At 45.9% G+C, this 70,179-nt stretch overlaps 2 protein-coding genes and 1 long non-coding RNA gene across 3 annotated transcripts; 1 reads left to right on the forward strand and 2 right to left on the reverse strand.

The window, feature by feature from the left end:
* Nucleotides 1-269: 269 nt before the first annotated feature.
* LOC135811490 (uncharacterized) lies at nt 270-5,586 on the reverse strand. The gene is made up of 2 exons (XR_010552608.1): nt 2,059-5,586; nt 270-1,062 (listed from the first exon to the last, which is right to left on the reverse strand). It is a non-coding gene; the product is annotated as an uncharacterized LOC135811490 (long non-coding RNA).
* Nucleotides 5,587-38,820: 33,234 nt separating this feature from the next.
* LOC135812875 (uncharacterized) lies at nt 38,821-39,975 on the forward strand. Its single transcript, XM_065326093.1, has one exon. The coding sequence runs from the start codon at nt 38,821-38,823 to the stop codon at nt 39,973-39,975; it is 1,155 nt and encodes a 384-aa protein (XP_065182165.1).
* A 21,991-nt stretch (nt 39,976-61,966) lies between these two features.
* On the reverse strand, nt 61,967-64,373 carry LOC135812493 (endonuclease V-like). The gene is made up of 2 exons (XM_065325840.1): nt 63,660-64,373; nt 61,967-63,390 (listed from the first exon to the last, which is right to left on the reverse strand). Exons 1-2 carry the CDS (start codon nt 64,134-64,136, stop codon nt 62,857-62,859), a joined length of 1,011 nt encoding a protein of 336 aa, XP_065181912.1. The 5' UTR covers nt 64,137-64,373; the 3' UTR covers nt 61,967-62,856.
* Between the last annotated feature and the right edge of the window lie 5,806 nt (nt 64,374-70,179).

Genomic DNA, 70,179 nt, shown 5'->3' on the forward strand with positions numbered 1-70,179 from the left:
TCACGGATCTGGAACCTGATTTGAACTTCATATTTTCTATTCATTTTCTATGTTACAACCTTTGAGGAGTTAATAACTTTAATAGAGCTGTAAATATAATGAAGGCTGCATATATCACGCAACTACATGTAAGTTGCTTGTTCGATATGTATGTGTGTCCTAGTAGTAGTAGTGTAACAGGAATATTATAATCCAGAACCGATGTTCTCGCTCCACATACACCGACATAAGGACATGGACCCAGACAACAGAGGCAGGAGCACACAGAGTGAGGGTAGTATACTAGTAGGCCTTAGCCAGATGTGAACCGGAATGCAGAAGAAACTAGGAGCAACAACAGGGAGACAGACCCCAGGAAGAAAAGTGATTGCATTCACCTAACATAAATAAGTCAGGACAAGCACCACTTGGGACCGTCAGATTAATTTCTCTGGACCGAGCCAGCCGGGAAAAAACCCTCGCGCCGACGAACGCACAAAGGAGAGAAAAAGACCGGGTGTATAACCCCAAGTGGTAATATGGCAGCATAATACTGGAACAACATATCTACAGCCAAGAAAGAAAGATAAGAAGACGGGCAGACATGAAACGTGGGAGGGTGGGGACACTGGTTAGACACAAAAAACTGACTGAAGAAGTCAGGCAAAAAGAACAGCAACAAAAAGAGAAAACACCAGATTCCATATTAGCAAGAAAAATAATTTTGTTGCGCGAGAAATCATTTCTAACGTCACTCGCTCCGCTCGGCCGGCGAGTAATATATCTTCTGTCCCGATCATCAGTGGAGTTTACGGAATTAAAGGTAGCCAATGAAACTGGAGTTAAATCATCAAGCAGGGGTATGGACACACATCAGGAATGCTAAAGTAAATGGGATACAACAAAGTAGGAAGGCTAGCAAGCGAGTTGAAAATCTCACATAACAAAGTGTAGAAGAACATAATCATCAAGGTTATCCCTGGTTGGCGTTGCTGGGGTAGCCTTCCGCTTGCCCATAGCGACAGGAACCTCATCAGGGTCGCTGTTCGAAGACGAATCCCGGGTGGCAGCATCCAGTTTTTGCTGAAGCAGAGAATAAAAAATGACCAAAGGAAAACATTACCAGCATGGTCAGTGATACCCAGGGACACTCGAGAGCACGAAGCTACACCATGTAAACCACAGGTGATTATTATACACGCTGCGAAATATTTCAACATCAACGATGTACATGTTGTATTGGGCGAGACATTACAGTTCACAATTCACACATTCAATGGAAATTGAGTTTCTTCGAACAGCAATACATCCTCGAACACCAGTATGCCCCCTCAGGCTCTTACTGTCTTTGGCGACGCACGAGAGGCCAGTACACGTATGACACAGGTTCGTCTTAAGATCGGTATATACAAGCTAGAAGATGCGTTTCTCGACGTGCTCTGACTTCGATCTACGTAGAATGTGTCTACGTAACTGCGCAGGATTTCCCAGTGCGTTCCTGGAGAGGGGTAGTGATGTGGTGTATCTTATGTCGAAGGCTGCATGAATTAATGAAGCCTATCTTTACAGTTCCAGCAGTTTATCGTGTGACAGACTCTGATGCGATGCTAGGATTTATGTGGATGTTCGATAAAAGGGAGTAATTAGAGGGCTGTGAGCTAGGATGAAATGGGATTTCATTAGGGTTTCCACGGGTGTCCTGTTGGTATAGTTGGCAACTTGTATGATACATAATGGTGAGTTATGAGAGTGCAAACACAACTTAAGCCATTAATTCAGGGGCGTCGGAAGCAGTTCAACATTGGTGCGGCGAAAGTGTGAGAGGGGGGTCCGGGGGTCCTCCCCCGGGATTTTTTTTTAAAAATTGGGCCTAAAAGGCCATTATTTTAATGCTACAGAATAATATGAGAAATAAGAATATGCATGCTGATGACACACCGCATTGTCGATGTAAAACATGGTACCTGTACAAGTGTCAACAAGGTTGAAAATGAAAAAAAAAAAAAAAAAAAACTTCCAAAATTATTGGTGCGGCTTTGGCCGCACCTGCCGCACCGGTTCCGACGCCCCTGTAATTACCTTGATTGCACTAGCACTTCCTCTGCGGGTAGCTGCAATGCGTTCCAAATGCCTCTCCCTCTCGGTGGCTGATGCTTAGGTAGCCCATGTTACCTGTGGATCGGGTGATGTGTTGCTCTGACGGGGATGCCTTGGGCTTGAATGTATGTTTTCCAGTAGCCTAGGTGAAGCCCTCGTCGTCTGGGGAGGTGTGAGCTGCTTTGCCACGTAGAGGAGCAGGGAAACCAGGAGTCCCTTGGGCGTTATCTGATGACTGGGCCTTCAGTGGAGCTGTATTTGGAGTCTCCTGCTGAACGTCATGTGTGGTGGAAGTCGTGGAATCCTTGCCGCCAGACGTGTCCATGTCGACCTGCTGCACTGCTCCGTGGTAACTGTTGCGATCTCTAGGCTTGGCATTCACACGCGGGCGAGTATCTCTTGTTCTTGCACCAACCTGTTGCCGGGATTCTTGATCAGCACTGTCTATAGGAGCTGGAATTCTACAATTGCCTCGATAGCACTGCTGGACTATTCTAACTGCAGTATTCAGAGACACTCTGTGGCCCACTGAAATATAGACGGGTGTTGATCCACCTTTGTTGACGCTGGCTACTCCAATGATGCCGGTCTTACCCTTTCCAATCACTGGAGCCGTGCCTCTGTTTTGGCAAAGGTGTTTGATATTGTCCTGTGGATGCCAAAAGGGTTAAAAAGACGCAAGTGTTAAACTTTCAACAGGGACAGATGATTATCACTGGGACCATATCCTAAGCTAAGAACTTTTCACTTGCTATCCCCTCCATCTCCGAAAATTTCACTCAGTTGCACGACAGGAATAATAATGAATTACAGCCAATATTGTGTGAAATGGGCATCATCACGGCAAAGATAAAGAAGTAAAAAAAAAAAAAAAAAGTAAATTATCGTGTCCGTTCCCGAAGGGAACTCACGACGGCCGCTAACACCCGATAAACCCTAGCGGCAGATGCAGCGCCTGACGGTGGGGGTGAGTGGATAAGTCTCACAACCACTGGCACAAGTGCCAAAAACGACCCCATTAGCTGCATCCATGTACCCCTTGTGCCTGGCCACAAGTTCCCAGTTGACTGTGGGTAGCAGCACGGCTGGAAAAACCGCTCCCAGGCAGGACTTGAACCAGGTACCTCTCAGGTACCTCTCGTATCTCAATCATGGTCTTTGACCAACCCACTGTGCCTGCCTGTAGATGAAGAAGTAGATGCGAGTATTCCTAACGAATGTTCCAGGGCAAGAACATAGTGAAGTCTTTCACTTACATCTCGGAATTGTCGCTCACTTCGGGCTTGAACCGCTGGAATAAGTAGTTTTTTGGCTACACCAATGGTGGGCACGTCAGCCACAACTCCTAGATGGCTGGCTGAGCCACAGCCTCTGTGGTGCAAATTCCATTGCCATCCACCAAAAGCACCTGTGGCTTCCACTGGGGGTGTTCCTTCTTAAGCGTCTCCAGCAACGTGACATAATGCTCGACTTCTCGATACGCCAAGAAGCCGGATTTGTATGGTACGGTTATTTTGACGGGAATCTTAAATGTATGCATGTGTTGCATGGTATGGTAGTTATATAGCGATAGCGCAGCCACGGCCGTCTGGTTGTCGTTGCTGCTGTACGAAATATCAAGTCCACCAATGATGTTAATTGACGACCTCAGGGTTGCTCCTGGGCGACCGAATCGATCCTCTTTGATGATACTACATCGGATATTCCGCTGAATCCTGTGTGAACCAGACATATAGAAACCAAATGGAAGAAATAACGAAGACAAAGCAGCATATGTATCACTGGGTGGATGGGCTGCAACATTGGAGTGGGTGTATATGGGTGTGCTTCTTGAATGTATGTATTTATGTGTGTATGTAGCGAGGCTTGGCAGCAGGATCAAGATCAAGATCAAAATGTATGTTTGTATGTATATTTGTATGTTTGTTTGTATTAATTTTATGTATGTATGTATACATAGGTACCTCCATAAGAGCACAATCTTCTGGCACAGATTACTTCTGTCTTTGGCGCTCATGAAACAAAGGCAACATTCGATTGAGGCTGTGTTGTTTTCACTGGATTACACTAGGCGCGGTAAACTTCGATATAGAAGACTGGAACTGGACTCACTGCGCCGGTGTGAATTCCTACCACCAGTGTTTCCATTTTCCAGTTTGGAACTGCGCAGATTGCCTAGGTTTCAATAGAGATTTTTTGTGTGCTCCTCGTAAATTTTGAATTTACTTGTATGTTAAAATACTAGTAGGCCAAAGTCTGCGCAGCCTTGGGCGTAAAGGTTTCCTGCGTACCTTTTAGTTGTCTATTTTCGGACCTATGTCAGCATCCTGGTTGAGCAGTGGAGAGGAGGATTCTCTTTCTCTAGGATTCCTGCGGCCGACCTCGTTACGGCCTGGTTAAAAGGGTGACGCTGAGCAAAAATTCCATTCTAAACTAAGTTACTTTTACCGTTTTGCAGATTATTATTATAACTAGGTGATAACCTGCAATTGCTGGCTATGTGCATACTTGCCTATTTGATTTGGGATGTAAAATTACTTGTAAAATACATGGGATGAATAGTAAGTGGATAGAAAATAGGAAATTCAAATCAGGTAAGATCATTGCCAATCTAACTTCACCTTGCAAGCTGCCTTTCACACAAAGCCTGACTCCTATAACTACATGACTGTAGCAGAGATTTGGTTTTCTGTAGAACAAGTGATCATACTTATGCATAAACGTACCTTGACCACTGCTTCATCTGTTTGCCAGAAACACGAGGCTCCTTTGCCGCCATATTTGAAACTTCAGCAAGTTCCATTCTAAACTAAGTTACTTTTACCGTTATGCAGATTATTATTATATCTAGGTGATAACCTGCGATTGCTGGCTATGTGCATACCTATTTGATTTGGGATGTAAAATTACTTGTAAAATACATCGGATGAATAGTAAATGGATAGAAAATAGGAAATTCAAATCAGGTAAGATCATTGCCAATCTAACTTCACCTTGCAAGCTGCCTTTCATACAAAGCCTGACTCCTATAACTACATGACTGTAGCAGAGATTTGGTTTTCTGTAGAACAAGTGATCATACTTATGCATAAACGTACCTTGACCACTGCTCCATCTGTTTGCCAGAAACACGAGGCTCCTTTGCCGCCATGTTTGAAACTTCAGCTGAGAGAGGAGTTGTGCACGGTTCAGTTGAGCCCACCAGTAAGATCGCTCACAGTTCTAGAGAAGAACCGCAGAACCCGAAAACGTCTGAATACTACCACTGAGGATTTTGATAACGTTTGATTCAGATGGACGAAACAAAATTAAACCAGGTCAGGCAACCTAAATGACATGCCACCAGAGCCACGAGACACAAAAGTCGAAGCGTCTTCGTCTAGAATGTCTTGCAAAATGACACTGAGAGTGAAATGACTAGCTTTTTATAGCCTAGTGCAGTAGCTCGACGACAACAACGACTGACTGACGTTCGTCTCGCTCACAGCAAAAATGACTGACCTTGCAGAGATAGGCATATGAACGAAGTAAACAAAAATTTCACTGTTTGCATGGGTTTTATCAGATACTAATACACGTGTGCACTGAACTACACGTAGATCTACGAAGCCTAGCTAGCTTGGCCCGCTACTACGCTAGTCTTGGCCCGGGCCGTCACATCCTAGATCCCTGGTACAGTGGTAGACTACTACATGTACTTACTAGTATAGTAGTAGCTAGCTACGTAGCCTAGGTCTATGGTCTACGTGGGGCTAGGCCATATAGGGTTGCCATCCACGCGTTCTCATTTTAGCTCGAGGTCATCACTTGAACCCACTCAGCGCCCATGCCAGTGAGCAGCCGCCTTGGCTTGGCATACTTCTACTAGTAATAGTACTATACTAGTACCTGCTGACTAAGGTCCGTTAGACTTTACTCTTTAGTTTAGTATAATAGCCTACAGATTACAGTCATCAATATGATGATTGTCATGATGAGCTGCGACTATAGTCATTGTTATTGTACCGGCACATGAGTCATGACTGTGTGATTGTGTAGACACGTAAGTCGTAACAGTAAAAAGTCATGTACTACTAACACCTTTAAATTTAAAGGGGAAGTGCATCGATTTTTCAAGTAGGGCTAAGATGAAAGATAATAATTTTTCATATTGGTTCCGATGGTATCTCTGGCCTCTGTACGATATTGCAAACTTTAGGGCTCACAGTACGTATGCTGATTGCCAGTGGACATAATAAAATAATAAAATAATTCGCGGGATTCGCGTCGGCATCGCTTGAATGTTCAGAAACACACAAACTAGCCTTCGCTTCCGCAGGCCACCACTATGCCTATGCCTTGCACACCTTAGTGGCGAATGCAGACCTCACAAGTGAGTCAGGGGAGGAGGTGAGTCTCTCAACCAATCGGGCGTGTAACGGCCCATAACCCTGTAAACTGCATCCTTGTTACCCTCACTCCGAGCTGTGAGTACCCAGTTGACCGTGGGTGTCGGCGCAGTTCACCACGCATAAAAAGTCTTTACTCACGTAAAAAGTCTTTACACGCTCCCTGCTACCAGCGCGGGTCTCGAACTCGGGAGCTCATGATTCTGTATTATAGGTCGCCGAGTGGTATCAGGAGGCACACACAAGAAGACTGACTAATATTATGTTATTCGGCTCAATCTGCCTGAAGTTATGTATACAACTGCTCCGGCTCAATCTGCCTGGAGGGACACTGAAAGGAATACAACTGCTCCGGCTCAATCTGCCAGGAGGGACTCTGTTCTGTTCTGTTCTGTTATGTTATGTTCTAAAGAAATGAGTAAAGCATGGCAGCTTTTATAGGGCGAAAAGGAAGGAGATCATCATAGAGTCTGCATGAGCCATGAGTCATGAAAAAGGGCAAAAGTCTGTTGTGTCAGTCCAAACTGAACTTGGGAAGGCATAGCAACAGTATCTAAATGTATAAGGATGAAAGAAGCAAACGGAACTTTGGAGGAGAACAGAGGCCAGGGAGGGCATTAGCAAATGGATGCAAACAGGATCTAGAAAGGGTCATGACTGTCCGCATGACCTCAGTCAGGGTCAGGGAGGTACAGTACAACATGTGGGTGTAATAGTTCTACATGTACATACAGGTGTGATGATCTAAACTAGCAAAGATACATCCAGCAAGCGCAAGAGAAACACAAGTGGTGAGAAGTGATATAATTAGCTTTGCAGGCTTGTCAGCAAAGGAGTGACAAGAGTCATGCAGTGCGTGTACGTGTACATGTGACATGATTAGAGGTCAGTAGATATTACATAGTACTAGCAAGGCAGGGATACTACAATTCGCAGGCAGGCCTGCAAACCAATTAGTCCGGGAGCTGAAATCTGTAGGATGCTTTTTATTTTCGGGGTATGCCACTTCAGAGGGAGGACTTGAAACTTCGCACAGAGGTAGGTAAGGGTCTCTAGAGGACGATTTGAGAACTTGGCCGTCCCGAAGCTGTGCACCAATGCCGGTGCAAGGAGGTTTGTTCGCTCGTCGAACACTATTTCGTTGCCGTGATTTCACAGTTTTTGCGCCATTCAGCGCTTGAAAAATGGGGAAAATCAGCGGTTTTCGATGACGTAACCAGACATTTTCATGCGAATGACTCAATTTTGCTAGATTTTCAAGAGAAACACAAAGAAACACGAAGCGAAACGCAAAGTCACACCGTCGATGAAGCATTTTTCATTCTGTTTGTATAATTGTGTCGTTCTGAGTTCTGAAGTAACATACAGTAGCTGGTTCGTCGGAGGAGGACATGACTAGTGTTCCTGAGATTGTCGTGCGTAACGGCTAAATGACTTGCCACTTGACCCTGATGTCGACAGGCAGGTCTCGTAGGAACTGTCCGTCTCCATCGAGGTGACTCTGGATTGTTTTTACCAATGGTGTTTTGTACATTGAACCTCACTACAAACAAGAGTACTCCTGCTAAAAACGATTTCATGCTAGTCAATGAGCGGACTGACAACGTGTGTTAAAGGTGGTAAGGTACACACCATGGCAGCTGCCTTGAACGGAATCTTTGATTATACCAGTGAACGTAGAAATGCATGACTTATCTTGAATAATGTCTCTTTGAATCATTGTTTTGTTGAAGTTTAGGATGCTGCACAATGACATGCGCGTACGTGGAAGCATTCACATTGTAGAAGATCATGGGATGATTATTTCCCTACTTCATTCAGTCCTTTGTGTGGTAAATTGAGTAGTAGTAGACGTAGTATATTTTAGGAATTTCCGCAAACGCAATCAGTAAATGTGGCGGTAACATGTAGAATATAATCATTTTAAAACTACAGTCCGTTTCAAAAAGATTTACAACCCTGGCGATCGCCCGCGGAGTTTGGCGTCTTACCGTATGAGCACTCGAGCGCTGCCTGGAAAAACTCACTGTGAACTCGAAGAAATATTTCGCGCGAAAGCAGGAAAAATGACAACTCACTCACGTTGACGAATTGACACAGTCATGGACGTACGTCTGGTTTACAACAAACGAGTTCTTCTTCGTATCGATAATGGAGTCAGAGAGGACATGTCGAAACGAAAGTGTTGTAAATGTTGACGAGCGGCATGTGTCCCAATCCGTTTTGTGACCAAAATAGTTTCTTTGAGCTGCGATGCAATTCACTCACCGTGTGACGAAAACGACATCGACACGGACTCATTCCCAAGGCCATGACTTGGCAAAGCTATCCGTGTGACTTCGACGACATTTTGAGAAAAACAGACGCTTGTGAACGCTGATAGAAGACGGCGTTGACTGCTAAATTCAAATAAATTGGCGATCTTGAAATACTAAAAATAAATCTCGAAAAGCTACAGCGCGATGACTTCCATATTCACTCACACCATTGCAGTGTTGTGGGTGTGTTCACATGGCGTGAGCCAGTCAAGTGTCAGTCAGTTCGGCAGGAAGCGCGACCTCCAACAACAAGTCGTTTGGTGCAGCCATCTTCTTTGTCTTGTACCAGCTTGATCACCAAAACAATGAAAAAAAAGTTTGACTTGAGGATAGGTTGGGATTTGAACTCACAACTTCATGGTCAGCAGACAGCATTCATAACCACAAGGCCAAAAAGGAAAGGAGAAATCGTGGGTTTTGATAAAAAATCGATACTGGCTTCCTGGGCAAATTGTAAACCATGGGAAAAGGCCGGAAACCTGGCCGAAATTCTAACTCCTTAACGGTTGGTCCAATTGTTCCGAAACCTTCACAGAACAATTTGCCGTGTCCTAACAAGCCATTCTATGTACTTTGTTGTCCAAATTTCCCTTATCTTCATACTTTTTAAGACCCAAACCTGATTGTAAATCTTTTTGAAACAGACTATACAGCTACCAGAGGCGGGTTTAGGGGGGGGGGGGGGGCGCACCCCCCCCCTGAAAAATTTCGACCTAGGTTTCGAAAAATAAAAGGCAGGGCGCCGGGTCTAGCTAGAGCTAGTACTAGTAGAGAGGCTCGGGGCGCGCGCGGCCTGAAACGATTGTCCAAAAGCGGTTGCACGGTACGGTGCTCGAGCTGGTGTTGATTGTACACACTACAGACTATACTACATAGTACAGTCTACAGTCTACAGTACAGTCTACAGAGTAGAGTCCACGTACAGTGAGCATGCACGGCTACAGAAACATGGTGACCTGACTGTGTCCTGTTGTACAGTGTGATCCCTGCTAGCTATGCTGGGACGCGCTCGACGCGTCTTCAACGGTACAAACATCGAAGAAAAGTCTTCGATCGAGTCAACCAAAACACGATTCGAATGCCGAGGGCTCAGGCGATCATCCTCGTTCGAATCGTGTTTTGGTTGACTCGAAGGCTTTTCTTCGATGTCTCAGGGACATCCCAAAAGGCCAAGCTCTAGCCAGCAGAGCCTGGAATTTTTGTAAATCGTTCCTGTGGCGGCGCAACTCCTGCTGCCGCTCCAACAGGAAACAGTGGGAGTGATGAAGTCGCTGTTATTCCAGTTGAACTTTCGGAGCGGACTGATGACAGTCACACTCCGCCAGACGTGGAAGAACCTGTTGTCAGCGAGCAGCCAGAACATGAAGAACAGCGCACGGTCACAAGTACCGCTGCCTATGTAAAGGATGCTTTGAGAGCGGTGAGAAATTGTTACTCGCATAAATAATTGCAGTTGATTCGCTCACATAACGGCAAATAATTTGAAGTTTACAATGTACATTGTTGCTGCGTGTACAGAAATACTGCTCGTGGTGTGTGAGATGTACGGCTTGTTGTGTTGTTGTTGTTTATTTTACTTCACCAAATGAACAGGCAGAGATGCCTTCTCACCTGCCCATAGGACAGGTTCTCACAGAATGATGAAGGGATGATATGCAAGGGAAAACAAGAAATGATAATAATAATATAAGACAGAAAGGACCAAAAGAAGAAAAGGAAAAATTTAGATGAAGACAATTTCATGGAGTCAGAAATAGAAAGACAATAATTTCATGGAGTCAAAGAAAAGAAAGACAATTTCATGGAGTCAGGAACACTTGGTTGATTTTATAGACATGCATGCACAAATGATTGATAGAATAGAAGGTAGGAATTAATGGCAGATAATAAAAGTTTAACGAGGATATTCACAAAGTAAGTATATCAAACGCTGTAAAAGGCCCTAAGCCTGTGGCCAGTGTGGGACTGCCCTATTCAAATTTTAATAATAATAATAATAATAATCAATGGCAGAAAGAGCTTTTCGGAAGGGACCAGGGACACGTATCACTCTAAAATCAGAGGGGAGAGCGTTCCCGCAGAGAATGCTTCCCCGAAACATCATGGTCGATCGTCCCGCAGGCCCACGAAGAAAGGGAACTTGAAGCAAGTTCGACACTTGTCCCCGTGTGGCGCGCTGATCCTCCGGAACAGTCTCTGGAGCCGTTCGGGTGAATAATTGTTGAAGAAGGGGGCTAGCTACAGGAGGAGCTTCTTGACATCGGTTTTCAAAATGGCTGACCTGGAACAGTAGCATGATGTCATTTACCCCCACCCCATCCCGCCTTGATCCCGGCCGCAACCCCCCCCCCCCCCCCCTCAGCCGAATCCTGGACACGCCACTGGCTACGGTGCATCATATTTATGTGAACAAAGGCTGAATGCAGATATGTAAACAGTGTCATGGACGCGATATGCATCGGCACCACCATCGGCACCACCGCATACATCCAAGCAAGACGATGTAGCGCAATATCTGTGTTGAACGGTTAAGCGGTTTTTGATCCCTTCATCATGGAGAACAGTATCCATTTTTCATCCGGTTTGCGATCCTCTCCTCTGTGCTCTGTGCTGCCAACGACGTACACTTGTTGCTCACATGTGTAGTGCTGCTGAGCGGGTTGCCACATTCCGACATGCATCGGCGAGTACCGTAAAAGCCCGTTATAAGGCCCTGGGCGGAAGCGTTAGTGACGGTCCAGAACATGGGCGCTAATGATTGGGTTGTCACATTCGGACATGCACCAGCAAGTATAGTACAGGGTTGGGGTGACCCGTTGCACTAAAAGCATCCAGTGCTGTAACCTTTGCGATGTTTGCAGCTATGCCGAGCAGTTATCTCCTGGGTTCCGACTGCTGCTCCGTGGAGATGATAGTAGGGCACTAGACAGCGGCTTTGTAAATTGCCATTCTGGAATGCTACCTCAGAGCAGCCGATGATGGTGACGTTCTTGCACAGCATGTTGTTGGTACCACAATCACAGCAAGTTCACTGGTGATGATTAACTTCTGGCCGCGTGTTGCATGTTTCTGAGATTCATAGATAATGACGCGCGCGTGCATGAGTGTGTGTGTTTATATGTATGTATGCGTGTGAGCATTTGCATGTGCGCATCCACGTGTGTGTGTGCGCGTGCGCGTGTGTCGTGCACATGTACACGTGTATGCGCGTGTGCGTGTGAGCATTTGCATGTGCGCATCCACCTGTGTGTGCGCGCGTGTGTCGTGCACATGTACATGTGTATGCGTGTATGTGTGTGTGAGCATTTGCATGTGCGCATCCACCTGTGTGTATGTGCGTGCAAGCGCGCACGCGTGTGTGTGCGTGCACATGTACACGTGTATGCGTGTGTGTGTGTGAGCATTGGCATGTGCGCATTCACCTGTGTGTATGTGCGCACGCGTGTGTGAGGATTGCCGCATGTTCGCAAACATGTATGTGTGCGTGTGTGCGAACAGAGAGTCACATGTGTGTGCGTGCGTGTGCACTCATGCACACTCGCACACATGTGAGTACACGCTTGCAAGCGTGTGTAGGCGTGCGCGCGTGTACACAAGCTCACACACATGCAAGTGCGCGCATGTATGTTCTATCTTGTTATGTTGGATATCTCATGCTCTCCTTTGGTGCTGCCACGTAGACGTCTGTCGTAGTTCCTGTCAGAAGTGCATGTGGAACTGGCAGTGATTGTCATTCTACCTTTGTTTCAAACAACGTCTCGTTTTCGAGTTCCATGATTTCTCACAGGATCCACAAAGTATTTTGTGCAAAAGCAGCTAGGCTCACCTGAACCAGTGAAGAACGATTACCGGAACAAACTGTAGTGTAATGAGTAGCATCAAGACAGAACTCTATCCCTAGGCATATCATTGTCTGTCTCCAGGTTTCTCCTTCCTACTCCCTACACTCACTCGCATTGATCTAACGTGTGTACTTGTATAAGAACCGCAGCCTGCCTGCTGTACCATTGACTCATGCATTCATGTACCGCTGGACTTGCTGGCTGCGCATCACTAACCCTTCCCCTTCTATGGCACAGTCCCCGCATGCACTGAACGCAGTACTCGGGTGCGCGTGCGTATTCATGTCTGAGTGCACTGCCCTCGGGCTCCATATATACATGGCATCCCGTACTGGGCACGCTGCTTCCGGTCGCTGCTGTGTGCACGCAGCACCGCCGTCCATTCCGCTCTCTGTCTTCTTTACACAGTGATTCCCGATTGGAATCAGCTCTTCGTTTCTGCTCTCCTCACAGTTAGTTGTGCTTTTCCGTGTCCGATAATGTTCCCCCTTTTGCAATAAACAACCAGGCGAAACTACTCTAAGTAGCTACCGCTACATGGCGCAGTGAACAGGATCAGTGATAAAAAAATAACATTGATCCGCAACGAACCTGGTCTGCAACTTCAGGATCTAGGATGGCTCGCGTTCGACAACGCCGGCGATCGCGATAAATCTCAGGAAGTGGAGACGAAACTCTCGGCGTACGTTACGCCCGTGTCCAACGTCGTCCACGGACGAACGATGTTCGAACGCGACACACAGTCGCCATCCGAGACCGTGGACGAGTCACTTCTGCGTCGTCTCTACGGCGGCGCGGACAACAGCGACTTCAAGGACGCTCGCGATGACCGCATCCGCGATCGCTTCCCGACACACCACTGCAAACCAACGGCTTACTGCAACGGCTTACTGCAACGGCTTACTGCAACGGCCCACTGCAACGGCTTACTGCAACAGCTTACTGCAACAGCTCACAGCAACCTGCAACGGCTTACTGCAACGGCTCACTGCAACGGCCCACTGCAACGGCCCACTGCAACGGCTCACTGCAACGGCTCACTGCAACGGCTTACTGCAACGGCTTACTGCAACGGCTGACTGCAACAGCTTACTGCAACAGCTTACTGCAACAGCTCACAGCAACCTGCAACGGCTTACTGCAACGGCTCACTGCAACGGCCCACTGCAACGGCCCACTGCAACGGCTCACTGCAACGGCTCACTGCAACGGCTTACTGCAACGGCTTACTGCAACGGCTGACTGCAACAGCTTACTGCAACAGCTTACTGCAACAGCTCACAGCAACCTGCAACGGCTTACTGCAACGGCTCACTGCAACGGCCCACTGCAACGGCCCACTGCAACGGCTCACTGCAACGGCTCACTGCAACGGCTTACTGCAACGGCTTACTGCAACGGCTGACTGCAACAGCTTACTGCAACGGCTGACTGCAACACCTCACGGCTACTCCCTCCGCAGCCGGAAGCCACCAAAGCGGTGGAGAAACTCCTGTGGCGAGCCAAAACGGCATGCCTGCTGCCGCCGAGCCCAACACAAGTGCCACCTCCACTACCTGTTCAGGTCGCACAGCCATCGCACCGGAGCGGCTCATCTCGACCATGTGAACATGGACCTGCAACTCTTTCCGTTAGGGGAGATGTGGTGTAATAAGTAACATCATGACAGAACTCTATCCCTGGGCATAGCATTGTCTGGGCCTGCAACTCTTTCCGTTAGGGGAGATGTAGTGTAATGAGTAGCATCATGACAGAACTCTATCCCTAGGCATATCATTGTCAGTCTCCAGGTTTCTCCTTCCTACTCCCTACACTCACTCGCATTGATCTAACGTGTGTACTTGTATAAGAACCGCAGCCTGCCTGCTGTACCATTGACTCATGCATTCATGTACCGCTGGACTTGCTGGCTGCGCATCACTAACCCTTCCCCTTCTATGGCACAGTCCCCGCATGCACTGAACGCAGTACTCGGGTGCGCGTGCGTATTCATGTCTGAGTGCACTGCCCTTGGGCTCCATCTATACATGGCATCCCGTACTGGGCACGCTGCTTCCGGTCGCTGCTGTGTGCACGCAGCACCGCCGTCCATTCCGCTCTCTGTCTTCTTTACACAGTGATTCCCGATTGGAATCAGCTCTTCGTTTCTGCTCTCCTTACAGTTAGTTGTGCTTTTCCGTGTCAGGGCCTGCTGGAGAGCCGGGTCAGCCGGGTCACGCGCCCGGCTGGGGAACTGGACGACCTGGCTGAACAGATAACGCCGGGTCCAGTGTGACCCGGCTGAAAAAGGTCTCAAACTGACAATGGATTGCTAAAATACCGGTATTTTACGACTCGAGGACCCCATCTGTGCGGCAAATCTAGCGCAACCGTACACTACAGTCTACAAGCGACAGAAACTCGGCTTGGGTCAACTGGGGTCAACTGGTTCGAGCGCGATCTGGCCAGAGCGGCGAGTGGCCCTTTCCCAAAGGTGCTCGCCCTTTTTGGCCCTTTTTGGAAAAGCCCGTTTCTTTCGCCCTTTATTGCGTTTTTTGGTGATCATCGCCCCTTTTGAGCTTTTTTAGCTGAAAAAGTGCTAAAATCTGTTTGCTCATGCATGCGTTTCCAAGTGCTCGATGCGACGATGGGCCTTGGCACGCCCCTTTTTTTGGGGGGGGGGCAACAAGTGTTAGTTGGTGAAGCTTGTACACAATGCTGTAAAAAGTAGGTTTTTTTAACTAACTTCCTGTTTTGCATTTCGTGAACCCATAAATGGAAGAGTGCGTATTCATTTCTCAACTCGGGTTCATATCTGAACATGTATCATGGCTATGCTTCACTGAAAAAAGAGCACTTTTTGACTGTTTTCACTGAAAAAAGAGCACTTTTTGCCTGTTTTCACTGAAAAAAAAGAACACCTTTTCAGCATATTTTGAGGGACGCGAAGAGCACTAAATAAAAGAGCACCTTTGGGAAAGGGCTAGCGGCGAGCAGGACGTCAGGACATTGAAAGTCGATGGGTCAGGCAGTCAAAAGCGTAACTTTGGCTATAGCTTTTGACACAGTTGCAAGTAAGTTTTGAGCAGGCTTTTTGGTTGTTTTTCTGCCGGATGATCTGACCCGGCTTGACCCGGCTGGCCTGCATGCGCCAGGTGCACTCTGACCGGGCTGTGTTGAATGTCTAGAGCAGGCCCTGCGTGTCCGATAATGTTCCCCCTTTTGCAATAAACAGTCAGGCGAAACTACTCTAAGTAGCCACCGCTACACAAACAAGCTGGCAAACTGCAACGGAGTTGACACCACCAGCAGATAAATAGGCCAGGCAGAGTACGGACATGGGTGATGATGATCTTGCACGTCCGGTGACTGGTCACTGGTGAATACGGCTGTGGCACTGGCAGTCAGGACTCGGGGACGCGGAGGCCGACTTGTCAGCAAACAACATCTCGCCTCCTCTGCCGGAATCTTCGCTCGACTCGACCTCAGTCAGACCTGGAAATATACTTTTGAAACTTTGCTTGCACGCGTTGCAGAGTTGCCGGAGTAGGCGCGAGTATTGTTGTGCACTATTGCTGGTACACACTCTATGTTGCGCTTTTGTCCAGAAGCGCCATGCGTCGTGACTAGTGGACCTGACGATGGCAATACTATTCTCACTTTCAAAGCCAAAATCGTAATGAAAATGTATGCCACGCTTTGAGAAAGTAAGCTTTCAGTGTCGTCATCTTCTGGGCAGGCGCATAGTCACTGATTTGGAATTTTGAGCGTGCGCACCTACTTCTCAAACCGAGAAGTCGGCGGAGAACGAAAAACATTTGCGCCTAAATGCTTGACAATTGTGAATTTGATCATCGAACAAAATGCGTCCTCGCGATGTCCGTGCACAGCTTTGGGATGGCCAAGAACTCGAAAGCCCTTCTCTGATAGACCCATAACCCATTGCTGAAGAGATCTTGTACTCCATCTCGCCCGACCTGGAGCGCCACTTTTTTGAAGGTCGGCTCCCAGACTACTACTCTTGTTTCTACGTCCCCAGTCGACTGGATTTCCATGTCCGCTACAGTAGTACTTGAGTGGGTACGAGGGGCAGCCTACCCATAAATTTCATAATTATGGCATTCAATTGACCGTAACTTTGGTGTTTCTCAATGGATTTGAGTTAAATTTTGACCACACACTCCTGCCACTATGCTGGCCCTCAGGACATGATTAACAAGTTCTTGCGCCTCACTGACAGGCTTTCCAGGCCGGAAAAACTCAAATGTCCGGCATAGTGCCACGGTGTGCGAGCCACCCAGGAGCCAAACAAATGCATTTACAATTTTTTCACATTTTCGTGCTCATTCTGTTCATGCGCGGGACCCAAACCTAGATCAAGTCCAGAAGCAGCCATGGGTGATAGGGTAGGGCCCCTCAACGAGGCCCTGGAATCTGTCACAACGGAACGAGTGGGCGTTCTCTCACACACTCACACAGACCCAAGTCAATTTTTGAATTTTTTAGGTTTAGCACGTGCTACGAGGTCGTACCTTTGATACAACATCCAGTGCTGGGACCTCCACAGCAAGCCATTTCCACAGCGCTGCACACCAAATCCAGGATACCCTCAGAAACCGGCAAAGACTACCACTCACGTTTCACTACTGCCTAGTACTGAATCCTACCTGACTTCTTGACACGACTCAAACTTGCCAAAGTCACTAAATCAACGTCAACTACAATAATCAAGCCACATATCTGCAACGTCACGAGGGTGCTGGCAAAAGTCCTGCTGCACGGCGGCGGGCTTCGCCCGCCGCCGTGCAGCCCAATACGTGGCTCAAAAACCTGATTTTTTGGACTTGGAGCAAAATTCTGCACACTTTCGCGTGTTTCCATGATACGAGAAGTTGCGCACGGTCTGCTCACATTCAAATACAGTGCTGCCAACAAATGACAGCGTGCAACAAAAAAATCTTTCCTTGCAAGGGCACATTTTCGGCCATAACTCTTGAACGGCCGGTCAGATCGGGACACAATTTTCAAAGAATTTGCAGCTATTCATGCTCTTTCAACTGACGTAGCACTCAATATGAATTTAGAAATTCGATTTTTCAGCGAATTTTTGGGTAGTTTGCCACCTTAAAGGAGTGCTGAAAGAGTTTTCTACGGTTAATATGGCCAAATAGCACCTCCCACTGGCATAGGTCCTCATCTTGCTATTTCTCTCTGATTGTTACTCCGTTCGAACTTGACTTGTAATTACCGGTACAAATACTTCCTATTGACTATTTTCTCATTTTCTCAAGTGCAGCTTTATCGAGCCACACTTTTTATTCTATCGCCATCATAATATTGGGCATCAATGCCCGTTTGGTTTGCGATGTAAAATAAAACTTCAAACAAACAAACAATGTATACATGTAACGCGTTTTATTGCTCGGTGGAGAATTAATATGGCTGAGTTCTAAGACATTGTTCTCTAGAATAATGAGTGCTTTTCACTGGCAATAGACTATGGATTTCGGCAATATACAGTCTGTACTGGTGAGATCAACTAAAGTGTGCAAAATTCCTCCAACAGCCAAAGTTTAAAGCAAGGCGTAAACCAAGCGTCATATTTGTGGCAAACAGATGAAGCGCTGGTCAAGGTACGGTTATGCATACATGTCGGTTTGACCTAGAGCTGTAAATAAAATGAAGGCTGCATACATCACGCAACTACATGTAAGTTTCCTGTTCGATATGTATGCGTATCCTAGTAGTAGTGAAACAGGAATATTATAAACCAGAACCGATGTTCTCGCTCCACATACACCGACATAAGGACATGGACCCAGACAACAGAGGCAGGAGCACACAGAGTGAGGGTAGTAGGCCGTAGCCATATGTGAATCGGAATGTAGAAGAACCTAGGAGCAACAACAGGGAGACAGACCCCAGGAGGAAAAGTGATTGCATTGCACCACTTGGGACCGTCAGATTAATTTCTCTGGTCCGAGCCAGGAGGGAAAAAACCCTCGCGCCAACGAACGCACATATGAGGGAAAAGACCGGGTGTATAACCCCATGTGGTAATATGGCAGCATAAAACTGGCACAACATATCTACAGCCAAGAAAGAAAGGGAAGAAGACGGGCAGACATGAAACGTGGGAGGGTGGGGACACTGGTGAGACACACAAAACTGACCGAAGAAGTCAGGCAAAAAGAACAGCAACAAAAAGAGAAAACACCAGATTCCATATTCGCAAGAAAAATAATTTTGTTGCGCGAGAAATCATTTCTAACCTCACTTGCTCCGCTCGGCCGGCGAGAAATATATCTTCTGTCCCTGTCATCAGTGGAGTTTACGTATTTACGGAATATAGCCAATGAAAGTAACTGGAGTTAAATCATCAAGCAGGGGTATGGACACACATCAGGAATGCTAAAATAAATGGGATACAACAAAGTAGGAAGGCTAGCAAGCGAGTTGACAATCTCACATGACAAAGTGTAGAAGAACATAATCATCAAGGCTATCCCTGGTTGGCGTTGCTGGGGTAGCCTTCCGCTTGCCCATAGCGACAAGAACCTCATCAGGGTCGCTGTTCGAAGACGAATCCCGGGTGGCAGCATCCAGTTTTTGCTGATGCAGAGAATAAATAATGACCAAAGAAAAACATTACCAGCATGGTCAGTGATACCAAGGGACACTCGAGAGCACGAGGCTAAACCATGTGAACCAAAAGTGATTATTATACACGCTGCGAAATATTTCAACATCAACGATGTACATGTTGTATTGGGCCAGACATTACAGTTCACAATTCACACATTTCATGGAAATTGAGTTTCTTCGAAAAGCAATACATCCTCGAACACCAGTATGCCCCCTCAGGCTCTTACTGTCTTTGACGACGCACTAGAGGTCAGTACATGTATGACACAGGTTCGTCTTAAGATCGGTATATACAAGCTAGAAGATGCGCTTCTCGACGTGCTCTGACTTCGATCTACGTAGAATGTATCTACGTATCTGCGCAGGATTTCCCAGTGCGTTCCTGGAGAGGGGTAGTGATGTGGTGTATATTATGTCGAAGGCTGCATGAATTAATAAAGCCTATCTTTACAGTTCCAGCAGTTTATCGTGTGACAGACTCTGATGGGATGCTAGGATTTACGTGGATGTTCGATAAAAGGGAGTAATTAGAGGGCTGTGAGCTAGGATGAAATGGGATTTCATTAGGGCTTCCACGGGTGTCCTGTTGGTATAGTTGGCAACTTGTATGATACATAATAGTGAGTTATGAGAAGGCAAACACAACTTAAGCCATTAATTACCTTGATTGCACTAGCGCTTCCTCTGGGGGTAGCTGCAACGCATTCGAAATGCCTCTCCCTCTCGGTGGCTGATGCTTCGGTAGCCCATGTTACCTGTGGATCGGGTGATGTGTTGCACCGATGGGGATGCCTTGGGCTTGAATGTATGTTTTCCAGTAGCCGAGGTGAAGCCCTCGTCGTCTGGGGAGGTGTGAGCTGCTTTGCCACGTAAACAAGCAGGGAAACCAGGAGTCCCTTGGGCGTTAGCTGATGGCTGGGCCTTCAGTGGAGCTGTATTCGGAGTCTCCTGCTGAACGTCATGTGTGGTGGAAGTCGTGGAATCCTTGCTGCCAGACGTGTCCATGTAAACCTGCTGCACTGCTCCGTGGTAACTGTTGCGATCTCTAGGCTTGGCATTCACACGCGGACGAGTGCCTCTTGTTCTTGCACCAATCTGTTGCCGGGATTCTTGATCAGCACTGTCTATAGGAGCTGGAATTCTACAATTGCCTCGATAGCACTGCTGGACTATTCTGATTGCAGTATTCAGAGACACTCTGTGGCCCACTGAAATATAGACGGGTGTTGATCCACCTTTGTTGACGCTGGCTACTCCAATGATGCCGGTCTTGCCCTTTCCAATCACTGGAGCCGTGCCTCTGTTTTGGCAAAGGTGTTTGATATTGTCCTGCGTATGCGAAAAGGTCAAAGAGACGCAGGTGTTAAACTTTCAACAGGGACAGGTGATTATCACTGGGACCACATCCTAAGCTAAGTACGTTTCACTTGCGATCCCCTCCATCTCCGAAAATTTCGCTCAGTTGCACGACAGGAATAATAATAATAAATTACAGCCAATATAGTGCTAAATGGGCATCATCACGGCAAAAATAAAGAAGTGGAGGCGAGTATTCCTAACGAATGTTCCAGGGCAAGAACATAGAGAAGTCTTCACTTACTTTTCGGAATTGTCGCTCACTTCGGGCTTGAACCGCTGGAATAAGAAGTGTTTTGGCTACACCAATGGTGGGCACGTCAGCCACAACTCCTAGATGGCTGGCTGAGCCACAGCCTCTGTGGTGCAAAATTCCATTGCCATCCACCAAAAGCACCTGTGGCTTCCACTGGGGGTGTTCCTTCTTAAGTGTCTCCAGCAACGTGACATAATGCTCGACTTCTCGATACGCCAAAAAGCCGGATTTGTATGGTACGGTTATTTTGACGGGAATCTTAAATGTATGCATGTGTTGCATGGTATGGTAGTTATATAGCGATAGCGCAGCCACGGCCGTCTGGTTGTCGTTGCTGCTGTACGAAATATCAAGTCCTCCGATAATGTTAATTGACGACCTCAGGGTTGCTCCTGGGCGACCGAATCGATCCTCTTTGATGATACTACATCGGATATTCCGTTGAATCCTGTGAACCAGACATATAGAAACGAAAGGGAAGAAATAACGAAGAAAAAACAGCATTATGTATCACTGGGTGGATGGGTTGCAACATTAGAGTGGGTGTATATGGGTGTGCTTCTTGAATGTATGTATTTATGTGTGTATGTAGCAAGGCTTGGCAGCAGGATCAAGATCAAGATCAAAATGTATGAATGTATGTATGTACATGTATGTATGTATGTTTGTATTTATGTATGTATGTATGTATACATAGGTACCTCCTTAAGAGCACAATCTTCTGGCACAGATTACTTTTGTCTTTGGCGCTCATGAAACAAAGGCAACATTCGGTTGAGGCTGTGTTGTTTTCACTGGATTAGGCGAGGTAAACTTCGATATAGAAGACTGGAACTGGTTCACTGCGCCGATGTGAACTCCTACCACCAGTGTTTCTTCTTTCCAGTTTGGAACTCAGCAGATTGCATAGGTTTCAATGGAGATTTTTGTGTGCTCCTCGTAAATTTTGAATGTACTTTTATGTTAAAATATTAGTAGTAGGACAAAGTCTGCGCAATCTTGGCCGTTAAATTTTCTTGCGTACCTTTTAGTTGTCTATTTTCGGACCTATGTCGGCATCCTGGTTGAGAAGTGGAGAGGAGAATTCTCTTTCTCTAGGATTCCTTCGGCCGACCTCGTTACGGTCTGGGTAAAAGAGTGACGCTGAGCAAAAGTTCCATTCTAAACTAAGTTACTTTTACCGTTATTATTATTTGACAAAGCGGTCTAACTACAGTAGTTATTTTTTTTCCGGCATTATACGGATTATTATTATTATTATTATTATTATATGGAAAGAAGCCTCTTGTCCGGGCCAATAACACCAAAAAGCAGATAGATGTGAGCTCAAAAATGGAACGAAAAATAGCAAATAGAATCAAAACTCACGATGGAATCAAACTCACGATGGAATCAAACTCATGATGGAAAGAAACTACAACCCAATGAGTTGGAAAACCAACCACAGAATTAGATATTGGGAATAGAGTCAGACACAACAACAACCGAAATCAGTACACCAATTTTTTTATTTTTTTATTACTATTATTATTATTTCAGAACTAAATATTGCGACAGAGCTTTCGGCCATATTTTCAATTCATTGCATTCCCAACTCATCACAACCACGCGCTCTTCAGCCGAACCATACAGACACCAGCAAGGACACTTCCGTTGAGAGATAATACTTATTGCTCCACGCCTCTAGACAGCTGTTTCGCTCCCTGTCGGAGCTCATCAGTAGAGGATGATAATGATGATAATGGAGGAATGATCATTCTTATACACCAGAAATGGCGCAAGTGCGCGCTTTCCACATATATCAATGGCATATGCAAGCTGCTAAAATGGTAAAGTGTGAGAACAGCGATAAATAATCATAGTACGCGCTCATTGGTGGAGAAACACACCACACAGGCGACGAAAATCTTACGCGGAATACTGATGCCAAAGGAAAGTACATGTATGTTGTTTATTATTATGATGTTGCAATGTCCATGTATGCAGGCCAGGCGAGACTCACCGCCGAGATCCCCTAACGCGACAGGCTCGGTTGCCGTTCAGGATTCACACCGACCTGTCCGCCCGTCAACAGGATCGACAGCGGGAGGCCCCACTGATGCCGATGTCGATGCACACCAGGAAACTTGTAGTCGTGAGTGTTATACTAACACGTCCATCGGCAACCACTGACAAACGAGAGGCCAGCTGGGGCATTCACTCCAGTCAGGGATGCTTGGTCGACGCTTCGTATCAGCAGCTCAGCTCATTTTGATCAAACAAAGATATTGCAGATGTGTCTTGCTTTTCTCCTTCCTTCTTCACCGACTCGTCTTGTCATCTCTCCTTCCTTCTTCACCGACTCTTCGTGTCCACTCTGCTCTGCCACTAACGGCGCATTAAAACTTCAGAACTAAATATTGCGACAGAGCTTTCGGCCATATTTTCAATTCATTGCATTCCCAACTCATCACAACCACGCGCTCTTCAGCCGAACCATACAGACACCAGCAAGGACACTTCCGTTGAGAGATAATAATTATTGCTCCACGCCTCTAGACAGCTGTTTCGCTCACTGTCGGAGCTCATCAGTAGAGGATGATAATGATGATAATGGAGGAATGATCATTCTTATACACCAGAAATGGCGCAAGTGCGCGCTTTCCACATATATCAATGGCATATGCAAGCTGCTAAAATGGTAAAGTGTGAGAACAGCGATAAATAATCATAGTACGCGCTCATTGGTGGAGAAACACACCACACAGGCGACGAAAATCTTACGCGGAATACTGATGCCAAAGGAAAGTACATGTATGTTGTTTATTATTATGATGTTGCAATGTCCATGTATGCAGGCCAGGCGAGACTCACCGCCGAGATCCCCTAACGCGACAGGCTCGGTTGCCGTTCAGGATTCACACCGACCTGTCCGCCCGTCAACAGGATCGACAGCGGGAGGCCCCACTGATGCCGATGTCGATGCACACCAGGAAACTTGTAGTCGTGAGTGTTATACTAACACGTCCATCGGCAACCACTGACAAACGAGAGGCCAGCTGGGGCATTCACTCCTGTCAGGGATGCTTGGTCGACGCTTCGTATCAGCAGCTCAGCTCATTTTGATCAAACAAAGTGGAGCAATAATTATTATCTCTCAACGGAAGTGTTCTTGCTGGTGTCTGTATGGTTCGGCTGAAGAGCGCGTGGTTGTGATGAGTTGGGAATGCAAATTATTATTATTATTATTATTATTATTAACTGATTTGAGGGAAAGAGACAAACGGGAAAAGTCTGAAGAAAAAAATTGACTGTCACCACCAGGACTCGAACCAGGGACCCTCGCCCGTAGCCAGCGATGCTCTAACCACTGAGCTATGGTGTAGTCGTCATCCCAGCAGAGACAGTTCAACGTTTTCTTCAGAGTTCGTAACTCACACTTCCTGCGAATCCACACAGGCGGGTGGGACGCAGCCCTCACTGTAACCCACACATTTCACGTACAAACTAGCAGGCGGGGAGCCCCAAGTCATAAAATATTAACTGGTTTGAGGGAAAGAGACAAACGGGAAAAGTCTGAAGAAAAAATTGACTCTCACCACCAGGACTCGAACCAGGGACCCTCGCCCGTAGCCAGCGATGCTCTAACCACTGAGCTTTGGTGTAGTCGTCATCCCAGCAGAGACCGTTCAACGTTTTCTTCAGACTTCGTAACTGACACTTCCTGCGAATCCACAATTATTATTATTATTTGAACTGGTTTTGAGGGAAAGAGACAAACGGGAAAAGTCTGAAGAAAAAAATTGACTGTCACCACCAGGACTCGAACCAGGGACCCTCGCTTGTAGCCAGCGATGCTCTAACCACTGAGCTATGGTGTAGTCGTCATCCAAGCAGAGACCGTTCAACGTTTTCTTCAGACTTCGTAACTCACACTTCCTGTGAATCCACACAGGCGGGTGGGACGCAGCCCTCACTGTACCCACACACTTCACGTACAAACTAGCACGCGGGGAGCCCCAAGTCATAAAATATGAACTGGTTTTGAGGGAAAGAGACAAACGGGAAAAGTCTGAAGAAAAAAATTGACTGTCACCACCAGGACTCGAACCAGGGACCCTCGCTTGTAGCCAGCGATGCTCTAACCACTGAGCTATGGTGTAGTCGTCATCCAAGCAGAGACCGTTCAACGTTATTATTATTATTATTATTATTATTATTGTATTCTCACTCCATTTCTCTTTATTAGTATCTTTCTGGATTGTTTTTCATTAGTACAACGTAGCTTCCTGAGGAGTGTTGTGCGAAAACTAGTTCGAAGTACAATTTTTTGTTCATCATTTCTTCCACATCACATTTTTTCTTTCTTCCATGTTCTTCACTGCCTTCGTATACACCCGTTTTTTGAATACAATAAAAGCCTTTGTGAAAATGCCGGTTCAGCTCGTTCTGTTGATCGCAATTCTAAAACTATTGTCGCCTCGACGCCTATTTACATTATTATTATTATTATTATTATTATTATAATGCATGTTCGCGTTGATGTCAACAATGTTCACATCTTCGCATATGCCAGAACCAAACGATCAGCTGTATGATACTTTTACCGTTATGCAGATTATTATTATATCTAGGTGATAACCTGCGATTGCTAGCTATGTGCATATTTGCGTATTTGATTTGGGATGTAAAATTACTTGTAAAATAGATTGGATGAATAGTAAATGGATAGAAAATAGGAAATTAGGAAATTCAAATCAGGTAAGATCATTGCCAATCTAACTTCACCTTGCAAGCTGCCTTTCATACAAAGCCTGACTCCTATAACTACATGACTGTAGCAGAGATTTGGTTTTCTGTAGAACAAGTGATCATACTTATGCATAAACGTACCTTGACCACTGCTCCATCTGTTTGCCAGAAACACGAGGCTCCTTTGCTGCCATGTTTGAAACTTCAGCTGAGAGAGGAGTTGGGCTCACCAGTAAGATCGCTCACAGTTCTAGAGAAGAACCGCAGAACCCGAAAACGTCTGAATACTACCACTGAGGATTTTGCTAACGTTTGATTCAGATGGACCAAACAAACATTGAACCAAGTCAGGCAACCTCTGTTGACAGCGGAATAAAATTAAACTAAAGGCAACGGGAAGAGGCACAGAACAAGTAACAGTTGAAGTGTGTTCAAGGAGAACATTTTCAACACTGACGATGCAAGGAATCAAAGCCTAGATTTCTAGTTGTGCAAAGTTTCTTCGCCTCGGGCCTGCAAGGAGGGAGACGTGGGCGTGTACTTACTCTTGATAGCATATACTTGCGGGATATGGAGGTTGTATAACTCCCACAGACACTATGGCGTTCATGTCTTCTACGTGGATAAAGGTTATTATTAGATGTAGCGTGCCACTGAAGCCGACGAGCCTAAAGGCTAAAAGTTAAAACGCCACTGGTCAACGGCGCCGCTGCTGCGCCATAGGCATAGTGGCGGCACCAACTATTGTGCCACTGCCACTGGTCTAAGAAATAGGAACGAAGGAACGTGATCCTTGACTCTACAATGACTCTACAATGCAATAGTAGATGTGAGTCTTGTGACAAAACATGTAGGACTAGGAGTAGGCGTACGCCAGTGTTGTCAAAACCGGGGCAACGCCATTGTCAATGGAAATTGCGTTGGTTGCGCCTGTACTAGAACGGGTGGCATATGGCAGAATTAATTACGTTCGGGAAAAGGCAGATGCAAGAGCATCGCGAGCTGCACATCATCGGCATATCCCAACGTCGTCGGCGACTCGACCATTCAACGCGTCTGTACAACAACAGCAGTCTGCATATCACCACCGTCGTCAGCTTTTCAGCTACCAAAATAATTAATGCACTCAGCCCTGTCGCTGTTTCTCTAGCAACAGGTAGCCTGGGGAACACGGCTGACTGAACACTTAGGAAAGACCACACGCAATCCCATCCTGAATCCACAGCTACAGCGGAGGAGTACATGTTTCGCAACTGCTGGGCTGTGGGCCATGGAGTGATGGCGACTGTGTCACGTGTGTGCTGATGGCTGACGCCAGTAACGCCTTCAATTAACTAATTAGTTTTAGTTGAACACTAAACAGCCTCAACCCTGCATGTAATTACAACATCATCCTGCCTAGGCGCCTGTCATGCCCAGCCCTAGCAACGGTTGTCATCAACTGCTACAGGAGCCCGCCAACTAACTGTTGCTTCAACCCAGGCCCTCAGGCTCAGGCCATCACTGGATCAGGGATCACAGTCTCGTGCGCATTACATACATGTAGGCAGGATCGACAAAAGCGTCGTGCGAGGGCGGCATTCAGGGTTCACAGTAACCGACTGAGTTGCGTAGAAAAGCGTCGATTAGATGGGGGCGGCGCACGTGCTCCAAAATGCCAGCTTGACCAATCAGCAGTCAGCATTTCGTCGCATTTTTGCTCGAAGTAGGGGGTGTTTGAAGGAGTTAGCAGCACTTCAGCTAGGTTCTACCAGGCTGGGACTTGGCCCAGGCACAGAAGACAGGTGTTCCAAAAGATTTAACGAAATAAATTTTCATTACGCACACGGGTATGCCAGAGCATATGCGTAAACTTCGTGAGATATAACAGTATTGGAAAGGAGTATCCAAAAACGTCTCCGTTTTCTTTGCCAGGGTCTCCTTAAAATTTCAAGCCATAGATTGTCCAAAACGACCAAGGGGTAGATGCTCTGTACTGATTTTAGTAACCCCGAGTCCCAGCGGCGCGCAACCGCTTGCGCGAAAATGTGTGAGGATCAAACAACAAGAAAAACGCATGCATGCAGCAGAACAGCAACGAGTGCCGTCGAAGAGAAAATCATTGTGCACAGATTGCTCAGTGTTCTCTCCTCAGTTCGCCCGCGGCGTTGGTTGCTGTGCTTTCATTCTCGCTGGAGTTCTTGTGGCAGAGGATTTCGCCATCATGGAGGAACTGGTACCCTGGGAAACCTAGCATTCAGTGACCCTCGACTAACGCACGGTGGATTTGCTGGTCCCGTTCACCTCCATCCGATCAGCAGCTCCGTGTGGTATCATCATGTTCTCGGCGTTACCTGCCTGGCGAGCTCTGACTCGTTTGTTTGTCTTCTTACCTGTGGAACATCGTGATCGCTCATTGTAGAATCAGCTTTTGGTCGGACATGGCATGTTGTATTTACTGGGACTGGCACAGGTTGCGTTTCGCCTTCTTCGGTGGACTAATTTTACAAGGCACAGTGAAAGGCAATTCTTTGCCGTGGACAAGCACAACTACTGTAACTGTTCAATGTTGCGGTGCAATTCCCAGTGCAAATAATAAAGCAAACTATTTCCACTGGAGTATGCACGATCGTAAAAGCACAAGATCGACACGAACGGAAACGAGAATGGTTTGACACTGCATGCCGAGAGAAGCGAGGAAAGGACAGGTCCTACCAAACCATCGGCTCTAAAACTACGAGAAAAGGCTACAAGTACAACTCAGGGCGGCAGGTTCTTTCTCTTGTCTGTTCTGTTTGGATGCGTGGGATGTACACGATCGGTACTCTCCCGGGGTCACGCGACTCACGTGCGCAAAACCCGCCCTCGCACGACGCTTTTGTCGATTCCGCATGTCTACTGTGAGCCCTGACATTCCACGCATCCCACACAACAGGGAACTAGAAGATAAAGAGCTTAAGTCACGTGACGTCCTTGGCTTGAGTTGTAGGCTGTTCTCATAGTTTTATTATTAGTATTATTATCAGACCTTCCAGTGGCTAAAGATGAATCAGTGTCAATATAGATGAGGAGGGGGCGTTTGCCAGCCATGGCGTAGGAAGAAAGTATAAGAAGTGTGGTGGTGCACCAATACCATGGTAAGTAACAGAGGAAAGGGAGCAGTACAGCCGACATGAGTCATGAGACGACCGAGACTAAACAGATATACTGACGAGTGAATCGCAATTGGAATGTTGAAATGCTGCTTTGCAAGATTGCCAAACGAGGAAAGCAACTTTGCCTGAGGGACATGGAGGGGCAGCGCCAGTCATTTCGTATAAGACTATTGAGAGCTGAAAAAGGGGGAGGATACAAAAAGAGATGTGGTAGCTCGAGGGAGACGGACTTTACTACGTGTTCGAAACAAACCAATTAAGTTGCTGTAGGTGGGGGGGGGGGATATGCCAAGGTAAAATCAGCCCTCACCATCGTCTATACGGATTTCAAAAGCGTCGACCTCCATTATGAAAACATGGTGGCTGGCCGCGCTACCCGTAGGCGCACGTGCCCCCCGCGTGTCTTAGCGCGAGCTTCGAGCTAAAGTAGTAAAGATCATTGCGCCCACTCATTTCCCTGTGGTTCCCCATTTCTTCGAACTCGCTCAGCTTTTGCTTCGGTTGTGCTTCAGCTCCACGCTGTAGTCTGAGTTTAGTTCTCTTGTCTTCTTCCAGCAGAATACTGCAAACTCTACAGCGCGTCGAGCTTCTCCTCGAAGAGTTTCTTTTGCGTCGAGACAGACTGTCGATCGTTTCAGTCCTATCTTGCCGTCGTCTCATGAGCGCCCGAAAGCAACAGTATCTATTTTCTTGGCGTTCCATTTTCTGGCGAACTCATTCACCTACTACTTCTTCCTTTATGAAAGCTTCAGGTGGCTGAGTTCTCCCACTAGCGGCAATCATGCCTTGGAAAAGAACAGGATATTCCTAAGGTACACTGCATGTACAGCCAGTGCAGTGGTGTCAGTGTACTGAACTGCAAAAAGCACCTGCATGCACTGCGCGTAGTTGTTGTTTGTTTTGTCGAGAAAAAATCCCTTTCGCACTCGCGCGGGCTGAGAGGGCGCAGCACGGAAACGGGTCTATTGAATTCATTTCTTGGTCGATTTTGACAACCAATACGTCGTTGTTTTTTTCTTTTTTCACTGGCTATCCTTTCTCTGCTTCCGAATTGGGATACCGTCCACCTGGAAAGCCTTGAAGTGAAACAAGTGGAGGTCGATTTCGGAGGTAATTTTCGGCCAAACGGCATTCAAATCGAAAAATTCGAAGCGGACGATCTGTTGGTATCTATCGAAAGAAGACGCTGGTCCATAAAAAAAACTTTGGAAACACCTTTTAAAACTACACCGTATGAACCAAGGAATTACGGTAAGTTTGAGGATTTTGGTCCATTAGCTGTACGCTGATTGGTCGATTAGCGCGACCGTTGACAAACGGGCCAGTGACGCTTTGTACAGCGTTGGCGAGGGCTGAAATTGCGTGCACAAGACAGCACATTATACCATTTTGTGCAAATCTGAGTTAGAAATATAGCAGCCAGTTCTAAATATGATGCGGAGGATACCGTGGTTAGAACCGATGTACGCGATATTTTGCTCGGCCCTGTCCTTTGTTCACTTCTCTCCGCACACAATGTCAAACAATCCTCGTTTCCGCTCGTCTTGATCTTGTGCTTTAGCGGTGGTGCATGCTCCTGTGGAAATAGTTTGTTATTTGCACTGGGAATTGTACCGCAACAGTTACTGCATTAAGAGCTCAGATGGTGAGCCAAGGAAAAAATTGTAACATGGAAATTGTGGGCACAAGTTATGCGATCGATTCCACCAAATAAACTAGATTTTGAACAGTCAGACGTGCACAATCTAGCACAAAACTGACAAGGAGAACTGAGACATTCCACGGCATGACAGTCAGCTTGAGCACTGCTCGATAGCTATTTTTTCCTTGGCTCAACATCTGAGTTTCAAGTAACAGTTAAAGGGTAAATGCACACCTGAAGAGCCATCATGAACAATACGGCAAAACGATCGTCATGTGATACTATACATGTTATAACAATTAGTTCTGAGTCCATCATTGTCATCAACTAAGTACAGTACCGTTGGATAATGGCGTTCGGTTTGTTACAATTCGTCCTCGCGAACCTTCCCCTTCATATTTTCATATCTGATAATATTGGGCCTCCCAAGTTAGGTGGTTGTTGCTTTCCGTTGTCGCATTGTGGTTTGACCGTTCTGTCTGGTCTTGCCGTCCCGCCATCATACCACACCAGAATTCCATGAAGCCCTGGAATGTATCCTGTGCTCGGCTGGATGGCGCTCGCCTTCCCCTCTTTGGAATCAGCACTATATCCATGAACCTTCCAAGTTTGGAAGGCCGTTGGTTAGCGCTATCGAGCAGTGTTCAAGCTGACTTTCATGCCATGGAATGTCTCAGTATTCCTTGTCAGTTTTGTGCTAAATTGTGCGCGTCTGACAGTCCAAAATCTAATTTAAATGCTAGACTCAAACGCATAACTTGTTCCCTCAATTTCTATGTTACAATCTGTTTTCCTTGGCTAACCATCTGAGTTATTGAATATTAAGAAACAGTAACAAAGTCCATGTACTTTAGATAACCATGTCACAACAAAACGTTTTGTTGTGCGCATCCGCAAGAAACGTCATGGTCAGGTCCACGACCAATGTGAGAACAAACAATGATGAATGTCTAAAAGAAGACATTCACGAACTAGCTGATGCATCACAGAGCATAATAATTATCTGTATATGAAGCATTTCAGCCTCAAAGAATAATAATAATAATTATTAAAACAGAGAGGTTCAAGGCTGTCCAAGAGAGTGCTCAATACCGAGTGGTAGAGCCGGTTCAAACAATAGGAGGACAGAGAAAATGTTTTTACTCAGAGTTTCACGCACTAAGCGATTATCAGAAAACAGTAATGAGAAATCTGGATCAGTATTGGTTTATATACTCACAAAGCAAAGTGTAAATAGCTGCAGCATGGCGCAAATCTAAAAGTTGTGAATGGCGGCAGTGCAAAGCGTGAATGACAGCAGTGGTGAAAGGTGACAACCACAGGCGCTGGTTGTCTCTTACTTAATTAGGTGATGGCTGTAGATGGTTTAAAGTTCCGAAGGTAGAACCTATTCTCATGGCGACACTTCGACACAAGCTCACTCCTTTTGTTGAGAGAGAGGTGCTTGGGTGCTTGCGCGATTGCCAATTTTTCTGCCAGGCACAGGTTGCACCTTTTGCTTTTGTTGCTGTAGGCCGCTGCTCTGCGGTGTACCGCCCATTGAATGCTGCATGCCTTCCCTTCATCCTTTTTGGGCCAGACGTACTGCGATAGGCAGGTGTCCTTCTCGTGTTGTCTGTGGTGGAATGAGGATTGGTAGTTATAGTAGCGTTGTTTGAATGTTGTTGCTGTTAATCCAGTATATTCCTTCTTCTCCATACCTGCGGTGACTCTTGCCTTATATACGATGCTCTCCGTTAGACACGCTCCGTCCGGTGGGCATGAGTCTTTCGCCCGACAGTTACAAGTCCTGGTATCGTTGTCACCTCCGTTTATAATAGCTTGTTTCTTGGGTCGTAGAATCATGTTATTGTGTTGTTTGATGATAGTGGCCATATTCTGCATGCAACTGTAGCTAACCTTTACAGAGTTCCGGTTGAAGATTTTGTTGAGGCTTGAGCCTTTGGGGAAGTGTTTGGCCACTAGCTGGAGAAAAGCGATGTCCAACGTCGGTGGCGACGTTCTTGCTAAATGGTGGGTTGAACCATATGATGTTCCGAGGGCGATTCCTTTTCTTCTTCTTCTTTGTCTCGTCCGTTTTACGCTCGTCAAAATACTGTACGTTCTCCCGGTGTCCACTCTTCCTCAGCGCGTCACTGTAGATCGGAGTCGCAGCTGTCGAGCGTAAAACGGACGAGACAAAGAAGAAGTCGAAGTGTCGCCATGAGAATAGGTACTACCTTCGGAACTTTAAACCATCTACAGCCATCACCTAATTAAGTAAGAGAAAACCAGCTGCAGTGGTTGTCACCATTCACCACTGCTGTCATTCACGCTTTGCACTGCCGCCATTCACAACTTTTAGATTTGCGCCATGCTGCAGCTATTTACACTTTGCTTTGTGAGTATATAAACCAATACTGATCCAGATTTCTCATTACTGTTTTCTGATGATCGCTTAGTGCGGGAAACTCTGAGTAAAAACACTTTCTCTGTCCTCCTATTGTTTTAATATTATTATTATGTGCATTTTCGCGTTGAAGTCGACCGATAGGTCCACTTCTTCGCTTGTGCTGGACAACGAAGGCAGGAGGATAACAAAATTAATGATACGCTGTGGGAAAAAATCAAACGATCACTGTATCAGAACCGAAACAGCACGAATCAGAAGAAAAGGGGGGGGGGGGAAGGAGCCGCAGAAGTATAAAGTCAGTTGTGGGTGAACAATGCAGTAGAGAGCATTGAGTGATGGTGTGATGGTGTGATGGTGTGGTGGATCAGCAACAAAGGCACCATCCAAACATACAATGTTACATGTACTTGTACTTGTACTTGTCGTTGAGAAGAAGTCAGATATTGTAGTGTCATCCATCCCTTAATTACAGATCCTTTTCTGTCACCCGTTGACACAGAGCTCGCCACTCGGCCCTATCCGCTGCAATGTTCCTGATTCTGTGCAAGTCCTCCAGACTACTCAGCTTTCCGGCATCTGCTGCCTCCAAGTCAGCAGATAGTGTACCCGGCAGGCTGGTCCTGCCGGCTGGTCGGCAGGCTGGTCCTCGGCCGTCCTCGGCCGTCTTATATATTTTAATATATTCGAAGAAATGTTAGTAGCTACTACTAGTAGTAGTAGTACTGAGTACATTTTACTGTTATGGACATGGAAATCCGGTCGCACTTCTCGCGGCCCCAGGGCGCCGGCGCTGGCCATACAGCCGTGGATAAGCGGTACACACATGCATTTATGTGCCGCAGGGCGCGCGCTGGTCGCGCCAGATCAACATGACTTTGTGCACACGCATCGGTCTGTACCGTACGCGCTGAGGGCGCCGGTCCCGGTCAATCGACTGGAGTTCCATGTCCGACTCCGCCACAGTACTGTCAGTAGTACATCATGTACTTCGTTGGCTGCATTTTGTTTGAGATCTGGACTTGGAGAAGAAAAAAATCCTGTTGTCGACCTACAAACTCCTTGCTAACACAGCTAGCTGTTGTCGACGGAAGGAAGCAGGAGTTGCGTCGACTATGTAGCAGAACCTGTGGAAGTGGTAACTGCGTAATGTATTTGTAGATGAGGAAGGTTCTCCATCAAGTCGAAGTATCTGAAAGTTCGGCTTGCTTGTTTGAGATTTGGCGTATAATGATGCGAAGTTTTGAAATTAGGACAGGCTAGTTGTGTGTGATGCGCAGCGCTGCAACTAGCAGTTCACCCAGTATGGCTCAAGCCAGACGCACAACACTAGTTCACATGGATATGTTGGATCCTCATCGTGTCTACCGAGGTATCGCTCAGCCAAACCAAGACAAGCCTGGCTTCAAGTTCAAGTCGCAGTTTCGAAATACGTGTAGTTTGGGTCAAAAGCCTGTCAGTGTCAGATCAGGGTGAGTACGCCTGTCCGTCAAGTGCATTGTATTTTCTTCTCCACCGTGACTGTGACATCAGCAGGTTATGCTGTACACTTGCTGTACTCTACGCATAGCATATGCATTCAGTAAAATGTCCTGCGTGGTAAGCAATGCCCTTCATTTCTGAGAGTATACTCTGATTTCAGAAATTTTAGGTGCTCAATATTTTCGGTGTGAGCGCAAAAGCCAAGTTAGGTGAACAGAAATTTTAGACACAGAGAAGCAATTTCTTATTGGATTATGTGTGTTGGTGTTCGGTTTATTGAAAATTTATCTGCTTCAGTATGAAACAGATGTACCGAAGGTACCGAAATAAAAGTACACCGGAAATTTGTGAAATTACAGTACTTTGTAGATGCAATGGGCCTGTACATGAGCACGTGGATCGAGGCCTCTTGGGGTCCAGAATCGCACTAGGGTGCGGGTCCCATGGCAAAAAAAGAAGGAACTATTGCACATGGACATGTTCAAGGGACCCAAGAGAAACCAGTTGTTACCTTCAAAACAGGGACCCGGGGTGTTCGCAGGGTGGTCGTGATATATGTTTGGGGATGATAGAGATCCTTAGCAAAAGTACGATAACACTAACTTTCACGGTACTGACCCCCAGCCGCGACAAAAGACATTATCGGATAACGGAATAACGTTACAGAGCTCAGAATAAAGGGCCGACGTTCGATTATGGTAATTCAGCAAAAAATGCAAAAAAACTCGCATTGTTTTGTAACTAGCGGGAGATGAAAAACACGTGCAGATCGAGACCGGAGTCGAGATTGCTTCCTCTAGTGACTTTTAGCTTTTTTGGTGAGTTATACCTTTCAGTTGACAATGTCTGCATCCTCTGTTTCATGCATTTCACTCTCTATCCCATCTGGGAAACAAAGAATCGGTTCCGCGGCACTCCTGAAGAAGAAATTCATTGGACTCTCCCAGACCCGCTGGAACTGGAGAACCCTTACAGTCGTCGCTGCTGCGTGTAGGAAACGTTTCCAAGGACCTGGGCACAACGAATACTCTTTTTCGCCCTGCCTTTGCCATTCCCGAGTGAAAGACCTCGGCAAGGAATTCATTCGGAACAACAGCAAACTAATCCCTTGTTAAAACATTTGAATTTCCTGCACTTGTTTTCGCGAAAATTCATAACGCCATGGTTGTCGCGACTACTTTGTCTGAACTATAACGTACATTGTGCTAAGGGAAAAGTCGGCTTGAACAATCCGAAGTACGGTAAGGATTGCGTTGACGTTAGTGTTTTTTTAGCTAAGCCACACTGTTTTTTATCTATGAGCCGCGCCAAGCTAAAAAGTGGCTTAGCGTTTTGCCAACAAATCGAGAAAATTACCAAAACGTCACAGTCGGCAAAATTCTACTCGAGCGCAGTCGCGAAAATATTCACTTTCGAGCACTCTTTGAACCTTTCAAGTAAAATAGTTTGCAAGTGGAGAAAAAGAAAGAGGCCATTTATTTTTGAGCAACACTTCTTCAGTGTTCCCTCTTTTATCGTTGTGGGGATTTCTTGCCCCTGCCAGAGATCGTAATGGAGCGTTCTGGAGAATGTGGAGGTGAGCAGGATGACACTCTGTCTCCGTGTGCGCCCAACCCCACTTGACGAGGAAGATTCGCTCATTCATAGTGGCCGTGTTTCTCATCGTGGCCACGACTAGAGCGGCTAGTATAGCTATGGGGAGACGTGTACAAGCCGTCCGACTATCATTCTGACAAGCTGCCTAGTGAGTTAGGTCTTGCTGCGATGTTTCACTTTGTTTCGGCTACCTTCAAATGTTCATGACGTGGCGTACTGTATATCAACATCTCCTCATTTCAAGGCCAATGGTGCCACACGACGAAGCGACGAATTGACTCTACCTGTAAGCATTATCGTGGTGCCTTCTACCACTACCTGCACCAGGGAAGGAGAATGACATGGACTAGGACGGACAAGGAATCAGTGCCGCTTTTTAGCGATGTGCTGTCTGCTGGACCTACACGTACGTGCAAGGGACGGATGGAGCTGGATCTCTGGCACAACACTACGAGCTACATGAATGGATTAATTCATGCTGGCATAGGTGATCGGAGAGAGTAACGGACTGTCTTGGTAAGACTTAGATGCGACGTATCCCAGCCCAGCGAAAATATAGTCACAGACTCACAACATCATTGAAGGATATGAAAATTCGTGTTCCGTGAAGAAATGACATGAGATACATAGATCAAATATTTATTCTTTCTTTGGATCTTCTAATTAGAACACAAGTGCTCGTTCTTCTTGTATTGCTTCCACACCTGCTAAGCTTTGTCTTCACTTGGTGTCCCATGATTTTGGGAGTTTGGGCCAGTCTTCAAATCCTTAGTGTCACTGATACCAGGTATGCTGTGACATGTGCGCAATGTATACGTATTTATGGCACATATACATTTCAGACGGGCACCAAAATTTTCCTGATGGAAGTTGGATAGGTAGACATCACTTTGGCATGGAAAAAGAAATTTCCAAAAATTATGCCTAAGCCACCTTTTTGCTTGGCTCGGCTCATAGTTCGCGTCCCCGCAGGCATGTATTTCACAGCCGGAGTTCAAAAACCAAAAAAAAACAAAAAAAGGAACATAATTTTTTGGGAAATGCAAAATGTTGGGTTAGCTTTTGGGCTAACGTGGGCTAACCCTAGTTAGCGATAAGACCAATGCGCTGCTCTCTATCTCATGCTAGCTGCGACTGAGCTGGCTTTACACATGCACTCAACTGCTGCGCATGCGTGCCCAAATCGCCTTGGGTAGCTCTTGCTGCGCTGACTTTGGCTTGCGCTTACCTTTGCAGTGTCACTGAGCAGCAACCGGAATTTGTTTGACGTCATCGACATAAATCTGTGGCAAATGTTGTTGTTGTTGTTGTTGTTGTTGTTGTTGTTGTTGTTTATTTTACTTCGCAGATTCTAACGGGCAAGTTGCCCAATAACAAGAAAGCGAAGACAAAGAAAATAATAATACTAATGAAAGAAATAACCGGGGGCAGCAGAAAATGAATAATAGCTTTAAGAACTCAGATGGTGAGCCAAGGAACAAATTTCAATGTTACAAATAATCGCTTTTAAAAGTAAAAAGAAAAGAGCGGGTGGTACAGCAGACTTCCTATTCTGAATTCCCTGAACGAAGGAGAGACATTAGCTGGGTACATGTCACTATTACACAGTAGCAAAAGAGCTACCTCGGTCGACATCAGTGGACGTGGACTACGAGTGGATGCGACAGCAACAGTGACTGGAATAATGGGTGATACGTTTCATGGAGCGAGCGTATGTGGGATGACTGACATCTTGAACACACTGCGTTGGGGGATGGTGCGGATGCCGCTGGGTAGTGCGTTCCACAGCTTGGGAGCGGCAACAGAGAACCTAGCCTGACCAGCGCGGCTTGCGGCGGGTGGTACGTGCGCTCCGATGTCCTTCTGCGAGCGGGTACGCCGATCTTGTGACCTTGAATTCAGTCCACAGCGCCGGTTCCCCGCAATGCCGTGCATGCATCGCCAGGTGAGCAAGAGCGCCTTTTGCTTGTGCAGCTCTGAGATTCGGTAGAGTTCCACCCGTTGGAGCAGAGGTTGAGCAGAGTCGTATGGCCGAGCGCCAAAACTGCGCGAACCGCTTTTTTCTCCAGCGTCTGGAGATCCGTTGCTTGCTGGGCAGTTAGACAGAACAAGAAACAACTTGATGCGTAGGTCAGATCCGGCATCACCACGGACTTCAAGTAGGTGACTCGGGCCGCCAGGCTCAAGCATCTCCGAGTCCGCCAGAGGGCACCTACTTTGCGGGACACCTTTGCTAATGTCCGTGACTAGCCGATCAAGGCCCACATGTGAGTCCTGCCGCCTCGTCCATCCCGGAGGCGGCCAGTGTCCCTTTCGTCCGCAACGTAACAACCAGCAAGCCTTCAATGGAGTCCGTACGGTGTCTAATGGCCAACGGATCTGCCGCACCTTCAACGCTGGGCATTGCAGTTTCAGCACGTGCAAGTACGCCCATGTCTGCAACCGCTGCGGGTCCGAGGACCACAACGGATCTAAGTGCGGTAGGCCCCAGTAACTCTGCTGCTTTGGCTGCAGCTCCCGCGATTGTACATATTTCTCCCTGCACTTCACGTTCTACTGATTTCATAAGCGCATGTCCTGCTGTCCACACACCCCTCTCTGTTTCTCGCTTCGAATCACTGCTCCGTAACCACCCTGACAGTTCATTGGCTTCGTATGTTATCAACGGCCTCCGCTGCGGCTTTGACATTGGCTTTACCGGCAACGGCATAACTAACCAGCACTCGTCCAACCTCTCATCAGCATTCCAGCACTCTGCATTTGTGTCTGCACAGCTCACCGCTTCCTGCATCGACGGCTACACGGCTGGCCCATTTGACTCGCCCCCATTCCCATTTATGTACTGCTCTGGCATTGGCACTGTTCCGAAAAAGAATGGCAAGCTACGCTTGATACACTACCTGTCCAGCCCAGCCGGCTCCAGCGTTAACGACGGGATCCCTGCCGAGCCTTTCTCTTTGCAGTACATCAGCATTGATGAAGCATTATGTCCTCCCCGTCTCCTATCTATCTCTCTAAACTCGATGTGAAGAGCGCTTTTCGTCAAATACCTGTCTGCCCACAGGATTGGCATCTCTTCGGCATCCTGTGGCAGGGGAAGTACTACTACGACCGTGTCTTGCCATTTGGGCTCCGCTCTAGCCCGGCGGTGTTTGATGCAGTGGCACCCACCATCGAATGGATAATGCACCACGAATTCTCCATCCCAAATTTGCTGCATTTCCTGGACGACTACTTGCGCGTGAGCGTGGGCCAGGCAGTGGCGAATCGGCAGCTGGCCATTCTTCTCCGCGCATTCTCATACCTCGGAGTCCCGCTCGCGCCTGCGAAGGTGGAAGGCTCGTCTCGTACCCTGACATTCCTGGGCATTATCCTGGATTGTGAGAAGATGGAAGCCCGGCTCCCTGACGACAAATTGGCTGACATCAAGCGCCTGTTGACTGCAGCGAGCATCAACCCCACCATGTCTCAGCGCGAACTCGAATCTCTTCTGGGGAAACTCTCCTTCGCTGCAAGAGTCATCGTACCCGGCCGGACATTTATGCGGCGCCTGTGGTCTATTTGCAGTTGCTACCAGCAGCCTCACTACCGCATCAGTCTGACTACCGAGTGCCAGGAAGGTATCCAATGGTGGCTACGGCTCCTGGAACAATGGAACGGAAAATCATTCTTCCTGTTCCCAGATTGGACACCATCTCCAGACCTCGAGCTGTTCACTGATGCCAGTGGCACCCTGGGCTGGGGTGCATTCAACAGCGGCCGCTGGCTTCAAGGGACCTGGTCGCCTGAGCAACTCGTTCACAGCATTGAGTGGAAGGAGCTCTACGCGTTGGTCACAGCGTGCTGCACGTGGGGCAAGGAATGGCGCCAGCGTCGTATCACAATGCACTGTGACAACAAGACTGGGGTAGATTGCATCCGCTCCGGCACATCCAAGTCACCGCCAGTGATGACCCTAATCAGGGAGTTGTTCTTTGTGTGCGCCCGCTTCAATGTCACCGTCACTGCTGCTCACATTGCTGGCCAGTCTAACTGCATTGCCGATTCGCTGTCTCGTTTCCGCATGGAGGAATTCCGACGTCTCCCCCAAGCTGCTCAAGCACAACCAGACCGAGCAGTGCTGCCATTCCAGTTGATGTAATATGGCCTTGACATACAGGTACCGATTGTCATTGCTCAATTGCCGTATTGAGAACCTGCGTTGGATTTCATCCATCTGCATGCCTACCTTTAGCCAACTCGTGCCTTAATCACTTGTTCTTAGCTCTCGTGAATTGGTGGTGAATGCTTGCTGGGGTGCCGTGTGCTGGTTTTCTGGGAACAGCTTCCTTCAACTGGTTGCTTTGCTGCTACTATCTCTGCTTAAAATTGCATACTATTGGTCGGCTGTTTGCGACGCCAATCAGTAGTCATTGCACCCGGTCGCGGGTACTATTGCCGCTCAAGCATGAGCGATTGCTTTGGCCGTTTGCAACGCCAACTGCTTCACCCTGGTTGGCTGTTTTGCAACGTCGATCAGGAAACTTTGCACCCGGTCGCGGGTACTGCTGCAGCTCAGTCGTGAGCGATCACTTTGGCTGTTTGCAACGCCAATCGCTTCACCAGTTGATCGAAACCAGCACACTGGTGTACCCCAATCATCCTTGTGCGGTGTTGTGAGAATACGTGGGTATGCATGCAGCTTTGCTCTGTGACTTTCCATTGCATGAAGTCACTTGGCTCTCCCATTTCCTATACACTGCTCTGATGCATTCGGGTGCAAGCGCTAAACAAATTTAATGCAAACCCAGAAAACCGAAAAATGTAACCCAAAAGAGAAAAAAAACGGAACATGGTTGTTACACGGTAACTATTATGTTGGCATAAATTTGTTCTATTTATCGCATGATTGTACTCAGCTCACACACTGTGACACACATGTACATGTACATGTGTGTGTTATAAGCTGGGCCGCAAATCACACAATCATCATGCCGCCTGTGTTTTGGACCACAAGCATGGCACAGGGGAGACACTCATGTATTCATGTACATGTATGCATGTGTGTGTCACTGCATGTGTGTGTCAATATATTATGAACAGTGCCGCGTCGCTTCGCTGTATGTACACAAATGCAATCCGCGTACACTGTTTTTTTTGGATGGCTTTTTTATTTTTTCGCCCTCCCTCATTGATTTCATCGAATAAGGTGACACGAAACAAAGAAAAAACGGCGTGGCCTAAGGATATCTACTGACAAAAAGTGCAAGAAACTACAGTTTCATGGCTATGCACGAGTGCGGGCTGACGCAATGTGGAGGTTCAGGTGCCACCACTTGTGTGCCTGAACCTTGCAGGGATTACACCCCGGTCCGCCACATACATGTACCTACGTCCGCCTGATGGGTGTGGCATGAATTTTTATGTCTTTATCAAACTTTTGCGCCCTGATGTCACAAATATGCGTCAAAACATCACACCCGGATTTCCTCACACCGCATTTAGTATACATGTACATCGTGTAGATGCGCATACGTGTAACATGCATTATACATCGCTGTTCAAATTGTCGTTGCGTCATTTTCCATTATCTGATCGTTGCAAAAAAGAGTTCACTGGAAATGCGAGAGAATAACCGTTGTCTTGGTATGTCGTTTGATATCGAAACAGATGCCCGGAAACTGCGCAAGTGTTATAGACCAAAACGCTGAGATGTTTGAAACTTGTATTGTTTTGAAAACTTCGGGCGAAGAGCACATCAACGTGATTGGTGTGCCTCAAAATCGAACATTCATTTTGATTCATCGCTGTACGGAGAATGCTTTGTGGAGACCACATGGATATCTTGAGTTTCAGGAATCTGCAGGACTTTGACTCACAGTGCAACGTTTAAAAGTAAAACTTGAGAACCGGTGAAATTTGTGAAGGTGGCTACAAAATCTTGCTTAGGAGTAATTGGGCAGCTCTCAAATGGCATGAAGGCGATTCAGTTGCTCCCGCTGGGTAGCTAGTGTCGTTATTCAGAAAGAGGACATCTGTAGCTTTCCTTTGAGACCAATATGATAAAATCCGAAACTGGTGTACGAATTTGCAAACATTTCGAAGACATACTAGTAGGTACATCAGCCTTTTTTTCAAGTCGGGTTTCTCCCAGGTTAGCATCGTAAATTGACAGTGGTGAATATCACGAGGTCACACACAAAATTTCATTGAAATCCACATTGATACAAGTAGCTGTTTGTTTTTGTCCACATAATTATTTATTTTACGAGTTGGGTTTGTGAATAATGGTAAAAAAAAAAGAAAAAAAAGTGAGATATGAAGAGTTGCAGAGATGCAATTGCATGAGGCGAAAGCAATACAATTTGTGGTATCAATAGCATCCCGAAAGTGTTATCAGTGGATATAATTGCAAAACATCAGAGTGGCATTGGCAAACACACGCTCTCACAAACACCAACAACCGTTTATGGATCAACAAAATACTGATCAAAGTTTACAATAGTCCAGAATACGGCAATTGTTACCACAATCACCATAGCAAGTGACCCACCAACGAAGGAGACAGAACCATAAACGATAATCAGCTCATCTCTCCCGTAGCTCCACCTCGCCTTCCTTCATGACCGAACATCAACTATAATAATCAATGTAGAGCAATATCCATATCCTGCAGTCATATCATGGTGGCTAAAATCCAGAGGTCATGACTTCGTAACATGCATAATGTTCAAATTTAATGTAATGTACATGTGAAATGTCTATTGTTAGATTGACAGCACGTTATTATACCATGTAGAATGTCATGTACTGTGGTACACAGAGTTTTGCAGACTACCCGCCACTATCTCGTCTGCCCCGGGATACCTGATGAAGGCTGATTTACTCGCATCTTCTGCTACATGTACTGTCTCAGTGTGAGAAAAAACTTTGAAGAAGACGATTTCGAGCATACAATACTGTATTGCCATGATTTATACCCTGCTTTTCATTGAAACACTATCTGCATGACCTCTGATCCCTTTGCCATGCAGACCACCAGCACTGATCAGGCGCATTGTACACAATTGTATAGCCTACATACTAGAACCGTGGTAAAATCGTGTAGTTATGCTCCTACCTCCGAGAGGATGCAAAATTATGCTCCAAATTTTCAACCACCAAACTATACCAATAAATATGCCGGCATAATCCACCGGTGCCTACTGGTGGTACGGTACGGGTGTTCAAAACCATTTGAACTACATGTATAGCCTTAATCTTCTTTTTGGAATGCTCTCCTTCCATCGTCCTTAGCTTTTGTTTGGTGCGAGCTGTTGTGAGCATGTCAAAAAGAGGACGAACACTTTGGAGCTCAAAATTAATGGTTTTGAACAATCGTACCAACTATACCACTTTCAATAAATCGTAACGCCATTTTTGTTTCAACACATATATCGCGGATTCTCGCAAAATAACCTTTTGAAGACAACCTTTTCTCAGCCAGCGCCCGGTACCCGCGGATAAATGTTTTCAAACACGAAATATTGCATAAAATCATTCTCAGATTTCGATGCGTGTGCAGAAGGACATGTACGAACTTCGAAGTACTACTGGGCCCCCATGATCTGACGTCAACACCCCGTTGTTTATTGATGTCTATGGGGAACCCAACTATGCTACTACTTCCTCCAGAAACGAAAACTTCGTAACTTTTTTCACCACTTTTCGTTGCTGTTATTTCACTCTTTCTGTCTGGTTCTGTCAATTTGATATTTAAAGGATTTCCCAAAGGCATAGCCTATCAGGGGATCTTCTTAAGCAGTGAAAATGATCATTGATTTTTTTACTAGTGAAGCGAATTGTGCAGGAATATATATGCCGTTTATAATGAGCACGAAATTGTGTCCGAAATTCTGAAACAGAATCTAAAGCGGTAATCTTGGGTGGAAAGTAATTCCATAATTTGCCGATTTTATGTAGGAAAATGGAAGATGAAAATTTCCCATGAGAGTTGAAAACAAGCTTGTTCGGTCTGCGTTAACTACGAGAAATATTGATATCACAATGGTATAAGATATGAGGTTGAAAGTGGATGTATTTGAAAAGAATTGTAATAGCGATGAGGGTACGTCTGAAATGGAGGGATTCTAAGTTACACATACTATTTAAACCATCTCTTGATTCATATCTGTCAAATTCTATCTCGGCTGATCTTAGTAACCGTCTACACACCTTAGCCTGCAGGACATCAAACATAGCTAGCTGTGCAGTAGTTAGGGTGAGGCTCCAGATCGGAGTGGCATATTCTATTGTGGGGCGTACATATGATTTGTAGAGCAAGGCAATGTTGGGGTAAGGTAGATAGCGACCCATATAGCACAATAGATTTACTCTTTGCTGAAATTTCTTGGACATGGTATTGAAATGATTATCGAACTTAAGATCACTGCTGAGCTGCACTCCTAAATGTTTACAATCCTGCTTGAAGTTTAAGTCTACATTGTCCATCTGCACAGAGTGTCCAGGAGGAAGGTCGTAATTGGACATTATACTTGTGTAGTCTGCAGAGAACGTGCCGTGGATGTTTCTTGCCCACTGTTGGCAGCTCGCTAAATCGGCTTGGACGTTGGCTAAGTTACCAGCCAGGGAATCAGTACGTGTGTGAACGTTGAGGAGGGTGACATCATCTGCAAACATAATAGGGAGAAGTATGCTTTACAATTTTATGTAGAGAGTTGATATATAGAAGGAAGAGAAGGGGTGCTAGATGGGACCCTTGAGGGACTCCACAGGACAACCCATAGCGTTCAGATACTGCGTCCTCTAGGCGTACTGATAGGCTTTTGTTGCATAGATAGCTCTCAAACCAGGGAATTGCTTCCTGTTCCAAGAAATCGCTCAGATTGCTGATCAGGCTAGCGTGGTGTACTTTATCAAACGCCTTGGTGAAGTCCAAGAATACACAATCAAACTTCATGTTTTTATCCAGATGTGAACCGGAATGCAGAAGAAACTAGGAGCAACAACAGGGGGACAGACCCCAGGAGGAAAAATGACTACATTCACCTCACATAAAAAAGCCAGGACAAGCACCATTTGGTACCGTCAGATTAATTTCTCTGGACCGAGCCAGCCTGGAAAAAACCCTCGTGCCGACGGACGCACGAATGAGGGAAAAAACCGGGTGTATAACCTCAAGTGGCAATATGGCAGCATAAAACAGGCACAACATATCTACAGCCAAGGAAGAAAGGGAAGAAGACGGGCAGACATGAAGGTTGGGAGGGTGGGGACACTGGTGAGACACAAAAAACTGACTGAAGAAGTCAGGCAAAAAGAACAGCAACGAAAAGAGCAAACATCAGATTCCATATTCGCAAGAAAAATAATTTGTTGCGCGAGAAATCATTTCTAGCCTTACTCGCTCCGCGCGGCCGGCGAGAAATATATCTTCCGTCCCGATCATCAGTGGAATTTACGGAATTAAAGGTAGCCAATGAAAGTAACTGGAGTTAAATCATCAAGCAGGGGTATGGACACACATCAGAAATGCTAAAAAATGCGATACAACAAAGTAGGAAGGTTAGCAAGCGAGTTGACAATCTCACATGACAAAGGGTAGAAGAACACAATCATCAAGGTCTCCCTGGTTGGCGTTGCTGGGGTAGCCTTCCGCTTGCCCATAGCGACAGGAACCTCATCAGGGTCGCTGTCCGAAGATGAATCCCGAGTGGCAGCATCCAGTTTTGCTGAAGCAGAGAATAATAAATGACCGAAGGAAAACAGTACCAGCATGGTCAGTGATACCCAGGGGCACTAAAGTGAACAAGGATACCCCATGTGAACCGCAGGTGATTATTATACACGTCGCGAAATATTTCAACATCAACAATGTACATGTTGTGTTGGGCCAGACATTACAGTTCACAATTCACACATTCCATGTAAATTGAGTGTCTTCGAAAAGCAATACATCCTCAAACACCAGTATGCCCCCTCAGGCTCCTTCTGTCTTCGGCGACGCACTAGATGCCAGTATATGCATGACACAGGTTTGTCTTAAGATCGCTGTATACAAGCTAGAAGATGCGTTTCTCGACGTTCTCTGACTTCGATCCTTGTAGAATGTATCTACGTATCTCGGCAGGATTTTCCAGTGCGTTCCTGGAGAGGGGTAGTGATGCGGTGTATCTTATGTCGAAGGCTGCATGAATTAATAACGCCTATCTTTACAGTTCCAACAGTTTATCGTGTGACAGACTCTGATGCGATGCTAGGATTGATGTGGCTGTTTTATAAAAGGGAGAAATTAGAGGCCTGTGATCTAGGATGAAATGGGATTTCATTAGGGCTTCCACGGGTGTCCTGTTTGTATACATGCATACATACATCTTGATCTTGATCCTGCTGCCAAGTCTCGCTACATACACACATACATGCATACTTGCATACATACATCTTGATCTTGATCCTGCTGCCAAGTCTCGCTACATACACACATACATACAAGAAACACACCCACATACACCCACTCTAATGTTGCAACCCATCCTCCCAGTGATACATATGCTGTTTTTTCTTCGTTATTTCTTCCATTTCGTTTCTATATATCTGGTTCACACAGGATTCAGCGGAATATCCGATGTAGTATCATCGAAGAGGATCGATTCGGTCGCCCAGGAGCAACCCTGAGGTCGTCAATTAACATCATTAGAGGACTGGATATTTCGTACAGCAGCAACGACAACCAGACGGCCGTGGCTGCGCTATCGCTATATAACTTCCGTACCATGCAACACATACACACAATTAAGATTCCCGTCCAAATAACCGTACCATACAAATCCGGCTTCGTGGCGTATCGAGAAGTTGAGCATTATTTCACGTTGCTGGAGACGCTTAAGAAGGAACACACCCAGTGGAAGCCACAGGTGCTTTCGGTGAATGGCAATGGAATTTTGCACCACAGAGGCTGTGGCTCAGCCAGCCATCTAGGAGTTGTGGCTGACGTGCCCACCATTGGTGTAGCCAAAACACTTCTTATTCCAGCGCTTCAAGCCCGAAGTGAGCGACAATTCCGAGAAGTAAGTGAAGATTTCTCTATGTACTTGCCCTGGAACATTCGTTAGGAATACTCGCCTCTACTTCTTTATCTTTGCCGTGATGATGCCCATTTCGCACAATATTGGCTGTAATTCATTATTGTTATTCCTGTCGTGCAACTGGGCGAAATTTTCGGAGATGGAGGGATCGCAAGTGAAAAGTATTTTGCTTAGGATATGGTCCTAGTGATAATCATCTGCCCCTGTTGAAAGTTTAACACTTGCGTCTTTTTGACCCTTTTGGCATCCGCAGGACAATATCCAACGCCTTTTCCAAAACAGAGGCTCGGCTCCAGTGATTGGAAAGTGCAAGACCGGCATCATTGGAGTAGCCAGCGTCAACAAAGGTGGATCAACACCCGTCTATATTTCAGTGGGCCACCGAGTGTCTCTGAATACTGCAATTAGAATAGTCCAGCAGTGCTATCAAGGCAATTGTAGAACTCCAGCTCCTATAGACAGTGCTGATCAAGAATCTCGACAACAGATTGGTACAAGAACAAGAGGCACTCGTCCGCGTGTGAATGCCAAGCCTAGAGATTGCAACAGTTACCACGGAGCAGTGGAGCAGGTCGACATGGACACGTCTGGCGGCAAGTATTCTACGACTTCCACCACACATGACGTTCAGCAGGAGACTCCAAATACAGCTCCACTGAAGGCCCAGCCATCAGCTGACGCCTAAGGGACTCCTGGTTTCCCTGCTCGTCTATGTGGCAAAGCAGCTCACACCTCCCCAGACGACGAGGGCTTCACCTACTGGAAAACATACATTCACGCCCAAGGCTTCCCGGTCAGTGCCGCCCTTCACCCGATCCACAGGTAACACCGGCTAACGAAGCATCAGCCACCAAGAGGGAGAGGCGTTTCGAACGCGTTGCAGGTACCCGCAGCTACCTCGCAAATGTCACACCTATCAAGTGAACTGACCAAGTACTGTACTGTACTTTGCCTGAGCACCCATTATTGTTAATAACACAATCCCTTTGCCTGTTGTTGGCAATGCCACTCTGCTCACGCCTGCCCTTCACCAAACGACTCCCTACTTGTAATGATCTCACTGGCCCATTGCCCACCACCCTCCTGGCACCCCCACCCATTTGCTGTACACTGCCTCCCCATTGCCTCTTTCCGCGCTTTCATGCTCACACCTGCCTGTTGCCGGCCACCCTCCTGGCACTTCCACTGTCGCGCCTTGGCTCGTGCCAGCTTTCTCCCCATACCTCACACCAGATGTAGCGCTAAATTTGTTTATGCCTGTGGCCCTATGTGTTTATAAGCATACTGTTGGGTAGACCCGAGTATCAGTGGTCTGATGATTGCCTAGCGCCATGAAACTCAGAGTTACAAGTTACAACCAACCTGAACGTCATCCGCTGGGTCTGCTACGTATGTATGTATGTATGTATGTATGTATGTATGTTTGTATTTATGTATGTATTAATGTATAAATGTACTCAATCTGCGGTTATATTATATATGTATATGTATGTACTCAATCTGTATATGTATGTATGTATTTGTATTTATGTATATTTATGTTTATCACTCTCTTATTATTGACCCCCACAGAAACTTGTGATTTCTAAGCGGTCAAATATCAGCATATATAGACCGCTTATATTGAGCACTTATTATTGACCACTTAGCCCGAGGACTTAGAACTTTTTCCTCAACTTAGGAAAAAATCAGAACTGAAAGAAGAAAAATCTGAAGCCAAACTTTGGGATTCGAACCCAAACTGTCAGATTCTCAGTCAAAGAACTTGGGGAACATACTACAAGTGACAACTGAAACCTTCTGTTTATAGAGAAGTAATGTCCAATGTAAACGGCATATGTACATACTATGTACTATTACAATAGTATTCCTTTCTTCCTATAAACACAGCTAAAAACAGTTTACGTATGCTATGTCGTGATAAATCTATTATTGCCCTCATAATCGGTCAATATATGAAATATAGACCTCGTAAAAGACCTCGGGGGACCTCGGTCTTTTACTCGTTCTATATTTCATATATTGACCTCTTTAATCGTGCAATAATAGATACATAATATTATATGTACTCAATCTGCGGACATAATTATATATATTTCGCTTTTGCTCTTGTAGCAGTTGAGCACTCTTGCGTGGGTTAGTGCATTTGCTGTTTGCGTTATGCAGATCTCACTGACTTGTCAGTTTGAGCACTCTGGCAAGGTACGTTCGGGCCTGATTGGAAATTTTTATTTCCATTGCTATCAGGTTCAGCCTCATTTTCTCTGTGCTGCGCTGACGAGTCCACAAAGGACGAAACAGTTCTGTCCGCAGATTGAGTATATGCATGTATATGTATGTATGTATGTATACATAGGTACCTCCATAAGAGCACAATCTTCTGGCACAGATTACTTCTGTCTTTGGCGCTCATGAAACAAAGGTAAAATTCGGTTGACGCTGTGTTGTTTTCGCTGGATTACACTAGGCGCGGTAAACTTCCATATAGAATACTGGAACTGGTTCACTGCGCCGATGTGAATTCCTACAACCAGTGTTACTTCTTTCCAGTTTGGAACTGCGCAGATTGCTAGGTTTCAATGGAGATTTTTTGTGTGCTCCTCGTAAATTTTGAATGTACTTTTTTGCTAAAATACTAGTAGTAGGACAAAGTCTGCGCAGTCTTGGCCGTTAAAATTTCTTGCGTATCTTTTAGTTGTCTATTTTCGAACCTATGTCGGCATCCTGGTTGAGCAGTGGAGAGGAGGATTCTCTTTCTCTAGGATTCCTTCGTCCGACCTCGTTACGGCCTGGTTAAAAGGGTGACGCTGGCAAAAGTTCCATTCTAAAATAAGTTACTTTTACCGTTATGCAGATTATCTAGGTGATAACCTGCGATTGCTGGCTATGTGCATATTTGCCTATTTGATTTGGGATGTAAAATTACTTGTCAAATAGATCGGATGAATAGTAAATGGAAAGAAACTAGGAAATTCAAATCAGGTAAGATCATTGCCAATCTAACTTCACCTTGCAAGCTGCCTTTCATACAAAGCCTGACTCCTATAACTACATGACTGTAGCAGAGATTTGGTTTACTGTAGAACAAGTGATCATACTTATGCATAACGCACCTTGACCACTGCTCCATCTGTTTGCCAGAAACACGAGGCTCCTTTGCCGCCATGTTTGAAACTTCAGCTGAGAGAGGAGTTGTGCACGGCTCAGTTGAGCCCACCAGTAAGATCGCTCACATTTCTAGAGAAGGACCGCAGAACCCGAAAACGTCTGAATACTACCACTGAGGATTTTGATAACGTTTGATTCAGATGGAAGAAACCAAAATTGAACCAGGTCAGGCAACCTCAAAGACATGCCACCAGAGCCACGAGACACAAAACTCGAAGCGTCTTCGTCTAGAATGTCTTGCAAAATGACACTGAGAGTGAAATGACTAGCTTTTTATAGCCTAGTGCTACTGTACTCTGTAGTGGACATGGCAATCCTGTCGCACGCCTAGCGGTCCCAGGGCGGTCGCCATGCAGCCGTGGATACTATGAGCGGTACACGCATGCAAGCGCGCTAGCGCGCTGCAGTGTGCATGGTAGTATAGGAGGGCTCCCCATAGGCCGTTGAAGTTTGACGTCACAGCTACTCTTGTTTCTACGTCCCCGGTCAATCGACTTGGTTTCCATGTCCGCTACATATATACAGTAGTACTTGAGTGAGGACGAGGAATAATTATAGCTAGTATAAGTGGGTTCCCCATAGCCCGTTGAAGTTTGACGTCACAGCTACTCTTGTTTCTACGTAAGCACAGTTACTTGAGTGCCCCAATCAAAATGGCGCTGATGTCCACTGGCAATCAGCATACGTACTGTGAGCCCTAAAGTTTGCAATATCGTACGGAGGCGAGAGATACCATCGGAACCAATGTGAAAATTGTCTTTCATCTGAGCCCTACTTGAAAAATCGATGCACTTCCCCTTTATATTAAAAGGTGTTAGTAGTACATGACTTTTTACTGTTACGACTTACGTGTCTACACAATCACACAGTCATGACTCATGTGCCGGTACAATAACAATGACTATAGTCGCAGCTCATCATGACAATCATCATATTGATGACTGTAATCTGTAGGCTATTATACTAAACTAAAGAGTAAAGTCTAACGGACCTTAGTCAGCAGCTACTAGTAATAAATTAGTATAGTAGTAGTATGCCAAGCCAAGGCGGCTGCTCACTGGCATGGGCGCTGAGTGGGTTCAAGTGATGACCTCGAGCTAAAATGAGAACGCGTGGATGGCAAGTTGGCAACCCCCTATGGCCTAGCCCCACGTAGACCATAGACCTAGGCTACGTAGCTAGCTACTACTATACTAGTAAGTACATGTAGTAGTCTACCACTGTACCAGGGATCTAGGATGTGACGGCCCGGGCCAAGACTAGCGCAGTAGCGGGCCAAGTTAGCTAGGCTTCGTAGATCAACGTGTAGTTCAGTGCACACGTGTATTAGTATCTGATAAAACCCATGCAAACAGTGAAATTTTTGTTTACTTCGTTCATACGCCTATCTCTGCAAGGTCAGTCATTTTTGCTGTGATCGAGACGAACGTCAGTCAGTCGTTGTTGTCGTTATCGGGTGTTCAGTAGTTCACTTTTTCAGTCGCTGTATCTTGCAGACGCTTGCTGTCCAGATGAACAAAGTTACCAGTGATCATTCTTGCAAGAAGAATTGAGTACGAAGTAGTGGTTGCGACTTCCGCGATGATTTGAAAAGGTTTGCTCCCCGCACCGGAGCTCGCGCTATTCCGCCGACTTTACTTGACACTTGACTGACTCACGACTGCCATCCAAAGCATACGAGAAGTCCATCGAACCTTCGACTCGGCAAACCTGCAAGAACGCACCACTCCCTGCTCAATACACAGTGTTTCGGGGAATTCACCCCTCATCAGTTGAGCTTGAGTAGGCTGAGGAAGATTGTGCCTGAAGAGCACCACTTATATAGTGCTCTCCAGGCACAAACATCACCAGGGATACAAACTTACAGAGACGCTCCGTTTCCAGCGCGACAAACACCTCGTGAACACCAGATAGCAGCGTGAGTCAGTGTAGCTCCTGGACGGAGAGACAGACGTCGAGGACCCTCGGTAAATCGCAACGCTGTCACCTCCAAACCAACTAGTCGCAAGCCCGCGCTGGGCACAACAGTACGAAGTAGTGGTTGCGACTAAGGCGATGATTTGTAAGAAAGGGTTTGCTCCCCACACCGGACCTCGCGCTATTCCGCCGACTTCACTTGACACTTGACTGACTCACGACTGCCATCCAGAGCATACGAGAAGTCCATGGAACCTTCGACTCGGCAAACCTGCAAGAACGCACCACTCCCTGCTCAATACACAGTGTATCGAGGAATTCACCCCTCATCAGTTGAGCTTGAGTAGGCTGAGGAAGATTGTGCCTGAAAAGCACCACTTATATAGTGCTCTCCAGGCACGACCATCACCAGGGATACAAACTTACAGAGACGCTCCGTTTCCAGCGCGACAAACACCTCGTGAACACCAGATAGCAGCGTGAGTCATTGTCGCTCCTGGAACTGAGTGTTGTGTATTTCAAGTCAGTTCAGGAATCACTTTAGCAGTTTCGGCTGTGATCATCGATCCGAATTGACTCTGCGTTTCCTGTTGCCTCGGATATGATGGCGTTCATGGAAGAAATCAGATCCAGCCTTCCATTCCCCTCAGTCTCCATTCAAACGTGGGCTATTGGTCGTCTAGAAAGTCTTATCAGCGACACAGTTGGGATTGATTCAGCGTCGCAACTCACACCGGAACTGCAGCTTCTCCTGGACAGCTGTGGGCACGAGGGTGTGGAATTCTTAAAATGCTAAGCCAACACAGGCATCATATAATCTTCCCTATTGACCCTGGGCCATCGTGGAAATAAAGATTAGAGTGCCGTGCTCGGTATTAGATCTATCAACGCGTGGTAGCCGCGTGCTGTGCGCGTTCACGGCAGACATTGTGTTGCAGTGCAGTCCGTTTTCGGATGTGCATGCGCGAGGAACTGACTTCTTTGGAACTGCTTCTTGCATGTGCTGTTTAAGATATTTCGTCTCCTGGCTTATTTCGCTTCGGCTCTGCTGAGACCTCCTTTCACGGAATATTACTCAATGACAGGTGAGTTAACCAGTTTCCTTTGATTCATTTGCTTGTGTTGACTCTTTTATTTACGAAAAGTGTGCTGATTTTAGGTGGAATACAATAAATAATGGAGAAGCTGACAGGATCTCTTTTCTAAATTTAGCTTTCCTGCTGTCAAGGCCTCCTTTCACGGAATACTCAATGACAGGTGATCTCTGAGTTGACCAGTTTCTTTCGATTCATTTGCTTATGCTCACCCTTTCATTTACGGAAACGCGAGTTCACCTTCTTGACGTTATAAGCGAAGTTGACTGTATGTTGCTGCTGGGGCTTAGATGTGTTGTCGAAATACTCATGTTCATTGTACATTGGTACGTTACAAGTAAGGCACTGGTCATGATTGCTTCCGGCATTCCGTGCTCCGATCATAGGGTAGAATCTGAATTTTGCAGTGGCATAGCATCGTTGGACGTTCCCAATCTGGAGGGAAAGCATTGGCCGAGTATGCAAAATAAATTCGCATATCAGGGAAAATCACCATTATGGAGAGGTTCATGCATTCAGTGACTTGTTTGCTTCATACGAAACAAGCCAATGGGTGCAGTCTCGTCTCTTGAAAATCTCGTACGATTGGACTTGTTTACTCGAGTCTGGGCTGTTTTTGTTCACACGCACTCACAGCTGCCACATTCATCTACTGCTACCATTCTCAGATACACTGCAAAGGTTCACACTACACGCGTTATGCATAACCGCTAGCTGTGCTGCATTCTCACGCTTCTTTTCATATTACTGTAGCTATATAACTGGTTGTTTTAGTGATTCTTACTATGTGACGATGTTCCACTGATGATGGTCACACGAAAACGTTCTGGAATTGTTTCATTTTAATTGTTTATACATGGTTATGAGTGCACAATTGATATTGTTCATTGCTACTTTCCAATATCGATCAGTATTTTTGTTCCTTGTATTCATTTTCCACTGTTACTGTATTAAGCCGGCTGTTTGCTTGCAGTCCCTCTTTCCCATCTGTACGTCTACCCGAACTACTCGCGGCTCTACAACTCATAACATGAGTATCAGTCGCTATAGATCAATGTCTGGCTTTCTGTCCTTTTCAAGTAAATCGGCTCTTGTTTGGAATTATTTACCAGACGACCTGAAGTCCTGCACTACTATCGCAGATTTCCGCGTCAAATTGGCTATTTGGCTAAAAGACAGCTTAACTCTTAATCATTGTTGTGATTTGCTTTCAAGCAATGTGCATAATCAGTAACTTGATGTTGCTGTTTTTGTTTTTTTTTTGTTTTTTTGGTTTCCCGTTCTCGGGGCCTTCTATTCGGTACTCTTTGTAGTTGTACTTCTGTACTGTTGAGCTATCCGAATTCAAATAAACATAAAAAATAAATAAAAAATACATGTTTATTGTTCCTACTTTGTTGTGTTGTTTTAGACAATTGTGGACTTGTAACACTTTGAAGTCATTGAACTACTTCCAAAAGTTTTATTGACATCAACAGTATTACGATTTCAGTACAAAATGATGCAGGATCACCTTATCACGACAACCCATGACTACAATTATAAACACAGAATCAACAAAAACATCTGCGGCACGCACCTGGTTACAATTCCCAAGTAAGTGTGATTGAGGGTGGGGAAATCTGAATTTTCTGAAAGACAAGACAATCTGATGACAGATACATGAAATTCTGCAACAGCAACATCCACAGAATGACCTGCGTATAAAAAAAGTATCACCGCCACTTCCCATATTATTCCCCTGCAAAAGAACATGAATATGCAATACTAGTGCCATTTACTGAAAGATAAGGCTTGCACATCAATGCGTATAATACAGTATTGAATTTGATATGATGCACATGTAGAGGCGCTAGGCCATCATTTACGACATTCCATTGGTGACATAATTATTATAATAATATCAAGAGTGCATAAACATTTGTTTATGGACTCTTGATAATATCCTTAGCCAAAAAAATAAGAAATTATAGCAATAAAAAATGCTTTATGGCAGTTTTCTAAAAAAAGTTATTGTGCTCTAGTCCATGGACCCCGTCAAAAAAGTAAGACATTAACGAAATGTTATAGCGGAAAATTAAAATTTCACACAAAACCTTACAATAATCACAACACTTGAGGATCTTAGTTTTAAAAAAAATACTGCTTTCAACACTTGTTTAGTCTGACACTGCACGGGTGACTTGTACTGCGGAAACATGCATGAATAGGAAAGAGGACCACGAGGCCGAGGGGAAATGTCTTCTCGCTTTTCATCCTGTGTGCGATTATTGTGAGGTTTTGTGTGAAATTTTAATTTTCCGCTATCACATTTCGTTAATTTTTTTCTTTTTTAGACGGGGTCCATGGACTAGAACACAAAAACTTTGTTTAGAAAACTGCCATAAAGCAGTTCTTATTGCTAAAATAATATTATTGTAACCACGTGTAACTACGAGTTTTCAAGCACGTGACGTAGGCTAGGGAGGGCCCGAATATGCTTGCGCATATTTTTGCATATTTTGGTCCTTTTGACATAAGGTCGCACAAAGTAGCAAATCTAGCGTATTGTACCAAATGTAGCATATTTTGCTACAAGGAGCAAAGAATTCGCATAATTATCACTGATATCAGTTCATATTTCGAGCATACATGTATATCGAGCATATTTTTCTGCTTCTGTGTGATTTCGAAGCATATTTTGAAGCAAATGGCCAATATGCGAAAATCATAACATGCGAAATTTTTGAGCATATTTGGGCCCTCCCTACAGTCCATTCATCGGAAACTGGCCCGCTGGCTTTTGAAAGTCGGATTTGGTCTGAATTGAGGATCAAAAACCCACTTTAAATCTCAAATATTTGGGTTTTGGATCTGCTTCTCCATGGCATACCTGTCCTAATTTTTTAAAACCTGGCTGAATTTCTATTTCCCTGTTCTTGGACTGTTCTGGCCTCAAATGTGGCAAGGAATAATTGCACAGGTCACACAATGCAGGATGTACTGTTGTTTTCACGATATCTACAACTATGTGAGAGAGACACGAAAAAGTAAGGGTGCCAGTTTCCAATGAATGGACTGTAACGTAGGCACTTCGACAGCATCAATAAACAACGGGGTGTTGACGTCAGATTAATTAATTAAGGGACCTTAGTACTATTAGTACAGTCATGGTATTAGAGGGTTGTAGTAAGGTCACTGTTTCCAAAGACGGTGTCTTCCGCCTTAGAACTTGTTTCATGCATGCTATCAAATCAACAACGACTACAATCAAGTAAGTACATGATTGTACTTCTGCGCCCTCATCGAAATCTGGGTATTTCGGGCAAAATTACGCGATTGAAAAACATTTGTCCGCGTGCCCCGGGCGTAGGCCGGTCGCGCCTGACCTGGAAAAGATTTTTTTGCGAGAAAATAGAGGCCTTCAAAAGTTTATTTTGCGAGAATCTGCCACATGCGTGTTAAAACCCAATGGCGTCACGATTTATTGAAAGTGGCATAGTTGGTTGTACGGTACGGGTGTTCAAAACCATTTGAGCTACATGTATAGCCTTCATCTTCTTTTTGGCATGCTCTCTTTCCATCGTCCTTAGCTTTTGTTTGTTGCGAGCTGTTGTGAGCATGTCAAAAAGAAGACGAACACTTTGGAGTTTAAAATTAATGGTTTTGAACCCTCGTACCAACTATACCACTTTCAATAAATCGTAACGCAATTTTGTTTCAATGCGCATATCGCGGATTCTCGCCAGAGCTTTAAAGAACCTTTTGAAGACGACTTTTTCTCAGCCCGCGCCTGGTACCCGCGGACAAATGTTTCCAAACGCGAAATATTGCATAAAATCATTCTCAGACTTCGATGGGTTCGCAGAATGACATTGTGCGTTCTACTAGGCCCCCTTGATCTGACGTCAACACCCCGTTGTTTATTGATGTATATGGTCAACCCACTTCTGCTACTACTAGTACTACACCTGTGCACAATAGGCTCCGGCGGATTATTCTCGCGAAATCAAGGAATTTTGCTTTCATGGATTCTCGCATTATGCTCGTAAAATCCTCATATTATGCTTTAGCACCCGGGGATATACATGTGCATTCACTTTGTTGTACTTAAGGAGCCTCAAAGTTCAGGAAATTGTGCCTTTTTCGCACTTGCAAGTTGCAAGTGGCCATAAGTACAACAAAAAACATGTACATGAGTATCCCCATACCAAGGTGTCCATGCATGTAAGAGCCTAAGAGGTCAACATGGAAAAGAGAAAACAATATTTTCCTCCGTTTACAAAAACTTCGTGACTTTTGCTGAAAGCTGCGCGCAGCTCCGGAATTGTCCCGTTTGACTCGGAATTACACTCGTGGCATTGTCTGTTTAAAAGCTATAAACAAAGAAAGAAGCAACTCAGACGAATGTGCTTGAGTTTTTTCAGAGTCCTCGTCGCTCATGTCATTGTCACCTGACGACGCTGACTCCCTATCGCCAACAGTCGCTGCTTCCGCTCGCATTTCGTTCGGATTCTTGTCACCTTCAGTGATGATCCAACGCTGGACTTTGGCTACGTCCTCTTCATCTCTAGAGCTGTGTACGAATCGGTGTCGCCCATATTCAGTCGTTCCAACCCGCGACCTTCATTATGCCGTGAAACGAGTCATACAAGCACATCCACACGCTTCCCATTTTCTCGCCAGGATAATACTCCCAAGCATTCTTCAATGGCTTCGAGGAGGTCCCTGCGATTCCCCTTGGCGACAAAAGAGACGTCTGACTGGAGAGAGGCGAAGAAAGCCAGGCCATCGACATTCTTATCCTGAGTCTGCGCTGGTTGCATGACGACTGAAATGTTTCATCTTGCCGTGCGAGCGAAACAAATCTATGTTCTCACGCTGCGTAGATCTGTGGGGCCGCGCACCGCAAGTACCATGAGTACGAGCCTGGCCAGTTTCAGGGCAGAGAGTGCCGCGTGACTCCGTGTTCCCGCCACACTTCGTCACTGTGTCATTTCCGAGCAAGTAAGTGTTAGTTTCTTTTGCATTTGACTCTTGAGTTTCTGTCGGCAACATCCCCACACGCATGGCGTCCGTGGAGAATCTGTTCGGGATCAACCAAACTAACCTCGACATGGACGTGGGTTTTCGATGACAGCCTTTGGCGCCGTTCGTTCAGCAGGTTCTTGCTCCAAAACACCATTCAAAAAAAGTCACGAAGTTTTCGTATACGGAGGAAGTACTTCTTCTATTCATTACTTGATTTCTTTTGTACTTCAGTAAAAATATTATTTCATTGCCAAATTAGTTTGAGTTACCTTTGAAAATTATCATGTTGTACTGTCTTCGTTATCATCATACTCGTCCAACCGATGTCACCTTGGGCCTCACCCTGCGAATAATCAGCTCATCTCTCCCGTAGCTCCACTTCTCCTTCCATCATGACCGAACAAGAGCAATGTCCGTAGCCTGCAGTCATATCATGGCTGCTAAAATCCACACTGGTCATGACTTCGTAACATGCATAATGTACAAATGTAATGTACGAGTACCGGTAAATGTTCACGTAGTTTTGCGGACTACCCGCCACTATCCCTTCCGCCCCGGGATACCTGATGAAGGGTGATTCACTCGCATCTACTCCTACATGTACTGTGCCAGTGTGAGAAAGAACTTTGAAGAAGACGAGTTCGAGCATACAATAATGTATTGCCGTGATTTCTACCCTGCTTTTTATTCAAAACACTATCTGCATGACCTCCAAACGCTTTGCCATGCAGACCACCAGCACTGATCAGGTGCATTGCACACAATTGTATAGCCTACATACTAGACCCGTGGTATACTCGTGTAGTTATGCTCCTACCTCCGAGAGGATGCAAAATTATGCTCCAAATTTTCAACCACCGAATTATGCCAATAATTATGCCGACATTATCTACCAGTGCCTAGGGCACAAACACCCAGCTTCTGACGTGTTATTAGATTCAATACCTACTTGTATAGTAGGCTATACATAAAGCTAGTCTCTTCACTGTCACTGTCCTTTTGCAAAACAATCTAGAGGAAGACGCTTCAACTTTTGTGCCGCTTGTCTTTGGTGGCAATTCATATAATTCCTTTATTCCACGATCGCGTGACGCCAATAAGGATGATTAATAAGTGCGATAGAACTGGTACTAGCCAGAAACAGCTAGATGGAAATTAACCTGGAGGCAAGAAGCAATGGATCATGAAAAACAAGCGGGGGCAATAATGTTAGCAGGGGTGATCGAGATAGTTAAGTACACGTTCGAGATATCAGAAACCAGGGGGATGCGCGGAGCAGGAGCAGGTACTGCTCAAAAGAAGACTGGATGCATTGTTTCGGAAAGAATTTCTACGAGGTTGGGTTGTGATGTCGATAGGGAGTGAGTTGTAGAGGGTGAGGGCACTGTTGATGGGGGAGTCTCGGTGCCTGTTTGTGTGTGCGTGTCCGATGGAGTAGGTCCTTGTCTGTCGAAGGGTGTATGGTTGGTGTTGACATTGTGGTGCAAGATGTGGTTGTTGCAGGTGTGGTGGGGAGGTTTGGTGGTGGATGTCCCATGCTAGTAGGGCTTGTTTAACAAGGAGTCGTGAGCTAAGGGTGGGGAGCTTTGCGTGATGGAGGAGGGAGCTGTGGTGAACTGGTGCAAAGAGGGGAATTCGAAGGCAGATGCGTATAGCACGGCGTTGAATTCTCTCCAGTGTATCCCGCTGTTGCTGTGTGGTGTTCGAGAGGGCAAGGCTGCCATATTCGAGAACGGGTCGGATGTAGGTTGTGTATATTAACAATAGGCTGGAAGCGTTCATTGTGCCACGTGTCTTGTGGAGTTGGTGTAGTAGTTTTTTGGCTTTGTTGGTGGTTTCTATGATGTGTTGGGTCCATCGCAAATCGTCTTGGAGTGTAACACCAAGGTGCCTATGTTGGTGGACCTGCTGCAGCCGAGTAGAGTGGAGCGTGATGTGGATGGTGTGTTGGGGTTGGAAGGAAAGGACGACGGTTTTCGTGGTGTTGACGAGGAGATGCCAATCTTTCAACCATCGTCCTGCTGCGTCCACGGCACGTTGGAGGAATGCAGCTGACAAATCCCTCGTGTAATGCTTCATTGACAGGAATTGCCGAACTTCTTGGTTTCAATTTGTTTTGTCACCTTGAATTGAACTTTACATCAATTGAGGATCCTTTGCGGGAATTCCAGGCCACTAGTGTTGAGGAGGTATTCACCTTCCTCGTGATACTCGATGCTCGTAACGCTGAGGGCGGCGACAGTATTCCGGCATTCATCCTGAAGCATTGTGCAGCAGCCCTCGCCCCGTCGCTATCCATATTAATTAATGCATCCCTTTCGTCTGGCATTGTGCCCTTCTCCCCGAAGATTGCAAATGTTCGACCCCTATTTAAGTCTGGTGACAAGAACGCATCTCGCAATTACCGTCCCATATCTTTGCTGCCAATAGCATCGAAGATCTTGGAGAAGATAGTCAACAAACGCCTGTGTGACTTCTTACAAACCCATTCACTTTTGCCCGCCAATCAGTTTGCGTACCGGCCACAACACTCCACGGAAGATTCCTTGACCTTGGCCATGGACCGCTATCTGTCGTCAGCAGACCACCAGCTACATACTGGCGCAGTACTAGTGGACATGAGCAAGGCATTCGATAAAGTATGCCACCAGCTCATGATCCAAGATTTGTTTGCTTTGGGTGTATCTTCGACTGCATTGCGTTGGTTTGCGAGCTACTTCACGGACCATCGACAGAGAGTAGTTCTGGCGAGTGGGCAGTGCTCGCGCCTAACTGCATGCGGGTGTGGAGTCCCTCAGGGTAGTGTACTACTTGGTACTTTGCTGTTTTCACTATATACCATGGACGTCCATAGCGTCACCAGCCCAGCACACTCCCAGCTGTTTGCGGATGACATCCTTCTCGACACCGCAAACGGATCCGTAGCAACCCTAAGTCAAGTCTTATCAGTTGCTGTGTCAAACTTGGCTGACTACCTACACGGGAAAGGCCTGGTTTTAAACCCTGACAAGACGCAGGTCTTAGCCATTGGAGGGTTCACGCCGTAGTACCCTGGAACTCAACGTTAACTGCAACGGGACGCCTCTCACCCAGACCACCACTGCTCGCTTTATGGGCCTACAGTTCGATTCCTGTCTTCGGTGGGACGCGCAGGTCTCCAGCATAGTACGTAAAACTTCGCAGAAGCTAACCACCCTGAGAACCATTCGCCCGTCGCTATCTGAACACCAGTCACTCCTCTTCTATTCTGCCCTTATACTTCCTGACATGCTTTATGGATCAAACGCGTTCTTCTCAGCACTTAAGGCTCAGCAGCGGCACCAGCTCACTGTCCTCGACAACCGATGTGTTCGCTGCGTAGCCAATCTGCCCTTCCCGTCCCATACCACTCATATACACTCGCCTTGCACTGACCCCTGTAATTGAACGTGCCAAAGGCAAACTCCGTTTCCTTATGCACTGTGTCCACACCAGCAGCATTAGCCCTCTTCTGCAAGATAGAGTAGCCCTCCAACCTCCCAGTAACACCCGTGGCAATGACAATTGCAAATACGTTGTTCCGCTAACTCGGCGTACATCTGGCGACAGCCGACCATTGGTTTCTGCCGTAAAGCTTTGGAACACCCTGCCACAGGAACTCACGTCCACTCGTCGGCCAACCTCGTTTCAAGGATTGCTGAAAGAGTTTTTCTAAGGTTAATATGGCCAAATAGCACCTCCCACTGGCATAGGTCCTCATCTTGCTATTTCTCCCTGATTGTTACTTCGTTCGAGCTTGACTTGTAATTACCGGTACAAAAACTTCCTATTGACTATTTTCTCATTTTCATAAGTGCAGCTTTATCGAGCCACACTTTTTTTCTATCGCCATCATAATATTGGGCATCAATGCCCGTTTGGTTTGCGATGTAAAATAAAACTTCAAACAAACAAACAATGTATACATGTAACGCGTTTTATTGCTCGGTGGAGAATTCAGATGGCTGAGTTCTAAGACATTGTTCTCTAGAATAATTTATTTTTATTTATTTATTCAACATCTCCTGGCCCGTCCGAAGACTGCCAATAAACATGAGAGGTCAGGTGATAGCCAACCACGGCAAGCTAAAAGGGAGAAAAAGAAAGATGCTGTCAGAGAGGGAAAGGAGATAGGGAGAGAAAAAGAAAGGGAGGGTAATGAGTGCTTTTCACTGGCAATAGACTATGGATTTCGGCAATATACAGTCTGTACTGGTGAGATCAACTAAGGTGTGCAAAATTCCTCCAACAGGCAAAGTTTAAAGCAAGGCGTAAAACAAGCGTCATATTTGTGGCAAACAGATGAAGCGCTGGTCAAGGTACGGTTATGCAAACATGTCGGTTTGACCTAGAGCTGTAAATAAAATGAAGGCTGCATACATCACGCAACTACATGTAAGTTTTCTGTTCGATATGTATGTTTATCCTAGTAGTAGTGTAACAGGAATATTATAATCCAGAACCGATGTTCTCGCTCCACATACACAGACATAAGGACATGGACCCAGACAACAGAGGCAGGAGCACACAGAGTGAGGGTAGTAGGCCGTAGCCAGATGTAAACCGGAATGTAGAAGAAACTAGGAGTAACAACAGGGAGGCAGACCCCAGGAGGAAAAGTGATTGAATTCACATAACATAAAGTCAGGATAAGCACCACTTGGGACCGTCAAATTAATTTCTCTGGACCGAGCCAGCCGGGAAAAAACCCTCGCGCTGACGGACGCACGAATGAGGGAAAAAACCGGGTGTTTAACCCCAAGTGGTAATATGGCAGCATAAAACTGGCATAACATATATACAGTCAAGAAAGAAAGGGAAGACGACGGGCAGAAATGAAACGTCGGAGGGTGGGGACACTGGTGAGACACAAAAAACTGACTGAAGAGCTGTATTCGGAGTCTCCTGCTGAACGTCATGTGTGGCGGAAGTCGTGGAATCCTTGCCGCCAGAGGCGTCCATGTCGACCTGCTGCACTGCTCCGTGGTAACTGTTGCGATCTCTAGGCTTGGCTTTCACACGCGGACGAGTGCCCCTTGTTCTTGCACCAATCTGTTGTCGAGATTCTTGATCAGCACTGTCTATAGGAGCTGGAATTCTACAATTGCCTCGATAGCACTGGTGGACTATTCTAACTGCAGTATTCAGAGACACTCTGTGGCCAACTGAAATATAGACGGGTGTTGATCCACCTTTGTTGACGCTGGCTACTCCAATGATGCCGGTCTTGCCCTTTCCAATCACTGGAGCCGTCCCTCTGTTTTGGCAAAGGTGTTTGATATTGTCCTGCGGATGCCAAAAGGGTCAAAAAGACGCAAGTGTTAAACTTTCAACAGGGAGAGATGATTATCACTGGGACCATATCCTAAGCTAAGTACTTTTCACTTGCTATCCCCTCCATCTCCGAAAATTTCGCTCAGATGCACGACAGGAATAATAATGAATTACAGCCAATATTGTGCGAAATGGGCATCATCTAGGCAAAGATAAAGAAGTAGATGCGAGTATTCCTAACGAATGTTCCAAGGCAAGAACATAGAGAAGTCTTCACTTACTTCTCGGAATTGTCGCTCACTTCGGGCTTGAACCGCTGGAATATAAAGTGTTTTGGCTACACCAATGGTGGGCACGTCAGCCACAACTCCTAGATGGCTGGCTGAGCCACAGCCTCTGGGGTGCAAAATTCCACTGCCATCCACCAAAAGCACCTGTGGCATCCACTCGGGGTGTTCCTTCTTAAGCGTCTCCAGCAACGTGACATAATGCTCGACTTCTCGATACGCCAAGAAGCCGGATTTGTATGGTACGGTTATTTTGACGGGAATCTTAAATGTATGCAGGTGTTGCATGGTACCGTAGTTATATAGCGATAGCGCAGCCACGGCCGTCTGGTTGTCGTTGCTGCTGTACGAAATATCAAGTCCACCAATGATGTTAATTGACGACCTCAAGTTTTCTCCTGGGCGACCGAATCGATCCTCTTCGATGATACTACATCGGATATTCCGCTGAATCCTGTGTGAACCGGACATATAGAAACCAAATGGAAGAAATAACGAAGAAAAAACAGCATATGTATCACTGGGTGGAAGGGTTACAACATTAGAGTGGGTGTATGTGGGTCTGTTTCTTGTATGTATGTGTGTATGTAGCGAACCTTGGCAGCAGGATCAAGATCACGATGTACATGTATGTATGCAAGTATGTATGTATGTACTAAAGTATGTTTGTATGTATGTATGTATGTATGTATGTATGTACCCAATGCTGCAGACAGCAAGCTGTTTCGGCCATAAAGGCCTCATCAGTACAGCTACGAGCTAAATAGGCCGAGCTACCAGCCATGGTGCAAAGGAGGCACCACAGACATTAAGGTAGTATGTATGTATGTATACATAGGTACCTCCATAAGAGCACAATCTTCTGCCACAGATTACTTCTGTCTTTGGCGCTCATGAAACAAAGGCAACATTCGCTTGACGCTGCGTTGTTTTCGCTGGATTACACTAGGCGTGGTAAACTTCGATATAGAAGACTGGAACTGGTTAACTGTGCCGATGTGAATTCCAACCACCAGTGTTTCTTCTTTCCAGTTTTGAACTGCGCAGGTTGCCTAGGTTTCAATGGAGATTTTTGTGTGCTCCTCGTAAATTTTGAATTTACTTGTATGTTAAAATACTAGTAGGCCAAAGTCTGCGCAGCCTTGGCCGTAAAGTTTTCTTGAGTACCTTTTAGTTGTCTATTTTCAGACCTATGTCGGCATCCTGGTTGAGCAGTGGAGAGGAGGATTCTCTTTCTCTAGGATTCCTTCGGCCGACCCAGTTACGGCCTGGTTAAAAGGGTGACGCTGAGCAAAAGTTCCATTCTAAACTAAGTTACTTTTACCGTTATGCAGATTATTATTATATCTAGGTGATAACCTGCGATTGCTGGCTATGTGCATACTTGCCTATTTGATTTGGGATGTAAAATTACTTGTAAAATAGATCGGATGAATAGTAAATGGATAGAAAATATGAAATTCAAATCAGGTAAGATCATTGCCAATCTAACTTCACCTTGAAAGCTGCCTTTCATACAAAGCCTGACTCCTATAACTACATGACTGTAGCAGAGATTTGGTTTTCTGTAGAACAAGTGATCCTACCTCTGCATAAACGTACCTTGACCACTGCTCCATCTGTTTGCCAGAAACACGAGGCTCCTTTGCCGCCATGTTTGAAACTTCAGCTGAGAGAGGAGTTGTGCACGGTTCAGTTGAGCCCACCAGTAAGATCGCTCACAGTTCTAGAGAAGAGCCGCAGAACCCGAAAACGTCTGAATACTACCACTGAGGATTTTGATAACGTTTGATTGAGATGGACGAAACAAAAATTGAACCAGGTCAGGCAACCTCAATGACATGCCACCAGAGCCACGAGACACAAAACTCGAAGCGTCTTCGTCTAGAATGTCTTGCAAAATGACAGTGACAGTGAAATGACTAGCTTTTTATACCCTACTACTACTGTCGTGGACATATGGTCGCACGTCTAGCGGTCCCAGAGCGCTGGCTATGCAGCCGTGGATTAGCGGTACACGCATGCATGCGCGCTAGCTAGCTATAGCTAGTATAAGTGGGTTCCCCACATGCCGTTCAAGTTTGACGTGATTGATCATATTTGGATTCGCGAGACCAAACGAGCAGGAGTGCTCAATAACAGGGTAGCGAATGGTTGAGTTGTGCTATGTGACAATGTAGTGTGTGCGTGGGGTGGTGATCGAGGGGGGGGGGGGGGTAAGCTGCGGAGGCCCAATACAATGTAAGGGGATGGGAGGAGAGAAGGCCAGCGGGGAGTCAAATTCAGAAGAGGGAGGAGAGAATAGCTGAAGTACACAGTTACTGTGCGAATTCAAATAAACCAAACAAACTGCAAAACAAGTACATATCTCACGAGAATAAAGAGAGTGACGTTACAGCTACTCTCGTTTCTACGTAAGGTGCTTTGTATAAGATGTACCAACGCGTGGTAGCCGCGTGCTGTATAACAAGTATAACTATGTGGGTTCCCCATAGGCCTTTGAAGTTTGACGTCACAGCTTCTTGACAATGCGTAGTTACTTGGCCCGCCAAGTGCCAAGTGATGACAAACGAAAGTCGAGTCACCTAGTACCTGCGCTTGACGTGTTTCTAGTACTTCTAGTGCCAGCAGCATGCAGTGAACACAGCTACAGCATCATTTTGACTGCTGCTGAGGAGCGCGCGAGCAAGATTATTAATTTTCAAACAATAAATTAAACTGAGAAGGAGAGCTCTGTGCTAGAACTTTGCAGCCTAGAGAGCGTGTGTGGGCAGGCGTGTGTTTACCGCCATATTGCCAGGTGTGTCTTTACCACCATATTTATCAACAATAAATTAAACTGCTACTTGTAGCCGAGCTTGTAGTTTTCGCTTTATAGAGAAGGAGAAGCGTAGCTGATTTTTTTGCTTGGCCACTGCTGTGCCTGTACTGTCGTTCGGCTTTACATGTACATGTACATGTACATGTAGTAGCCGGCCAAGAAACAATGATGGGTCACGGTCTCCGTTATTTCCATCGCAACGATTGCTGATTTCTTTTAGTTCTGAGACCAACCAACTCGGGGTTCGTTTCCTTGTCCAGCGGCAAGCGAAAATCAAAACTCGTATCTCTCAAGTGCTGGTAAACACTCAGCAAGAAAACACTGCAAGATGGCTTTAGACCGAAGGCGAAACTTCTTGAAGTATAACAAAATTTGAAATCGCGATCTTGCACCAGAGCGCCCCAGTCAAAGTGATGCTGTTACCACGGGAAACACCACAATCGCAGGTAACGCGACTTTTGTTTGTCACCACTTGGCCTTGTAATAATACTATTGTAACCACGTGTAACTACGAGTTTTCAGGCAGCGTGACGTAGGCACTTCGACAGCTTAATTCACATCGATAAACAACGGGGTATTCACGTCAGATTAATAAAGGGAGCTTAGTACTATTAGTACAGTCATGGTGTTAGATGGTTGTTGTAAGGTCACTGTTTCCGAAGACGGTGTTCTCCGCCTTAGAACTTGTTTCATGCATGCTGTCAAATCAACAACGACTACAGTCATGTAAGTACATGATTGTACTTCCGCGCCCTCATCGAAATCTGGGTATTTCGGGCAAAATTTCACGATTGAAAAACATTAAATCCCGCGTGTACCGGGCGCGGGCCGCGGGCCGGTCGAGCGTGACCTGGAGAAGGTTTTTTTGCGAGAAAAAAGACGTCTTCAAAAGTTTATTTTGCGAGAATCTGCCACATGCGTGTTAAAACCCAATGGCGTCACGATTTATTGAAAGTGGCATAGTTGGTTGTACAGTACGGGTGTTCAAAACCATTTGAACTACATGTACATGTATAGCCTTCATCTTCTTTTTGGCATGCTCTCTTTCCATCGTCCTTAGCTTTTGTTTGTTGCGAGCTGTTGTGAGCATGTCAAAAAGAAGACGAACACTTTGGAGTTCAAAATTAATGGTTTTGAACCCTCGTACCAACTATACCACTTTCAATAAATCGTGACGCCATTTAGTTTCAATGCGCATATCGCGGATTCTCGCAAAAGAACCTTTTGAAGACGACTTTTTCTCAGCCCGCGCCCGGTACCCGCGGACAAATGTTTCCAAACGCGAAATATTGCGTAAAATCAATCTCGGATTTCGATGGGTTCGCAGAAGGACATTGTGCGTTCTACTAGGCCCCATTGATCTGACGTCAACACCCCGTTGTTTATTGATGTATATGGGCAACCCACTTCTGCTACTACTAGAACTACAGCTGTGCACAATAGGCTCCGGCGGGTTATTCTCGCGAAATCAAGGAATTTTGCTTTCATGGATTCTCGCATTATGGTCGTAAAATCCTCATATTATGCTTTAGCACCCGGGGATATACATGTGCATTCACTTTGTTGTACTTAAGGACCCTCAAAGTTCAGGAAATTGTGCCTTTTTTCGTACTTGCAAGTTGCAAGTGGCCATAAGTACAACAAATAACATGTACATGAGTATCCCCATACCAAGGTATCCATGCATGTAAGAGCCTAAGCGGTCAACAAGGAAAAGAGAAAACAATACTTCCTCTATTCATTACTTGATTTCTTTTGTACTTCAGTAAAAATATTATTTCATTGCCAAATTAGTTTGAGTTACCTTGGAAAATTATCATGTTCAACTGTCTTCGTAATCATCATACTCGTCCAACCGATGTCACCCTGGGCCTCACCCTGCGAATAATCAGCTTATCTCGCCCGTAGCTCCACTTCTCCTTCCATCATGACCGAACAAGAGCAATATCCGTAGCATGCCGTCATATCATGGCTGCTTAAATCCAGACTGGTCATGACTTCGTAACATGCATAATGTACAAATGTAATGTACGAGTACCGGTAAATGTTCACGTAGTTTTGCGGACTACCCGTCACTATCCCTTCCGCCCCGGGATACCTGATGAAGGCTGATTCACTCGCATCTTCTCCTACATGTACTGTGCCAGTGTGAGAAAGAACTTTGCCGAAGACGAGTTCGAGCATGCAATATTGTACTGCCATGATTTCTACCCTGCTCTTCATTCAAAATACTATCTGCATGACCTCCAAACGCTTTGCCATGCAGACCACCAGCACTGATCAGGCGCATTGTACACAATTGTATAGCCTACATACTAGAACCGTGGTATAATCGTGTAGTTATGCTCCTACCTCCGAGAGGATGCAAAATTTTGCTCCAAATTTTCAACCACCAAATTATGCCAATAATGATGCCGACATTATCCGCCGGTGCCTATGGCACAAACACCCAGCTTCTGACGTGTTATTAGATTCAATACCTACTTGTAGAGTAGGCTATACAAAAAGCTAGTCATTTCACTGTCACTGTCATTTTGCAAAGCAATCTAGAGGAAGATGCTTCAACTTTTGTGCCACTTGCCTTTGGTGGCATTTCATTGACAGAAATTGCCGAACTACTTGGTTTCAATTTGTTTTGTCACCTTGAATTGAACTTTACATCAGTTGAGGATTCTTTGGGGGAATTCCAGGCCACTAGTGTTGAGGCGATATTCACCTTCCTCGTGATACTCGATGCTCGTAAAGCTGAGGGCGGCGACAGTATTCCGGCATTCTTCCTGAAGCATTGTCCAGCAGCCCTCGCCCCGTCGCTATCCATATTAATTAATGCATCCCTTTCGCCTGGCATTGTGCCCTTCTCCCCAAAGATTGCAAATGTTCGACCCCTATTTAAGTCTAGTGACAAGAACGCATCTCGCAATTACCGTCCCATATCTTTGCTGCCATTAGCATCGAAGATCTTGGAGAAGATAGTCCACAAACGCCAGTGTGACTTCTTACAAACCCATTCACTTTTGCCCGCCAATCAGTTTGCGTACCGGCCCCAACACTCCACGGAAGATACCCTGACCTTGGCCATGGACCGCTATCTGTCGTCAGCAGACCACCAGCTACATACTGCCTTTGCTGTTTTCACTTTATACCATGGACGTCCATAGCGTCACCAGCCCAGCACACTCCCAGCTGTTTGCGGATGACATCCTTCTCGACACCGCATGCGGATCTGTAGCAACCCTAAATCAAGTCTTATCAGTTGCTGTGTCAAACTTGGCTGACTACCTACACGGGAAAGGCCTGGTTTTAAACCCTGACAAGACGCAGGTCTTAGCCATTGGAGGGTTCATGCCGTGGTACCCTGGAAGTCAACGTTAAGGTGGCAGACTACCCAAAAATTTGCTGAAAAATCGAATTTGTAAATTCATATTGATTGCTACGTCAATTGAAAGAGCATGAATAGCTGCAAATTCTCTGAAAATTGTGTCCCAATCTGACCGGCCGTTCAAGAGTTATGGCCGAAAATGTGCCCTTGCAAGGAAAGATATTTTTGTTGCACGCTATCATTTGTTAGCAGCACTGTATTTGAATGTGAGCAGACCGTGCGCAACTTGTCGTATCATGGAAACACGTGAAAGTGTGCAGAATTTTGCTCCAAGTCCAAAAAATTAGGTTTTTGAGCCACGAATTGGGCTGCAC

Source organism: Sycon ciliatum, chromosome 3, assembly GCF_964019385.1.
Source record: "Sycon ciliatum chromosome 3, ocSycCili1.1, whole genome shotgun sequence".
NCBI lineage: Eukaryota > Metazoa > Porifera > Calcarea > Leucosolenida > Sycettidae > Sycon > Sycon ciliatum.

What these genes read in the sequence shown, in the direction of transcription:
- LOC135812875 (XM_065326093.1), top strand. Translation starts at nt 38,821, where the DNA reads ATGTCCTCCCCGTCTCCTATCTATCTCTCTAAACTCGATGTGAAGAGC.
- LOC135812493 (XM_065325840.1), bottom strand. Translation starts at nt 64,136, where the DNA reads ATGTCCGGTTCACACAGGATTCAGCGGAATATCCGATGTAGTATCATC. An exon ending in GTGAGCGACAATTCCGAGAA is followed by an intron (nt 63,391 to 63,659) that starts GTAAGTGAAGAC and finishes TGGCATCCGCAG; the next exon opens with GACAATATCAAACACCTTTG.